The 72089-nt window shown below is 33.9% G+C and overlaps 4 protein-coding genes and 2 pseudogenes across 4 annotated transcripts; 5 read left to right on the plus strand and 1 right to left on the minus strand.

Moving 5' to 3' along the window:
• The first annotated feature begins 5548 nt into the window (after positions 1 to 5548).
• Positions 5549 to 9777, plus strand: LOC128295580 (rust resistance kinase Lr10-like; annotated as a pseudogene).
• Positions 9778 to 15495: 5718 nt separating this feature from the next.
• LOC128295592 (rust resistance kinase Lr10-like) lies at positions 15496 to 60686 on the plus strand (annotated as a pseudogene).
• On the plus strand, positions 42470 to 43976 carry LOC108465568 (uncharacterized). Its single transcript, XM_053031281.1, has 2 exons — positions 42470 to 43380; positions 43872 to 43976. The coding sequence occupies exons 1-2, from the start codon at positions 42707 to 42709 to the stop codon at positions 43960 to 43962; spliced, it is 765 nt and encodes a 254-aa protein (XP_052887241.1). The 5' UTR covers positions 42470 to 42706; the 3' UTR covers positions 43963 to 43976.
• On the plus strand, positions 45092 to 46318 carry LOC128279347 (rust resistance kinase Lr10-like). Its single transcript, XM_053031279.1, has one exon. The coding sequence runs from the start codon at positions 45147 to 45149 to the stop codon at positions 45942 to 45944; it is 798 nt and encodes a 265-aa protein (XP_052887239.1). The 5' UTR covers positions 45092 to 45146; the 3' UTR covers positions 45945 to 46318.
• On the minus strand, positions 46490 to 48794 carry LOC108465565 (transcription termination factor MTERF9, chloroplastic-like). Its single transcript, XM_017765911.2, has one exon. It carries the CDS (start codon positions 48074 to 48076, stop codon positions 46949 to 46951), a length of 1128 nt encoding a protein of 375 aa, XP_017621400.1. The 5' UTR covers positions 48077 to 48794; the 3' UTR covers positions 46490 to 46948.
• Positions 51983 to 52897, plus strand: LOC128295598 (uncharacterized). The gene has a single exon (XM_053031284.1). It carries the CDS (start codon positions 52113 to 52115, stop codon positions 52794 to 52796), a length of 684 nt encoding a protein of 227 aa, XP_052887244.1. The 5' UTR covers positions 51983 to 52112; the 3' UTR covers positions 52797 to 52897.
• Positions 60687 to 72089: the final 11403 nt, after the last annotated feature.

Genomic DNA, 72089 nt, shown 5'->3' on the forward strand with positions numbered 1-72089 from the left:
ATATCATGATTTTGCATCTAAAATTTATGAAGATATAACAATCAGATGAACTAAAAGCATTTCTAATTTAGTATCTGCCTCTGCTGTTTTGTCTTCTTTTTGGGCAATTATTTTTTATTATGTTTTTACAACCACATTGTTTGTAAATTCTGCAAACAGTCTTAAAATGTAATGTCTCTCTTTTTATTTTCTTTCTTTTTTTTTTTTTTGATGAATTTTTAATTTAGTTGGTAGTACGTAAATATTCCACCATTGTGGATGAGTTTCTTTTTGGAAAAACTCTTTTAATGCAATAATATATTAAATAATTTGGATTAATTAATTTGAATAAGTTTTGTCTCACCTTTCATTATATTAAATAATTTTAGTTACCTAAATACTCTTATATATACTGTAATACATGTTGCATACTTTTTACAAGTAAATATATGTAAAGAATTGTTGTAAATTTTATTTTGAGTATGTACCACAAAACATAATATAATGTTTTAAATTACCTTCCATTGATTTTTTTTACACAAATTTGGAATTTTCCTTTACACCCCTTTATTAACACCCCCGATATGCCCAAAAATTGGTACCTAGTTGATTAATTAATGACCTAGTGTTGAAGATTGAAAACTTGAAAGACTTTGAAATACGACCCCTCTTTGTAAAAAAGCTCAAATGTTAAAGACCTTCTCGTCTCGAAGTGATAAACACCATGTCCAGTAAGTTAGGACACGACGTCTCGAAGTTTAAGAACGAGCTTGCCTTTATTTAAAAATTCGTATATTTTAACCCCTTTTTAAAAGGATATTCGGTTAGTTAGGGTAAACGGGGAAAATCGAAACCCAGTAAGTTAGGGCACGTTTCCTAAAATTTCCAAACACCGAATATTGCCTTCACTTGTGAAAATCTTATTTCGAGCTAACAAAATGTCATACCCGATAAATTAGGGCACGACACCTCGTATCCCCGAGAATAAGCATTTTTCAAAACTCGTATTGTAATTTTTTAAAAGAATATTCCGTTATTTAGGTAAAAAAAAGAATCGAAACCCAGTAAGTTAGGGCACGATCGTCTCGAATTACGGAATATCACTTTTATGAAAGAATTGTTTTAAGGTATCGAGGTAAAAAAACATAATGTGATTTATAGAAAAAACATAAAAGCAAATTATGGTGCTAATACACAATAATAAGTGCGACAGTATCAATAACAATGATATAAGCGATTATAAAAAGATGAAAGCAAGGCTAGCAATATAAAAATATAAAACACAAGCATAAGGCAAATGAAATGATCGAATAAAAATAAATAAAGTATGGCAAAATAAAAATGACAATGATAACGAAAACGATAACAAAAATAATAATATAAATAATAATATAAATAATAATAGCATAAAACGATAATAATATATATGGTATTAAAATATATACGTAATAATAGAAATAAAAGTATATATAATATTAAAAATATATGTACGGGATACATATGTGAAATAAGCACATAATAGTTATAAAAATATACATAATAGAATATATGAATAATATGATATTTACAATATATATACATAAAAACATAATAAAAATGATGTGCATGATATAATATTAATATACATGTACATAATATGGAGTATTATATATATATATATTAAAAGGATGTATATATGGTATACTGAATGCATTAACAAAACAATAATATCAAAAACTATTAATAATAATATATAAATATACACGCATACATATGTTAAAGATATATATATACATATATAATAAAACATATACTAATATTAATAACAAATATAATAGGGATAAAAATAGATATAGTGATAATACGTATATAACGTGGTATTAAGAATATGTATATAATATAGTATTTAAATATATATACATAAAAATTTATATTAGGAATAATAATAATATATAAAAAAACTATAAATATAAATATAAAATATATATATGTGTAAATATTAATTGAAACTAAAAAGTAATTCTAATAGTAGTAAAAATATGTTAATAATGATGATAATAATGATAATAATAAATAGGATAATAAATAATATTAAAAATAAAATAAAAATGGTAAAATAATATAAAAACCAAACTAAATCTGGAAAAATGACTAAATATGAAACAAAAATAAAGTTTTGGGGCCAATTTAAAAAGAAATATAAAGAGGGGACCCATTTGAACGCGCGAGCAACTTCTGAGGGCCAAAAAGGAAATTTTCCCGAGCCCTTAAAACGAAGTCGCTGGAGGGAGGACTGAATCGCAAAACGCGATAAATTTTAAGGCCAATTTAAAAGAAACGAAAACTTGGTTGCGAAATACATAAAAAGCAGAAAGACCCCGCGCGTAATTAGACCATTATAAAAAAAACACGCGGGTCCTCTAGTGGGTCATGTTGCTCACAAGAAGTCAAGGGCCAAACAGCACCCGCTTTTGAGGTCTCCGAAATCCCCCTAAAACTATGTCGTTTTATACCTCTATATAAGCTAATTTTTTTTAAAAAAATTTCATTCTTCCTTTCTGTTTAAAAAAAAAAAAACGCTTTCTTTCTTTCATTTTCTCTGTGCAGGCACTCTGGTTGGTCGGGGCTCGTGAGTCGCCATCGCCTCCGCCGCGTTAGGCGCCGTCACACCACCATGAGTTTCAAAAAGGTATATTTTTTGATTTTTTTTATAGTATACTCAATATATATGTGTATTGTTTTAATAGAAATAGGGATAATACATGTAAATAAATTCGAAAAAAGAAAAAAAAAGAAAATAAACCTTAGATTCTGTTGTTTTTGATTCTCCTACGATATGGGGCTATTCCACCTTTTGATATTGCTAAAGTCTCTTGTTCTTGCTTGTGTTTTTTTAAAATCTAATATTGTTTATTATTTCACCAAAATGCCGAATGTACAAATGGTTTTGGATTCGGCTTTAAATAGCCGTTTACATGCCTCCCTTTTCTACTTTCTGTCCCTTCTTTATTAATGCTTGCAGGTGCAACTTGGGGCGGTGGCACAGTGGCGGTGCTGCAGGCATCGATGGTGGATGGGACAGGGGCAGCAGCAACTGATTAGGCTAGGTTTTTTTTTTTAATTTTTTGTTTTGATTTCGGGCTAATGTTAGGTATTGGGCTATGTGGGTAGGCTTTGTTGGGTTTTAGGCTTAGTGGGTTTAGTTGGTTTTGGGCTAGGGGCCAAACGGGCCTGTACACATGCGATTTTGCACGAAGCATTATTTCCCACCAAAACAACACCTTTAGACACTGTTTCGTAAGTTGTAAACCAATCCCGATTGGGACTCATGTGGAAGGTGCAGCCTGAATCAAGTATCCACTCCTCGCTTACTTTAGAATCATTAATAGAAGCGACTAGAAGTTCACCATCGCTGTAGTCTTCTACAACATTAGCTTCACCGGAATTTTTTGGTTGTTTTCCCTTTTAATTTGCAACCTCCCTTTTAATCTTATTTTGTAGCTTATAACACTCATATTTAATGTGCCCTTTCTTCTTGCAGAAGTTGCAAGTTTTACCTCTGTTTGAAGACTTTGATCTACCCTTAGATTTACCACGAGGATTCCGTTCCCGTTTCCTTCCACGATCATCATCAGCATTCTAATCTTGTCTCTCACGAACAATGAGACCCTCTCCCTAAGAGTCGAGTTTAACCACAAGATGCTTCATCTTATCATACGAGGTCAAAGAATCATAAACCTCATCAATTGTGAGAGACTCGCGGCTATATAAAATCGTGTCTCTAAAGTTGAATAAGACGGGGGCAACGAACAAAGTAGAATCAACCCTAGATCTTCCTTATCATACTGAACCTCCATGGCCTCCAAGTTTGAGAGAATTTCTTTAAAAACTGTTAAGTGTTCGTGTACAGACGCACCTTTCTCCAAACGATGAGCATAAAAATGCTGCTTCATATGCAACTTGCTTGTTAGAGTTTTCGACATACATATTTGTTCTAGCCTCTTCCATAATGCACCGGCGGTCTTCTCTTTCATCATATCCTGTAAAATTTCGTTAGACAAATGCAGATATAATTGTGTTAACGCCTTTCGATTCTTACGCTTCTTCTCTTTATCTGTTAATGTCGAAGGTATCTTATCTATCCCTAGCAGGGCATCCTCTAGATCCATCTGCGCAATAACTGCTTGCATTTTAATTTGCCACAATGCAAATATGGTGTTACGATCCAATAGCAAAATTTCATACTTTAAAACGCCATTACCGTGATCGAGATGAATAACCCTAAGCTCGATACCAATTTGTGAAAAAATAAAAATAAAATAAAGAACACACAAATTTTTACGTGGAAACCCTTTCGGAAAAAACCACGAAAGAAAAGAAAATTCACTATGTCGAATTTGAATAATTACAAGAGGAATAGACTATGTCTATTTATAGGCTTGAAAAGCCATATTCTAGTAAGACTAAAACACCTTATTCTAATCAATATCAAATAGATGGAATTTAATAAGGTTTAAAAAACCTTATTCTAAAATAAAATAAAAGAAGTGTAATTCTATATGGATTCTTCTTTTATTTTATTTTACCACTGTATTTTATTTAAATAAGGATTCGGGTCACTTAATTCTAACAATTTGTTTGCTTGCTCTTATTACGTACAAATGGAGAAGAAGACATTTATCTATGGTTGATGCGATCGAAGAGTTTCTTCAAAGTCAAGAATGTCTGTTTAGGCTTTGTCTTTCCTTTTTTCCTTTCCTGTCATGACCGGATACCCCACCCGGCCCAATTCAATTTGGGTCAGATTTGGATAAATATTTTTTTGTATTTCAATTTAAATAATAAAAATATTTTAAAATTTAAATTTAATTATAAAAATATATAAAATATCAATTAAAAATATTTTTAATATTTTCGAATAAAAAGTGAGCTTTTGAGAGAGTTGGATCAAAAAGAGACCAGGACTTGGAAATTTTTTGAAACTGAATCTTGATCCGACTTGACTTGACTCATAGATACCTTTATACTAAACCGATTTCATTAAAAATGAAATGGAATTCGAAGTCTCTTTATGTATTTCTGAATTTAAGTCAACTGTTTTGGATAATTAAAATTCAGAATTAGAATTTAGTTTTGAATTTAAACTTAAATAAATAGAATTTATATCTTATATTTAATTTGTTTTATTTTAAATTCATGTAATTATATTAAAAAAACTATTTGAAAAGTAGTTAAGTATTCGTGGAATAAAATAAAAAAATCTATACAATTGGGCATTGAGTGGCCTTGCTTGACAGTTCTAACTATTAACTTACTTTTTAGAAATATCCAACAAATAGTTGTCTAACATAACACAAAAGGACCAAAGCGATAACAGTTGTTGCTCTCAGCCACTTAAATGTTTTTGTGTTTCAAAGAAGACTTAAGACTTGCATTGTCTTGGTCCTCCTCATTGTAATTGAAATTTTTTAAGGTGATAAAGGTTGATCTACAAGTATATGGTCCAAATTTATTTAAAATTTTGAATAATATTAAAATCTTCTTTTCTTTTGCTTGAGATAACCATGGCTCTGTCCTTGGAATTAGATGTGCTTTGATTGAGGTGTTTCCAGAAAAAAGATAAAAGAATAAAAGGTGATAACAATTTATTGAAAATAAAATATTCATCCCAATTAAAGCTGACGACTAGTCAAAATCTTCTGTCCCCATTGAAGCTTTCTTATATATTTCCCTGGTTTAGTTAGAAACTTAATCGTTAACCCTCATTGTTGTTCTCCTTCCCTACCCAAAATTTTAGCATGCCCAAATTAAAAGCAAAACTGCCATTGTTGGGTCACCTAATGCCCGATTTTGCTTTATTTGTAATTCTATTCCTGGTGTTTGTCTTGCTAGGCAACTTATTAACCAAGATTGCGGCTCTACTTTCTGTGGGAATTTGAATATCAGTTTTCCATTCCGATTAAAAAACCAACCTCCCCAGTGTGGTCTCTATGACTTTGAACTTGAGTGTGAGAACAACAATCGCACCACTGTTGTTGCAAGAGAAGGGAAATTCTTTGTCCAACAAATCTTTTATGAAAATTATACAATACAAATGGTCGATACAAGCTTGGACACGGATGATTGCAACTCCCTTCCTCTTAGTTCTCTCTATTATAACTATTATATGTATGTTGTGAATTGTACGGAACCTATAAATTCATCACTTTATATTGAGGCTTCTCGTTGTACCACCAAATCCAATACCTCTTCTTCCTTCCAACTTCCCATTTCTATTTTTAGATGCAAAACTCGTCCATCTGATTTCAATCAAGCTTGCACTATTGAAGCGGAGGCGCCAATTATGGTTGAGAATATAACAGGCATGTCTACGCCGGATATCTACAAGAAACTATTAGAAGGTTTTTGGGTTGAATGGAGTAGATGCCAGTACCAGAGCTGTTATAAACCAGATGTGTTAAAAGAAGTGTAAGTTTGTTCAATAATTTCAATTTGCATTTAGAGTGTGCATCATATTGGAAATTTTAGTTACAACATCTGCCTTTGCTTTTTGTATGACCTACCTTTATTTTTTCTTTTATTTTACGTTACTTTTTTTCGCAACTTAGTTGGTAGTACGTAAATATTGCACCGTTGTGGATGAGTTTATTTTTTTTCGCAGTCTTTTAATGCTATAATGTATATTTTTGGATTAATTAATTTAAATAAATTTTGTCTCATCTTTCATTATATTAAATAATTTTAGTTACCTAAATACTCTTATATATACTGTAATACATGTTGCATACTTTTTACAAGCAAATATATGTAAAGAATTGTTGTAAATTTTATTTTGAGTATGTACCACAAAACATAATATAATGTTTTAAATTACCTTCCATTGATTTTTTTTACACAAATTTGGAATTTTCCTTTACACCCCTTTATTAATTTTACTTTGATTTGTTAAATATATAATTCAGATTGTCAAGGTTGAAATTTGCCTTCAGAAACTATATGGACAGCTTTGTACATTTCCTTTTCCATGGCCCCCATGTCTACTACGATATCAATGATTCTATACCAAGAAGTATGCTTCCCAAAATTCATTAGAATTTAGAAGTGCTTTGATTTTAATATTTCGCTGCTCTCTTGAAATAATGATATTTCGTTTTTATTCGTGATTTTTTTACAGGAACTTATATTCTCTGTTTGGCAATAACAGGTATTGTTAATTTTGGATTTGCAGATTTGCATTTTTTCAGATACAAATTCTAGCGCTAGTTAAGAAAGGATATTAGCAATATTCTTGGGGGGAAAAAAGAATAAGGAGCCTATCATACTATACAAGTTCATATTTAATTTCACTGCAAAACTAAGAAATCTACAGCATTCTTTAAGGAGTTTGAATGCTGAAAACAATTTTCTTCTGTTATACGAAAGAATATTTTTTTTGTCAAGTAAATAATGATGTTGGAGTTTTGGTTAAGTTTGTGTTCATAATGGTCTTGTTTAGAATTTCCACAGGTTGTAAGTTTGGTGAATATTCATATTGCTAAAACATTCAACAAAGTTAGCTCTTCAATCGATCCATTTTTTTGTGTGGTTGTTTTGCATTTTTTGGTGATTATAGACTTCGTTTCATTTAAAAAGATTCAAGGTTATTATATTTGTACTTTGTCCTTCTTCAAGTATATTTGACATGAATATAAAAGTTGAGTATCCTTCATAGACCATGGTGAGGTTAGAATAATTGGTATCCAATTTGAATGATTTACTCCTTTGTGTGTGCGTTCTAAGTTTGAATTTGTTGAGGTGCACTGCTAGAATATAAAACATAACATATAATTGAATTATTTTTCCTGGTTCTCAATGACCTTTCAAAGTTTTTCATTTGGTATAGAAGGGTAAACACAAGGCATCACTGTTATTTCTAAATTAATTCCATAAAGAAGTGAAATTAATATGCCCCTCTTTTAAGTAGTAGTTAATTATAAAACAGCATAAAACTATCACATTATATACTATTTCGAGAATGTAAGTTATATATTATTTGATTAATTTCACAAGTACTGATGTATTACATTGTATTTCTTTAAAGGTGGAATTATCTTTTTGAGGTCATTTCCTGGGATAATTTGTTTGTTTGCTCTTGTTACGTACAAATGGAGAAGAAGACATTTATCCATAGATGATACGATCGAAGAGTTCCTTCAAAGCCAAAATAATCTGGTGCCAATAAGGTATTCCTTTAATGAAATAAAAAAAATGACTAAAAATTTTAAAGATAAATTAGGTGAAGGGGGTTATGGGTCAGTGTTTAAAGGAAAGCTTCGTAGCGGGCATCATGTGGCAATAAAATTGTTGGGTAAGTCAAAAGGTAATGGCCAAGATTTCATAAATGAAGTTGCTTCTATTGGGAGAATTCATCATGCTAATGTGGCAAAACTTATTGGATTTTGTGTGGAGGATCAAAGCAAGCTCGGTATATGACTTCATGTCTAATGGATCTTTAGATAAAATCATATTTACAGAAGAAAATAAGAACACTTTGGGCTGGAAAAAGATGTTTGATATTGTGCTTGGGGTGGCTCAAGGAATTCACTACTTGCATCAAGGATGTGACATGCAAATTCTACATTTTGATATCAAGCCACACAATATTCTTCTTGATGAGAATTTTAATCCAAAAGTTTCTGATTTTGGTCTTGCTAAATTGTATTCAGTAGATGATAGTATTGTCTCTCTCACTGCGGCACGAGGAACGATAGGATATATTGCTCCTGAATTGGTTTACAAAAATCTTGGAGGCATCTCATACAAAGCTGATGTTTATAGTTTTGGAATGTTATTGATGGAAATGGTTGGAAGGAGAAAGAATGTGAATGCATTTGCTGACCACACTAGTCAAATATATTTTCCATCTTGGATTTATGACCGATTGGATCAAGGAGAGGACTTGGAGTTGGGACATGTTTCTGAAGATGAAAAAGCAATGGTAAAGAAAATGATAATAACAGCCTTTTGGTGTATACAATTACTTCCTTTTGATCGTCCTTCAATGAGTAAGGTCTTGAAGATGCTTGAATCTGATGTTAAACTCCTTGAGATGCCTCCTAAACCATTCCATCAACTTCCTCTAGAAACATCAATGGAGGTTCATAGCTGTGAGAACTCTAATGATGAGCCAAGTACATCATTGGATACTGCTACTATAATAAGTTCAAATAACGCATAAGGTTAGAAACATTATCTCACCGTTTAACTTTATAATATTTTGTCTTATATATATATATATATATATATATATATATATATATATTTATATATTAGTATCTTATTACGTGTGTCACATATGTACATAGATAACTATAGTTAAAAATAAATTTTGAGTAAATTCGATAATGATATTACCTTTGAATTGAATTGAGTTGGTTAGATTTTCCATGTTTGGATAAACCCTTTGTCTTAGATTAAGACTTGATGCATCTAAAAGTTAATTTTGGAATATTTATAAGAGTTGCTATCACAATAACCTTTTCTTTTGTTATTGCATTACAGAGGCTGTTGGCAGGTCAGAGGAGAATATATTGTGATGAGGATGTTGGATGTCTTGTTTCCTTTTTCATTGTTACAATGATTGAATCCAAGTATTTCTACGCTGTAGGTGCGATGTGTTATCTTTTGTTTTTAGAACAAATTTGTTGCCGTATTTGAGAATGTTGTTGTTGGCCTATCTAGTTTATTTGTGCTTTAAATGTTGAATGTATTGTTAACTTTATAAAGTTGTATAGTGATTCTCATTTGGTTCTTTTAAAATAAATGTCGTTTAAAAATAAATAGCTGGATGAGCCAAATACATTGTTGGATGTTGTTTAAAAATAAATGTGGTTTTGATTTTAAATAAGTAATATTGAGACAATGAATTTGTTTAGAATCGAAAAGTTTTTGCACATGCCTTCATGAAAATATTTCAAAGACATAACTAAGAATTTATGTAGCTTTATACCATTGAAGTGATATCTTTATTATTGAGTATGCCTCATATTTCAGTCAAATTTGAGTGATAATCTCCCAGTTAAACTCTATTTATTTATTTTAGTCGAATTCTAATTAGTTTATATTATTTTATTATTATTTGACCTACAAATTTAGCATGTAAATAGGTTTTTTTACAACCCTAAAAATTATACCCATTAAAAAGTTAGAACTCATAACACTTTTGGAGAATTTTGTGTTTACATTTTGAGAATTTTTTATTTTTAGGTTTCGGGGTTTAGTTTTTATCTCCATCTTTGTACTTTTCGTTCTTTTGTCATAATAATAAAATTATCTTTACCCATAGTTTTTTATCCTCTTTGGGGAGACTTTTCCACATTAAATTTGTACGTTCAATTTTTTAATTTCTTCCGCTATTTTTTACTTGTGGTTTTTTATCCTCTTTAGATAAAATTATATTTACAGAAGAAAATAAGAACACTTTGGGTTGGACAAAAATGTTTGGTATTGTGCTTGGGGTGGCTCAAGGAATTCACTATTTGCATCAAGGATGTGACATGCAAATTCTACGTTTTGATATCAAGCCACACAATATTCTTCTTGATGAGAATTTTAATCCAAAAGTTTTCGATTTTGGTCTTGCTAAATTGTATTCAGTAGATAATAGTATTGTCTCTCTCACTGCAACACGAGGAACAATAGGATATATTGCAATTTATAGAACTCATATAATTTTTGTAGTGAAACTAATAAAAATAAGGTGTAATTTAATTTTTGACTCCTAAACTTGAAAATTAGGTTCACTTTGGTACTTGTAAATTTTTTTGTCCATTTTGGTATCTGAACTTGGCAAGTAGGTCTATTTTGGTTCCCTAAACTTGAATTCCATCAAGATTTGATAATGTGACTAGTGTTAGTAGCATAGAAGTGGATTGGATGGTCAGATCGATTGAATTGAAAATCGACCGATATAATGGTTTGGACAAAAATGTGGAATCAATTAAATAAAAAAAAAATTGCTTGAAATTAGTAAAAAACGAAAACTAAGAAGAACCCTCGACTGTTGACCATGTTTAATCGGTTTAATCAAATTTTCTTTTTTTTTTTAGATTTTTATGAATGTTTAATGATTTATTTAATTATTGTTGGTCCAACAGTTGAACTGATCAAACTAGTTGAATCAGAACTAGCGGTCTGGCTAGTTTAATCACCAATCCAATTATTAAAATAATGAACGTGACACTTAAAGATTGTACCACGTCATTCTCTAAAAATTTATATAATTTTTTTAAAATTTTCAAGTGATGATGTAGCACAATTTTAGAGAACCACATCATAAAACTTTCATATTTTTCAAATTCAGGAACCAAAATATTCCTAATTGTCAAGTTCAACCGTCAAAGTAGACAAAAAAAAAAAAGAAGTACTAAAGTGCACCTAACTATCAAAATTAGGGGTCAAAAAATTATATTATCCCTAAATAATAATATGGAAGGTATGTAGAATTAAAATAAAAGTAAAAACAAAAAAATTTAATGGGCCATCAAGCCCGAATACAGAAATCAAAGAGCCCAAAACTCCTAAAAGAATGGGCTTCAGTCACATATTAGTTAAAAATAAAACCTACCTTCATATTCAACAAACTTTGCTAAACTAGGCCTGTCATGATCGGGTAACCCACCCGACTCAAATCGATTAGATAAGTACTTCTGTATTTCAATTTAAATAATAAAAAATATTTTTAAATTTAAATTTAATTATAAATATATTTAAAATATCAATTAAAAATATTTTTAATATATTATTATTTTTGAATAAAAATACGAGCTTTTGGGTGGGTTGGATTAAAAATGAATCTAGACTTAGGAATTTTTTGAAACCGGATCTCGATCTGGCCTGACCTGACGCATGAACACTTCTATAATAAATTGACTTCATTTAAAATGAAATGGAATTCAAAGTCTCCTCATATATTTTAAATTTAAAATTTTAAAATAATTTAAGTTTTAGAATTTAGTTTTGAGTTTAAACTTAATTAAATAGAATTTATATCCTATAATTAATTTATTATATTTTAAATTCATGAAAAACGCACGTGATTATATTAAAAAATTATTTAAAAAGTACTTAAGTATTCCTCGAATAAAATAAATAAAAAATTATTCAATTGGCCATTGAGTCTTGTCTAGCATGATGCATGAGTTAAGGTGGAATGGGCCTTGCTTGATGGTTCTAACTACTGGAAGGAACGGAGGGAGAAAATGTTTTACCTAACACTGCAATGAAGGTGACTGTCCATTCATTTTTTTTTCAAGTGAGAAAGTGGGGAGCGTTTTTGTGACAATGATATCTTTAAATACCTAATCAATAATCGATGGTGAAGAAATGAAATAGAAATCAGATAATTTCATTGCATAAGCCTATAATGGAAAAAGCCCTTAATAGAGCATTCCATTAAACCAAAACAATTATTTAGAGTAAGCCCATGAAACAGTTGTAATGGCCTAAATAATTGACTTACATAACACAAAAGGACCACAGCAATAATGGTTGTCACTCTCAGCCACTTCAATGTTTTTGTGTTTCTAAGAAGACTAGAATTGTCTTGGTACTTCTCATTGTAGTCGGAATTTATTAAGGTGATAAAAGGTTTATATTTGGTCCAAATTTATTATCAATAAATTAATCTTGTAAAATTTATTATCAATAAGTCATTATAATGAAATTCAAAATAGTTACATTAAACCATTTGAATATAAAATTATTATAATAAATTCTATACTCAATATAATATTCTTTTATACAAGGAAATGCTAGAAATATTTTTAAGGGTCAAAATTAAATTATAATTTTTACGATAGTAAAATATAATTTTGCTATTTGAATAATTTATATTTTTATAATTTTTAAATCAAAATTTTATCATTTTAAGGGGTAAATACAAACTTACCTTTACTAATTTAAAATTTTAAAAATTTTAAAGAACTTAAATAAAAATTTTCTATTTTAGAAGGACCAAGAATCCTACTAGCTCCCTAGATACGCTCCTACTTTTATATATATATGACATACCACTAGCTGAAAAATTACATAATAAATTTACAAAAGAAATGATATAAAAACTAAAAGTGACTTTGATTTACCTGATAAATTTTAGATAATGAAAATTAGGATATTTTTCTGAAGTTCATATAAAAATAAAAACATCATCAGGAGTGAATTGATGGGTAATAGGAGGCCCCGACCCAAATATTGTAAATATTCTTTTAGCCCCTTGAGATTTTTATTTTTTTTATTTTAACCTAAAAATATGATAGTTTGTGTGTGGCCCCAAAATCATCTAAAGTTTTTTTCAGTTTGATAATTATAAAGTTTTATAATAAATTTAGTAATATTTTTAATTTTAATTTAATAAATTAATATTAAGTAGTATCTAAACATTCATTCGGTAACAAAAATATTTGGTAATATTTTTAATTTAATTTAATAAATTAATATAAAGTAGTATCTAAATATTATTTTAATAAAAAGAAATTTAAATGATTACCATATCTAATGTTTAAATATTAATTTGATAACAAATAAACTTAAATAATTGTAATATCTATTTGAGGTTAAATAATCATATCTAAAGTAATCTTTAAATAATTGTAAGATCTTATTTACATGTATTTTATATATATTAAATTTAAAATCTAATTTCTTTATACTTAAGGAATTTATTTATTTTTTAAAGTCTTGGGCCCTTGGTCCTCCTGGTGAGATAACCATGGCTCTCTTCTTGGAACTAAATGTGCTTTGATTGAGGTGTTTCCCAGAAAAGAAAAAAGAGAGAATAAAAGGTGTAACTGTAAAATATGTAATAAAAATAAAATATTCATCCCAATTAAAGCTGAAGACTAGTCAAAGTATTGTGTCCCCATTAATGCTTCTTCTCCTTTCTTATATATTTCCCTGGTTTAGTTAGAAACTTAATCGTTAACTCCCATTATTATTCATCTTCCCTACCCAAATGCCAAAATTAAAAGCAAAACTGTCATTGTTGCCCGCTTTTGGTTTATTTGTAATTCTATTTCCTGGTGTTTGTTTTGCTAGGCATCTCGACTGCGGCTCTACTTTCTGTGGGAATCTGAATATCAGTTTTCCATTCCGATTAAAAAACCAACCTCCCCATTGTGGTTGTCATGACCTGGAATTTGAGTGTGACAACAACAATCGCACCATTTTAGTTGGGAGAGAAGGGGAATTCTTTGTCCAACAATTTTTTTACGAAAATTATAGAATACGAGTAGTCGATGCAAGCTTGGATACGGATGATTGCAACTCCCTTCCTCTTAGTTCTGTATATTATTATTATGATTCTTTAAAAAAAATTATTTTTCTGTTGGCAATAGAGGGGTAGAGTTTAGCATTATGTATGTTGTGAATTGCACGGAACCTATAAAATCTTCACATTATATTGAGGTTTCTCGTTGTACCACCAAATTCAGTATCTCTTCTTCCCTTCTAATTTCTCATTTCTATTTTCTAAATGGAGACACCCATCCATCTTATATCAATCAAGCTTGCACTATCGAAGCGGCGATTCCAATTATGGTTGATAATATAACAGGCATGTCTATGTTGGATATCTACAAAAAACTATTAGAGGGTTTTTGAATTGAATTGAGTAGATACAAATACCCGAGCTGCTACTACTATAAAAACAAATTTTCGTTTAAAGATACGTAAGTTTCTTTAATAATTTAAGTTTGCATTTTGAGTGTGCATCATACTGGAATTTTTAGTTGCAACGTCTACTTTTTGTTTTGTTTTATTTTATGTTACTTTTTTCGCAATTAAAATTTATGATGCTAATTTAGTATCATGATTTTGCATCTAAAATTTATGAACATCTAACAATCGAATGAAGTAAAAGCATTTCTAATTTAGTATCTGCCTCTGCTGTCTTGTCTTCTTTTTGGACAATTATATTTGATTATGTTTCTAAATTCTGCAAACCTTCTTAAAATATAATGTCTCTCTTTTTATTTTATTTTATTTTATTTTTGATGAATTTTCAATTTAGTTGGTAGTACGTAACTATTCCACCATTGTGGATGAATTTTCAATTTTGTCTCACCTTTCATTATATTAAATAATTTTAGTTACCTAAAAACTCTTATACTGTAATACATGTTGCATACTTTTTACAAGCAAAAATATGTAAAGAATTGTAGTAATTTTTTTGAGCATATACCGCAAAACAGAATATAAAGTTTTAAATTACCTTCCATTTATTTTTTTACACAAATTTGTAATTTTCCTTTGCACCCCTTTATTAATTTTACTTTAATTTGTTGAATATATAATTCAGATTGTCAGGTTTGAAATTTGCCTTCAGAAACTATATGGACAGTTTTGTCAATTTCCTTTTCCATGGCCCCCATGTCTACTACAATTCATGGAATCCACCAAGAAGTAGGCTTCCCAAAATTCAATAGAAGTGCTTTGATTTTGCTATTTCACTGCTCTCTTGAAATAATGATATTTCGTTTTTATTCCTAGTTTTTTTTACAGGAGCTAATATTCTCTGTTTGGCAATAACAGGTATTGTTAATTTTGGATATGCAGATTTGCATTTTTTCAGATACAAATTCTAGCACTAGTTAAGAAAAGATATTAGCAATATTCTTGGGGGGGAAAAAGAATAATGAGCCTATCATAGTATACAAGTTTATATTTAATTTCACCGCAAAACTAAGAAATCTATAGCATTCTTTAAGGAGTTTGAATGCTGAAAACAATCTTCTATTATACGAAAGAATATTTTTTTGTCAAGTAAAGAAAGATGTTGGAATTTTGATTAAGTTTGTGTTCATAATGGTCTTGTTTAGAACTTTCACAGGTTGTAAGTTTGGTGAATATTCATATTGTTTCATTTAAAAAGATTGAAGGTTATTATATTTGTACTTTGTCCTTCTTCAAGTAGTATATTTGACATGAATATAAAAGTTGAATATCCTTCATGGACCATGGTGAGGTTACAATAATTGGTATACAATTTGAATGATTTACTCCTTTGTATGTGAAGTTCTAAGTTTGAATTTTTTGAGGTGCACCTACTAGAATATAAAACATAACATATAATTCGGAATTATTTTTCTTGGGTTCTCATTGGCTTTTCAAAGTTTTTCATTTGGTATAGAAGGGTAAACAGAAGGCATCACTGTTATTTCTAAATTAATTCCATAAAGTAGTGAAATTAAAATGCCCCTCTTTCAAGTAGTAGTTAATTATAAAACAGCATAAAACTATCACATTATGTATTTTTTTAGAATGTAATTTATATATTATTTGATTAATTTCACAAGTATTGACGTCTTACATTGCATTTCTTTTAATTTAGGAGTTAGGTTTGTCCTTGGGATAATTTCTGTGAAAAAAATAAAAATAAAATAAAGAACACACAAATTTTTACGTGGAAACCCTTTCGGGAAAAAACCACGAGCAGAGGAGAAAAAAATTTACTATGTCGAATTCGAATAATTACAAGAAGAATAGACTATATTTATTTATAGGCTTGTAAAGCCATATTCTAGTAAGAATAAAACACCTTATTCTAATTAATATCAAATAGATGGAATTTAATAAGGTTTAAAAAACCTTATTCTAAAATAAAATAAAAGAAGTGTAATTCTATATGGATTCTTCTTTTATTTTATTTTACCACTGTATTTTATTTAAATAAGGATTTCGGTCACTTAATTCTAACAATCTCCACCTTGAACAAGTTCTTCATCGCGAACTCTCAACGAACAAGTTTGCCACCTCTTCCATAAAACCTCTTAAGGGTTTAACTTCAACAATGAACATCAACCAAGTCTAAGCAATGCTCAAACTTGGTTATAGGAAGTGACTTAGTCATCTTATCTGCAGGATTTTCATGAGTACTAATTTTGCTCACAACAATATCACCACGAGTAATAATATCACGAACAAAATGACACCGAACATTAATGTGTTTTGTTCTCTCATGAAACATTTGATCTTTTGTAAGAAAGATGGCACTCTGACTGTCACAAAATTCTATGCTGATTTGAAGGTCTTCATTGAGTTCACTAAAGAGCCCCTTCAACCAAATAGCTTCTTTACAAGCCTCAGTAATCGCCATGTACTCAGCTTTAGTGGTAGACAAAGCGACTGTAGTTTGCAAAGTGACTTTCCAACTAATTGCACAACCTCCGATTGTAAAGACATAACCTGTGAGAGATCTTCTTCTATCAAGGTCTCCCGCAAAATCAGCATCAACATACCCAATTACCCCATCTCTAGTTCTTTCAAACTGTAAGCAAACATCAGTAGTACCTCGTAAATATCTTAAAATCCACTGAACTGCTTTCCAATGTTCTTTACCGGGATTCGCCATATATCTGCTATCTGCACTAACTGCATATGATAAATCTGGACGTGAACAAACCATAGCATACATGAGAGATCCCACTGCACTAGAGTATGGAACATGTGACATGTACTCAATCTCATCATCTGATTGTGGAGACAAAGCCGATGAAAGTCTGAAATGGGCCATTAAAGGAGTATTAACAAGCTTAGCACTCTGCATATTGAATCTGCAATGAACTTTCTCAATGTACCCCTTCTGACTTAGGTACAATTTTCTTGCTTTTCTATCTATGAGAATCTACATACCAAGTATCTTCTTTGCTGGTCCTAAATCTTTCATCTCAAATTCTTCACTTAGTTGGGTTTTGACCTTTCTTATCTCTCCTTTATCTTTTGCTGCTATCAACATGCTATCAACATGTCATCAACATAAAGAAGTAGATACACAAAAGAGCCATCACTGTTTTTCTTAAAGTAAACACAACTGTCAAAACTACTTCTTTTGAAATCATGAGAAGTCATAAAAGAATCAAACTTTTTGTACCACTGTCTTGGTGATTATTTCAAACCGTAAAGGGACTTTTTCAGCAAGCAAACATAGTCCTCTTTTTCTGAGACTGTAAAGCCCTCTGGGTGTTGCATGTAAATATCTTCCTCAAGTTCTCCATGCAAAAATGCAGTTTTTACATCTAACTGCTCAAGCTTCAAATCATGCATGGCCACAATACCAAGCAAAGCTTGAATCGAACTATGCTTAACAACTGGGGAGAACACATCTGTGAAGTCCACTATTGGAATTTGACTGTAACCCTTTGTAACAAGCCTTACTTTATATCTGGGCTCTTTAACTCCTAGAGTTCCTTCTTTCTTTTTAAACACCCATTTACAACGAACAACCTTTTTACCTTTAGGAAGTTTCACAAGATCCCATGTTTTGTTTTTGTGGAGTGATTCCATCTCCTCTTACATAGCAAACATCCACTTTTCTGAGTCTTCACAGCTAACCGCCTCAAAATAATTAGATGGCTCTTGATTCACATCTACATCTTAGCCACATTTAAAGCATAAGCAACTAGATTAGCCTCAGCATACTTATTTAGAGGTTTAATTTCTCTTCTAGTTCTGTTTTTGGCAATAGAGTATTGCGATGAAGAAGCAACTCTATTCTCAAATTTTGTACTGGCTTGAGAAGTCGACTCTGTATTAATCTGATGCTCCACCTGCTGTTGATTTTTTTTATTGGAAGAGTCTTTAAGAGATAAGTTAGGTAGCATAACAGTTTCATCAAAAATAACATCTCTGCTAATCACAACTTTTCTATTTTCAGGACACCATAACTTATACCCTTTTACACCAGCTTTATAACCAAGAAAAACACATTTAATGGATCTCGGTTCCAATTTTCCATTATCAACATGAGCATATGCAGGACACCCAAAGATCTTTAAGTCAGAATAATTAGCAGAATTACTAGACCATACCTCTTGTGGAGTCTTTTTCTCAATGGCAATGGATGGAGATCGGTTGATCAAAAAACATGCAGTAGAGGCTGCTTCAGCCCAAAATGACTTTAGTAAGTTGGCATTTGACAACATACATCAAACCTTCTCCATGATCGTTTTGTTCATTCGTTCTGTAACGCCATTTTGCTGTGGAGTATGGCGAACTGTCAAGTGTCTCACAATCCCTTCTGACTTGCACAATCTATTAAACTCATTAGAACAGAACTCTAAGCCATTGTCTGTACGGAGGTATTTTATTTGCTTTCCCGTATGTTTTTCAATCATAATTTTCCAAGACTTAAATGCGGAAAACACATCACTTTTTTTGCTTTAAGAAGAACGCCCAAACTTTTCTGGAAAAATCATCAATAAATGTTAGCATATAATTAGCTCCACCTATCGAATACACTCTGGATGGCCCCCACAGATCAGAATGAATATACTCCAACGTTCCCTTTGTGTTATGGATTCCTTTGGTGCATCGAACTCTCTTTTACTTCCCAAAAACACAGTGCTCATAGAAATTCAGTTTGCAAATTCTTTGTCCATCAAGAAGTCCTCTTTTGCTTAATTCTGCCATGTCATTCTCACTCGTATGCCCTAGGCGCATATGCCAAGGTTTAGTAATATCATCATCTGACAAGGAAGAGGAAGCAACAACTGCATTACCAGTAACAGTAGAACTCTGCAAAATATATAACTTGACAGTCTTTCTTTGTCCTTTCATCACAACAAGGGAACCTTTAGAAATCTTTAAAACCCCACTTTCAACTGTGTATCTGTACCCTTTTGAATCAAGAGTACTAAACAAAATTAAATTTCTTTTCAATTTTGGAACATGTTGTACATCACTAAGTGTTCTGACAACTCCATCAAACATCTTAACTGTAATTGTTCCAACACCTGCTGTCATAACCATTTTTTGAAAAACGGGAATCGACTTGGATTTTGAAAATGAAAACGAAAAACGAGAATTGCCACCAATCTTTTTTGATGAGGTGTGATCGGGCCACCTCAAATTAATCATTTTAATAAAAGTTAAGATTTACTAAAACGATAATTTTTGGTCTACGAAAATCAGAAAATGGGTTCGGGAGTCGATTACGCATGATGAAGGATTAACACCCCCGATATGCCCAAAAATTGGTACCTAGTTGATTAATTAATGACCTAGTGTCGAAGATTAAAAATTTGAAAGACTTTGAAATACAATCCCTCTTTGTAAAAAAGCTCAAATGTTTAAGACCTTCTCGTCTCGAAGTGGTAAACACCATGTCCAGTAAGTTAGGACACGACGTCTCGAACTTTGAGAACGAGCTTGCCTTTATTTAAAAATTCGTATATTTTAACCCCTTTTTAAGAGGATATTCGGTTAGTTAGGGTAAACAGGGAAAATCGAAACCCAGTAAGTTAGGGCACGTTTCCTCGAATTTCCAAACACCGAATATTGCCTTCACTTGTGAAAATCTTATTTCGAGCTAACAAACTGTCATACCCGGTAAGTTAGGGCACGACACCTCGTATCCCCAAGAATAAGCATTTTTCAAAACTCGTATTGTAATTTTTTAAAAGAATATTCCGTTATTTAGGTAAAAAGAAGAATCGAAACCCAGTAAGTTAGGGCACGATCGTCTCGAATTACGGAATATCACTTTTATGAAAGAATTGTTTTAAGGTATCGAGTAAAAAAAACATAATGTGATTTATAGAAAAAAACATAAAAGCAAATTATGGTGCTAATACACAATAATAAGTGCGACAGTATCAATAACAATGATATAAGCGATTATAAAAAGATGAAAGCAAGTCTAGCAATATAAAAATATAAAACACAAGCATAAGGCAAATGAAATGATCGAATAAAAATAAATAAAGCATGGAAAAATAAAATGACAATGATAACGAAAACGATAACAAAAATAATAATATAAATAATAATAGAATAAAACGATAATAATATATATGGTATTAAAATATATACGTAATAATAGAAATAAAAGTATATATAATATTAAAAATATATGTACGGGATACATATGTGAAATAAGCACATAATAGTTATAAAATATACATAATAGAATATATGAATAATATGATATTTACAATATATATACATAAAAAATAATAAAAATGATGTGCATGATATAATATTAATATACATGTACATAATATGGAGTATTATATATATATTAAAAGGATGTATATATGGCATACGAATGCATTAACAAAACAATAATATCAAAACTATTAATAATAATATATAAATATACACGCATACATATGTTAAAGATATATATACATATATAATAAAACATATACTAATATTAATAACAAATATAATAGGGGTAAAAATAGATATAGTGATAATACGTATATAACGTGGTATTAAGAATATGTATATAATATAGTATTTAAATATATATACATAAAAATTTATATTAGGAATAATAATAATATATAAAAAAACTATAAATATAAATATAAAATATATATATGTGTAAATATTAATTGAAACTAAAAAGTAATTCTAATAGTAGTAAAAATATGTTAATAAAGATGATAATAATGATAATAATAAATAGGATAATAAATAATATTAAAAATAAAATAAAAAATGGTAAAATAATATAAAAACCAAACTAAATCTGGAAAAAGGACTAAATTCGAAACAAAAATGAAGTTTTGGGCCAATTTAAAAAGAAATATAAAGAGGGGACCCATTTGAACGCGCGTGCAACTTCTGAGGGCCAAAAAGGAAATTTTCTCGAGCCCTTAAAACGACGTTGCTGGAGGGAGGACTGAATCACAAAACGCGATAAATTTCAGGGCCAATTTAAAAGAAACGAAAACCTGATTGCGAAATACATAAAAAGCGGAAGGACCCCGCATGTAATTAGACCATTATACAAAAACACGCGGATCCTCTAGCGGGTCGGGTCGCCTGCGCGGGTCGAGGGCCAAACGACGCCGTTTTGAGGTCTCCGAAATCCCCTTAAAACTATGTCGTTTTATACCTCTGTATAAGCTAATTTTTTTTAAAAAAATTTCATTCTTCCTTTCTGTTTAAAAAAAAAAACGCTTTCTTTCTTTCCTTTTCTCTGTGCAGGCACTCCTGGTTCAGTCAGGGCTCCGGCGAGCTGCCATCGCCCTCCACCGCGTCAGCGCCGTCGTCGGCCACCTCGGAGTTTCAAAAAAGGTATATTTTTTGATTTTTTTTATAGTATACTCAATATATATGTGTATTGTTTTAATAGAAATGGGGATAATACATGTAAATAAATTCGAAAAAAGAAAAAAAAAGAAAATAAACCTTAGATTCTGTTGTTTTTGGTTCTCCGTCCTCTGATATGGGGCTATTCCCTGCTTTTGATGTTGCTAAAGTCTCTTGTTCTTGCTTGTGTTTTTTTAAAATCTAATATTGTTTATTATTTCACCAAAGTGCCGAATGTACAAATGGTTTTGGATTCGGCTTTAAATAGCCGTTTACATGCCTCACTTTTCTACTTTCTGTCCCTTCTTTATTAATGCTTGCAGGTGCAACTTGGGGCGGTGGCACAGTGGCGGTGCTGCAGGTTCGGTGGTGGATGGGACAGGGGCAGCAGCAATTGATTAGGCTAGGTTTTTTTTTTTAATTTTTTGTTTTGATTTCGGGCTGATGTTAGGTATTGGGCTATGTGGGTAGGCTTTGTTGGGTTTTAGGCTTAGTGGTTTTAGTGGGTTTTGGTCTAGGGGCCAAACGGGCCTGTACAGCTGCCCCTCTTTGCTTGTTGTCGTGTAACGAGAATAAAGCAAAGACTCTCAAGAAAGACCCGTTTGGACCAGCCACATCAAGTCCTGACTCCTTTGATGTTCCTCTTCTTTAGGTGACATCATTCAGCCTGATGCCTTCTGTTGCTTTGATTCACTCCATTGCAGCTTTAGTGAGATAAGGTTTGTTATCTTCAGTCTGCTCCACCGCAACTTCAGGGAGATATGACTTGTAACTTCAATCTACTCTGTTGAAACTTCAAGGAGATCTGCTGTGGCTTCGACCCACTCCAACGCCATTTCAGGAAGATAGAATCTATAATTTTCAGCCTGTTACCCTACTGCTTAGGGGTCAAGGCTCATCGTCTTTGATCTGCTCCACTATTGCTTAGGGAGATAAGATTTGTAAATTCGGTCTGTTACCCTACTGCTTAGGGGTTTAAGACCCTTCGTCTTTGATCTGTTTCCCTACTGCTTAGGGAGATAAGATTTGTAAATTCGGTCTGTTACCTTACTGCTTAGGGGTTTAAGACCCTTCGTCTTCGATCTGTTTCCCTACTGCTTAGGGGGTTAAGATCTGGAAATCTTCAACCTGTTACCCTACTGCTTAGGGGGTTAAGGCTTGGTGGTTTGAATCTGCTTCACTGCAACTTCAGAAGGGTAAGATTCGCCATCTTTTGATCTGCTTCCCTACTGCTTAGGGTGATAAGATCTATAAACTTCAGCTTGTTACCCTACTGCTTAGGGGGTTAAAGTTCGTTGCCCTCGATCTGTTTCCCTACTGCTTAGGGGGTTAAGATCTAGAAATTTAGCCTGTTACCCTATTGCTTAGGGGGTTAAGGCCCTTTGTCTTTGATTTGCTCCACTACTGCTTAGGGAGACAAGATCTGTGAATTTAGCCTGTTACCCTACTGCTTAAGGGTTTAAGGCTTGTGAGTTCATTGATTCTAGGGACATGACCTGTAGAATCAGTTCCATGTATTTATGCTTATGCCAAAGAATTAGGATGCCATGATCGCAATGAATCAAATATTCCTAACTAGATGTGCTATGAATGATCTATTAATGCATGAGTGTAGCATGTTGTGAACATGAATCCCTTCTTAATGTTTGGGTTGTCATTGCTCTTTGTACATCAAGGTTCTTTCACTGAAACGGTACCCTGTCTTCTTGTTCAGCTTAGTTCTTTGAACAGAAAACCTGAAGAGGTAGTCCTGATTTAAACTTTTTCTTCTCAAATGCTTCCAATCTTTAAGTTTGGTTAGTTCTAAAAAATAGCCCTGTTTCAGGTTCCTGTACTGTTTAGAGACTTTCAGAGTAATATGCAGAACTCTTTTTGCAAAAATGACTTTAGTCCATTAATCATCATTTCAATGCAAAATGCTCGAAAAAGATCACAATAACGACAGGAATGAAATTTGTCAGAAACAAAATTTGAAGGGAATAGATTAATCACAGACAACAAATATTGCTGGAATACAAAATGAATAAAAAGGGAATAGGTGCCCCAGATATCGCAGCGTGAGCTTCTCTGAGCTAACTTATTGAAGACCCCCTTTTTGCCCAATATATGTTTAGGTGATCTAGAATACCCTTGTAGATGCCCCAAGATGTAACATCTCTCCTCCTTGTTAATTTAGGTATCAGAAGACCACCGCATGCCCCACCTTTGATCAAAATTTGAATTGCCTTTTTACGGGTTTTCAATTCAAAATCCCTTTGGTCTCAAAGTGCTCTTTGCGAGTTTTCACCCTGGCCTCTCCTTCTTCTTCTTTTTTTTTTTTTTTAGGCGAAGTATTTCCTAACCGAATCTGAATTCACAGGATTGGGTAAAGTCTTGCCATCCATTTCAACCAATATCAATACTCTACCGGAAAAGGCTTTCTTCACCACATAAGGTCCTTCCCAATTCGGTATCCATTTTCCTTTAAAGTCCTTTTGTATGGGTAGGATCTTTTTCAATACTAGGTCTCCCTCATGGAATTCTCTAGGGCGAACCTTTTTGTTGTAAGCTCCCATCATTCGCTTTTGGTACATCTGACCATGGCGAATAGCCCTTAGCCTCTTTTCTTCAATTAAATTCAACTGATCGTATCGGGACTGGATCCATCCTGCTTCGTCCAACTTTACTTCTGACAAAACTCTGAGGGAAGGAATCTCGACTTCAATAGGTAAAACCGCCTCCATTCCATAGACCAATGCGACAGGTGTTGCCCCGGTAGAAGTCCTGACAGACGTTCGTAAGAATAGAGGGCGAATGATAGCTTCTCATCCCAATCTTTATAAGTTTCTGTCATCTTTCCCACAATCTTCTTGATGTTCTTATTAGCTGCCTCAACTACACCGTTCATTTTCGGGCGATAAGGTGACGATTTGTGGTGTCTGATCTTGAACTGACCGCAGACCTCCGCTATCATGCTGTTGTTCAAATTTAATGCATTGTCAGATATGATTCTTTTCGGCATTCCATATCGACAAATGATTTCCTTTTTTAGAAACTTGCTAACTGCCGATTTAGTTACATTGGCATACGAAGCAGCTTCTACCCACTTGGTGAAATAATCAATGACTACAAAGATGAATCGATGCCCATTTGAAGCTTTTGGTGAAATTGGCCCAATCACATCCATGCCCCACATCGAGAAAGGCCAAGGAGAAGTCATGACATGTAAAGGTGAAGGAGGCACATTAATCTTGTCTCCATAGATTTGGCACTTATGACATCTTTTGGCATAGTTAATACAGTCTCCTTCCATGGTGGACTAATAATAACCAAACCTCATAATTTGCCTAGCCAACGTAATGCCATTAGCGTGTGTCCCACAGACGCCCTCATGGACTTCTTCTAAGATTTTCTTAGCCTCAATAGCGTCTATACATCTCAACAATACCTGATCCCTCCTTTTGTATAAGATCTCCCCGTCCAGTACATAGTCACTGGCCAGCCTTCTCAAAGTTCTTTTGTCATTTTCAGTAACTTGGTCGGGGTACTCACGATTCTTCACATATCACAGGATATCGTGGTACCAAGGGTGATCATCATTTTCTTCTTCTTCTTTGAGGTTGTAACAATGAGCTGGAGCCTTGTGAATGCTCATTTGGATTGGTTTCGCATCCTCTTGCTTATTCACCTTGATCATAGAAGCTAAAGTTGCCAAGACGTCAGCCATCTGATTTTCTTCTCGTGGGAGGTAGCAGAAAACAATGTCATCAAACTCTTTAATTAATTCAAGTATCAGCCTCCGATAATTGATCAACTTGGGGTCTCTCGTCTCCCATCCCCCTTTGAGTTGATAAATCACTAAGGCAGAATCTCCATATACCTCTAACACCTTGATTTTACGCTCTATGGTCGTGCGTTTTCCCATGATGCATGCTTCGTATTCTGCCATATTGTTTTTGCAGTCAAAATCCAATTTACTAGTGAAGGGATAATGATCCCCATTTGGGGATACTAGGACTGCCCCGATTCCGTTGCCCATAGCATTTGATGCTCCGTTAAAGTTTAGCTTCCAAGGACGACCTACTTGAGGGTCTTCTTCGGTGGTTGCTATGTACATTAGATCTTCATTTGGGAAGTCAAAGTTCAGGGGTTCGTAGTCCTCTAGGGCTCTGCTGACCAGGAAATCTGCTATCGCACTCCCTTTTACGGCCTTCTGGTTTACGTAGACTATATCGAATTCAGAAAGTAGAATTTGCCATCGGGCCATTCTCCCGTTTAAAGCAGTCGACTCCATCAAATACTTCAGGGGATCCATTTTAGAGATCAGCCAAGTTGTGTGGTACAACATGTATTGTCTCAGTCTTCGGGTTGTCCAGATTAAATCACAACACAACTTTTCAATGAACGAGTATCTCGCCTTACACTCAATAAAATTTTTTACTGAGGTAATATATCGCTCTTTCTTTCCTTCCCGATTCATCGTGTTGGCCAAGCACGCATCCCATAGAATTTTCAAATACCGTCAAATATAGTATCAGTGGCTTATCTGGACTAGGTGGTGTCAACACTGGGGCATTAGACAAATATTGCTTAACTTTGTCGAAGGTCTTCTGGTATGCCTCGTCCCAAACACCAGGGTTGTGTTTCTTAAGGAGACGGAATATGGTGTCATATTTCTCGGTTAGTTGTGAAATAAACCGAGCGATGTAATTTAGTCTTCCTAGAAATCCCCAAACTTCCTTTTGAGTACGTGGTGGAGATAATTCTTGTATGGCTTTGACATTATCTAGGTCAATCTCAATCCTTTTTTCACTGACCATGAATCCTAGCAGTTTTTCTGACCTGGCCCCGAAGGTACATTTTGCGGGATTGAGTTTCAACTGGAATTTGCTCAACCTCAAAAATAATTTTTTCAATACTTGCACATGCTCTTCTTCAGTCCGAGATTTGGCGATCATGTCGTCGACGTAGACTTCAATTTCTTTATGCATCATATCATGGAATAGGGTTACCATGGCTCTCTGATATGTTGCTCTCGCGTTTTTCAATCCGAACGGCATCACCTTATAGCAAAAGGTTCCCCACATGGTCACAAATATGGTTTTATTCATGTCTTCAGGATGCATCTTGATCTGATTGTACCCCGAGAAACCATCCATGATTGAGAATAGTGAGTAACCTGCCGTGTTATCCACTAAGGTGTCAATATGAGGCAACGGGAAATTATCCTTCGGACTGGCTTTGTTTAGATCCCTGTAGTCCACACACATCCATACTTTTCCATCTTTCTTAGAGACAGGGACAATATTGGCTACCCATTCCGAGTACTTAACTACTTGTAGGAAACCAGCATCGAATTGCTTCTTGACCTCCTCTTTTATTTTCAGCAACACATCGGGTCTCATCCTTCGAAGCTTTTGCTGAATTGGCTTGCATTTTTCTTTTATGGGGAGTCTGTGTACCACAATGTCAATACTTAGCCCAGGCATGTCTTGATATGACCATGCAAAGACATCCTTGAACTCCTGGAGTAACTCCATAAGGTCCCGCTTTGTCTCAATGGTAATACAAGCCCCGATCTTTACTTCTTTCTTTTCTAGTTCATCTCCCAAGTTCACGACTTCTACGGTCTCTTTGTGGGGTAGAATCTGTTTCTCTTCGTGTTCTACCATCCTTAACAAATTAGGGGATAAGTTACAGTCTCCGTCATCCTCAAAGTTCTGAGATCCCTCTAGATACATATCTCGCTCAAAAGGAGACTCTGAGTTAGTAGCAACGTCACTCACATCATTGATATCTGGAGACCTGTTGTAGGTGCGAAGGAAGATACAAAGAACAAGAGAATCTAAAAACAATGATATGTATGGTATGATCATGAATGAAAGAATAAAAGAATATTTGCACGGAATAAGTCAAAAGGATACATTTCATTGAAATAACGATTTCGAACATAAGCCTATTTCACAAAAGGACACTTATTACTCCTAGGCCTAGAGCAATAAGTGTGTTTTGGACATTACTCTGAGTTAGTTCTAAAGACTACAGGAATCTCTTCCGCAGTCCAATTATTCAGAACACTTTTCGGCTCATGGGGACGAATGCCCAACAAATTCTCTACCCCAGTTTCTTCTTCATATGTGGCATTGATGTCCAAACTCTCCATCATTCCTTCCATGATTTCCTTTCCCGACATCTTTCGTTCGGGGTGAATGACTCCTCTCGACACAAAAGTCTTCGATATATGGGGGAAGATCATTGGTTCTCATTCGATTTCTCCCCCGCTCAATCGCGCTCTCCTTCTTTCTTACTTCTTTTCTAGCTCCTTTTTTCTTTGTTTCTTGTCTGGCTTAAATCCTAACCCAAAATGGTCTTGTTTGTCCTTCACTATTGGTGCATTAATCCTTCCCTAGAGGTATCTCTCGAGTCCTCTTCCGGGTAGGGCCCTTTTTCCAACAGTTAGCCGTAGTCCCATTCTTGTGGTCTCAGATAACCTGGGCATTGGAATCCTATTTCTTTCGGTAATGAATGTCGCGTTCACGAACTCCAAAGATTGAAAAGAGCACTCGATTGCTTCGTCATTTGCCTCTAGTTATGGGGCGTCACTGGTTATTGCTGCGATGATGTCCTCTTCAGCATTGATCGTTACTAACCGACCTTCAGTAACTAATTTCAACTTTTGGTACAGCAATGAAGGGACTACCCCTACCGAGTGTATCCATGGCCTCCCCAATAGGTAATTATACGAAGGCTTAATGTCCATGACTAGGAAATCTACTTCGTACGTGCTCGGTCTGATTAAGAGGGGTATTTTAATTCTCCCCATTACCTTCCGTTCCGTGCCATCAAATGCTCTCACTATATTTTGGCACGTCTTCATATAGGAACTATCCACTGGTAGCCTACTCAGCGTAGATAGGGGTAGGACATTTAGTGCAGACTCATTATCAATCAATACCCCCGGTAATGTGTACCCTTTATAACGAGTCGTGATGTGCAGAGCTTTAGTCGATCCTCGGCCTCCTGGCGGTACTTTATCGTCATTGAAAAATATGAAGTTGTCGGCACTTATATTGTTGACTAAGCGGTCCAGTTTGTTTACAGAGATATCGTTAGCAGCATAAGTTTCATTCAGCACCTTCATCAATGCGTTGCGATGGGTTTCGGAGCTTAAGAGTAAGGCCAGTACCGATATACGAGCTGGCTACTTGTGCAACTGTTCTACAACACTATATTCGCTGTACTTTAGAAATTTTAAGAATTCCTTGGCTTCTTTTCCAGTCATTGATTCATTAATAGTTGGTTCAGGCCCCGCCGGCATCTCTTTCTTTTACTCAATTACTAATGATTTTTCTTTAACCTGTTCAACTTTTATATTTGGGGTATAACGCCTTCCCCTAGCATATAAAAACCCTCATCTTGAACTTCCTCTGATGCATTAATCGGGGTCTCCTCTCCCAGGAATGTCACATTGTAGCTATAGTTCCATGGTACCCTTTTGCTATCCTTGTAAGGGAAAGCAATGGGCTTCTGGATTATGACCTTTGGCGCAACTTGTGCCCCAGCTTTATTCATTCTCGGACGTGATATGATAACCACTAGGTGGTTGACTTTGTAAACATCCTTCATCGACCCCTCTTCGGAGGCACACACATCTGCTTCTTCCGAGCTCCCGACATATTCGAAGAATTCCAGCTCCTTATTATCCATCAATCCTTGTAACAAAGCCCTGAATTCACTGCATTTCTGAATCTCGTGATCCTCTTGATCATGGAACTCGTAATAATTCTTTACTTCTCGAGGTTTGACCCTTGAATTCTGTGCTATCAACCCTCTTTCCACCATTTTCTTCCATACTTCTTTCAACGGGGTATTCACTTCAGCAACATTCGTCTTAATTTCTTTCCTTGAACTCTCGGTTACCGTATTTATTCCCTTATCCCCATGGTTAGGTAATGGATTCTCTGTACTGGATGTATCATCAAATTTCACAATCCCCATGTTGATGAGTCTTTCAACCAATTTCTTAAAAGTGGTGCAGTTTTTTATCGAGTGTCCTGTGGCTCCCGCATGGTATTTGCATTTGGGCATTTACGTTATACCATTTGGGGTATGGAGGTTGCATTGGCTTTAGATAGAAGGGAGACACGACATGTGCATCAAATAAACTTTGGTATAACTCCTTGTACGTCATTGAAATGGGAGTAAATTAGAGTTTCTCCCTATTTTGTTTTGTGTTGGGCTCTTGTCTGGGTAGGCCCTGCTGTCCAGTAGTTGTCGACCTTGGTTGGTTTACGGTGATCGATTTCGAATATGAGCTCACATTATTCACCTCGTGCTCTTTCTTTCTCGGCGCTGACCTCTTGGCGTTTTCCCCAGCCTCTATTTTCCCACATCTTATGGCATTTTCTATCATTTCTCCAGACATTATTATGTCCAAAAAACTCTTGGTTGCGCTACCCAGCATGTGGTTAATAAAAGGTGCCTTCAGGGTATTGATGAAGAGCATAGTAGTTTCCTTTTCCAATAGAGGGGGTTGGACTTGTGTGGCCACCTTTCTCCATCGCTGGGCGTACTGCCTAAAGCTCTCATTATGCTTTTTCTCCATATTCTGTAAAGTGATTCTATCAGGGGCTATGTCTGCCACATGACCGTACTGCTTCATAAAGGCTTGTGCTAAATCTTTCCATAAACTGATCTAGGCGCGACTCAGTTGGTTGTACCATCTAGAAGCGGCCCCAACCAGACTTTCTTGGAAGCGGTGGATTAATAGTTGGTCATTATTGACATGGTCTGCCATTCGTCTGTAGAACATAGTGATGTGAGCTTCGGGACAGCTAGTCCCGTTGTATTTCTCAAATTCCGGAGTTTTGAACTTGGGAGGGAGTACCAGGTCCGAAACCAAACTTAATTCCTTAGCGTCGATTCCACCACGATAATCGGTGCTTTCCATTTCTTTAAATTTTTTTCCAACCATCTACACCTTTCTTCAAGCTCTCTCGAGAGTTCTACCCTTGTCTTTTCTGCTTCTGTTACTTCATCGAAATTGAGGACCACAGGGTTGGTTGGGTTGTCCCCCGGATTAGAGCCCAAGTCGGCCTGATAATTCATCGGTGCCGAAACACTGGCCTGAAATGGTTGGGGCCTAATTGTGACCGATGGCCTTCTTGGATACATGTCAGGTTGTGTCTGAATGTCCGCTGGGGCAAAACTCGGAGGATAGGTAGGATCTTCATTATCATCTCTCGCATTGATCAAAGGGCTTTTCCCTTTTTCTAATCCGCCAACCAATAGACGAGTTAATTGGCCCATCATGCTTTTCTGGGACTCCAACATATGGTCCCTCATATCTTGCTGGATTTTGGCAAGCTGTTCTTGCATACGTGTTTGTAATTGATCCTGCATCTCTTTTTGCATTTGTTCCACTCTCTCTAACCTTTGGTCCATTGCTCTTGTTTTTCCTCTTGTACCGTAACGATGTTCTAGGGTAACTGCCTTGATTTTTAGGGTTTCTTGTGAGTTTTAGTGCATATGATGCAATACTGATGCATGAATGCAATGAATACGATGAATACAAAAAAGCGTTGATTCCAATTTGATTTTATTAGAGTAACTTTTCTAGAAAACAAGTTTCTTTACATAAAATAGATTACATATAAGGCTTGGCCCTGATACTTAAGGCCTTGACCTGCCTAAGAAGTCAAGCTAGCTCTCGGCCTCGATCCGATTCCAACTCGTATTTTAAACTCAGCACATCGGCTTGTACCGCTAATGTTTGCAAGTGATCAGCTGCTTCTCGCACTTGAGTCAAAGCTTCGCCCATGACGTAGTCCCTGCTCCTGACTTGGTCTTGAGATTGATGAAATTACTCCTTCCATCGCTCGTTATTTACTTCGAGGAGTTCTATCTGAAGTTCACGATTTTGCAGCACTGTTTTGAGTTCTTCTATATTCTCTTTTAATTCTTCGATTCTGTTCTGACTATTTTTCAACTCGATTGCAGAGTTACGCGAGCGATTCTGATACAATGACCTCTCTAACTATGATACCCGAATCTTTAACCCTTCTTTCTCATTCTGGCTTTCTACCAAACTTCTTTTTAGAATACCTTCTCGAGCTTGAGTATTGCGAAATTTTTCTTCCCACTGGTTGGCTTTGCTTTGTTCTTCTTTAACTTCATGTCGCCACTATTTGGATGTTTTTCTTAACCCAGCTGTTCTCATTGATCTACGCAGCTTCTTATAGTCCGTTTTCAAGCTGTCCAAGTCCTCTTCAGCCTTATTTTTCCCTTTTCTGAGTCTTTCAGCTTCTAGTTTCTGGACGTCGACATCTAACCCTAACTGCATCTTTTCTTCTTCCAACTGCTCGATCCTTTTTTCTAGCTCCAGACTCTTTCTCTCGAAATCTTGCCTGATGATTTCTAGCTCAGACGGGATTACTTTCAAGTGTTTTTCTATCGACTGATGATTGCCTTGATCTGATGTAGGGATGTTGTCGTTAATCCTCTAATTCCACCATCGGTCGTACTCAGGAGTAGTCATGGGATTGGTAGAGAACTTTTTCATTCTACTAGTCTGGTTCTAGGCATTTGATATCTCGCGAACCTTCTTTTTGTAATTATTCCCTGTGAACACGAACTCGCACTAGGCTAACCCGTATGTTGATGGTGTAAACTGTCTGGATCTGTACTGTCTTAATGCAAGCAGAGGAGCATATCCGACGGCTCTCCATACTCCTAACAAGGGAACCCAATCGAAATCTCCGTATCGGTATAATATTTCATCAGGAACCATCCACGGGGCTCTCCATTCAACGTCTTCTTCTTGCAAATTTTGGAGAACCATCATCCAATTTGTAACATCATCTCGCCTCGGTGTTGCCACTAACTCTTTCAGTGGAGAGTAATTTTTAGAGAAGATACGATATGAAACCTTTTCCACTTTCTAAAAATGGCTGTGGAACCAAGATAGCAAGAGTTGTGCACATCCAATAAATCTCCCTTCACCCGCTCTTCTACAAGCATTCAATGATCTGAAAGTTTCAGTCAAGATTACGGCATGTGTGGTTTTTACCAAGCTCACAAAAGGTCGAAACAAAGATCGTCTACATGCCCCAAAGCCTTGGGGAAGATGACCAGTCCATAAATGCTCGTGGCAAAGACATCTACCCTTTTCTTCACGCTGGGTGTGCTAAGATTAGATCCTCGTGTTCCTCCAAGGAGTGCATTTACAATCTCCTTTTGTTTGATCCGGTCGTCACCCATCGCTCGCTCATCCTCGTGGTGTTCATCGACTTTTTGAAAATGCTTGGACGTTAAGTGTCCGGAATAAATTCATCAACTCAATCTTTGGGCAATGGAGCAAGGTCGTATTCTTCTATAGTAGGTACCAAGTCTACTTTCCCGAATGTGAAGCAACTGTAAGCAGAATTCCAATATTGGGCAAGGGCTCGAAATAGGTGTTCATCTACCTTAACATCGAGCAGATAAGGTAAATCACCGTAATGACAATAGAATAGCTGTTTGACCTTATCATCCCACTGACCCCAAATTTCTTTCATCTCTTGGAGATTATTCTGAGTTAAGCTGATCCGAGTAAAATTCAATAACTCGACACGCACTTCTCGGTAAGATCTCACCTTTCTCTTGTTGTGTTGTCTCAAATTTATATCCGGACAATAGCGTTGTCCTCTACTTTATCAAAAAACCCATTTTTTATGATAAGCTATCTATTTAGGAACCGAATGCGAATCAACATCTTTTGTGATGAAAATGCCATGCAAATACAATCAAAGTAAAACAAAGCAAGTCAGTATTTCATACGCAGTTCAAAGCAAACAAAGAATAATAAACATAGCACTTGCTCAGGTAACCACTAGGGTTTCGGAGTGGCTCTACCTAGGGTGGGTTCTTAAGGCTCGCTATATGGGGTTTGGTTCTGGAGTAAGGGTACCTGAACCAACAGATTCCTTGATCTTCACCCATTATAGGCTCATACAGACCGAGTTCAGTCCAGGGGAATACATTACCCTATGGCTGCACGGAGATGAAAAACTCACGAGACATAGGTACAGATGTATCCCGAAAGCGATCCAATATCCTGTACGGAGGTGAAAACCTCACGAAGGAGTAGTTTCTCACTCCCACTTAAAGGGGTGTGACCACAGCGGTCATGCAATGCAATATGCAAAACCATTTAAAGACTCGAACCAACGCAGTAGGTATTGTATCATAAACCAAAAAATAGCTGATGAAATGCAATGAAAGGATCGTATTTCAAAACCAAATTTTCAATTTTCGATAAAAAGACAAAAGTTAATCAACTTGTGGCTTGACTCTTTTATTTGGTTTCCCCAATGGAGTCGCCAAGCTATCATAACCATTTTTTGAAAAACGGGAATCGACTTGGATTTTGAAAATGAAAACGAAAAACGGGAGTCGCCACCAATCCTTTTTGATGAGGTGTGATCGGGTCACCTCAAATTAATCAGTTTAATAAAAGTTAAGATTTACTAAAACGATAATTTTTGGTCTACGAAAATAAAAAAATGGGTTCGGGAGTCGATTACGCATAAGGAAGGATTAACACCCCCGATATGCCCAAAAATTGGTACCTAGTTGATTAATTAATGACCTAGTGTTGAAGATTGAAAACTTGAAAGACTTTGAAATACGACCCCTCTTTGTAAAAAAGCTCAAATGTTAAAGACCTTCTCGTCTCGAAGTGATAAACACCATGTCCAGTAAGTTAGGACACGACGTCTCGAAGTTTAAGAACGAGCTTGCCTTTATTTAAAAATTCGTATATTTTAACCCCTTTTTAAAAGGATATTCGGTTAGTTAGGTAAACGGGGAAAATCGAAACCCAGTAAGTTAGGCACGCTTCCTAAAATTTCCAAACACCGAATATTGCCTTCACTTGTGAAAATCTTATTTCGAGCTAACAAAATGTCATACCCGATAAATTAGGGCACGACACCTCGTATCCCCGAGAATAAGCATTTTCAAAACTCAGATTGTAATTTTTAAAAGAATATTCCGTTATTTAGGTAAAAAAGAATCAAACCCAGTAAGTTAGGGCACGATCGTCTCAATTACGGAATATCACTTTTATGAAAGAATTGTTTTAAGGTATCGAGGTAAAAAACATAATGTGATTTATAGAAAAACATAAAAGCAAATTATGGTGCTAATACACAATAATAAGTGCGACAAAGATCAATAACAATGATATAAGCGATTATAAAAGATGAAAGCAAGGCTAGCAATATAAAATATAAAACACAAGCATAAGGCAAATGAAATGATCGAATAAAAATAAATAAAGTATGGCAAAATAAAATGACAATGATAACGAAAACGATAACAAAAATAATAATATAAATAATAATATAAATAATAATAGCATAAAACGATAATAATATATATGGTATTAAAATATATACGTAATAATAGAAATAAAAGTATATATAATATTAAAATATATGTACGGATACATATGTGAAATAAGCACATAATAGTTATAAAAATATACATAATAGAATATATGAATAATATGATATTTACAATATATATACATAAAAAACATAATAAAAATGATGTGCATGATATAATATTAATATACATGTACATAATATGGAGTATTATATATATATATATTAAAAGGATGTATATATGGTATACTGAATGCATTAACAAAACAATAATATCAAAACTATTAATAATAATATATAAATATACACGCATACATATGTTAAAGATATATATATACATATATAATAAAACATATACTAATATTAATAACAAATATAATAGGGATAAAAATAGATATAGTGATAATACGATATAACGTGGTATTAAGAATATGTATATAATATAGTATTTAAATATATATACATAAAAATTTATATTAGGAATAATAATAATATATAAAAAACTATAAATATAAATATAAAATATATATATGTGTAAATATTAATTGAAACTAAAAAGTAATTCTAATAGTAGTAAAAATATGTTAATAATGATGATAATAATGATAATAATAAATAGGATAATAAATAATATTAAAAATAAAATAAAATGGTAAAATAATATAAAACCAAACTAAATCTGAAAATGACTAAATATGAAACAAAAATAAAGTTTTGGGGCCAATTTAAAAGAAATATAAAGAGGGACCCATTTGAACGCCATGAGCAACTTCGAGGGCCAAAAGGAAATTTTCCGAGCCCTTAAAACGAAGTCATTGGAGGAGGACCGAATCGCAAAACGCGATAAGTTTTAAGGCCAATTTAAAAGAAACGAAAACTTGGTTGCGAAATACATAAAAAGCAGAAAGACCCCGCGCGTAATTAGACCATTATAAAAAAAACACGCGGATCCTCTAGTGGGTCATGTTGCCTGCGCAGGTCAAGGGCCAAACGGCGCCGTTTTGAGGTCTCCGAAATCCCCCTAAAACTATGTCGTTTTATACCTCTATATAAGCTAATTTTTTTTAAAAAAATTTCATTCTTCCTTTCTGTTTAAAAAAAAAAAAACGCTTTCTTTCTTTCATTTTCTCTGTGCAGGCACTCCTGGTTCGGTCGTGGCTCCATGAAATGCCATTGCCCTCCATAGCGTTATGCCGTCCGCCACCATGAGTTTCAAAACGGTATATTTTTTATTTTTTTATAGTATACTCAATATATATGTGTATTGTTTTAATAGAAATAGGGATAATACATGTAAATAAATTCGAAAAAAGAAAAAAAAAGAAAATAAACCTTAGATTCTGTTGTTTTTGATTCTCCGGCCTCTGATATGGGGCTATTCCCTGCTTTTGATATTGCTAAAGTCTCTTGTTCTTGCTTGTGTTTTTTTAAAATCTAATATTGTTTATTATTTCACCAAAATGCCGAATGTACAAATGGTTTTGGATTCGGCTTTAAATAGCCGTTTACATGCCTCCCTTTTCTACTTTCTGTCCCTTCTTTATTAATGCTTGCAGGTGCAACTTGGGGCGGTGGCACAGTGGCGGTGCTGCAGGCATCGATGGTGGATGGGACAAAGGCAAAGAATCGATTAGGCTAGGTTTTTTTTTTTAAATTTTTGTTTTGATTTCGGGCTAATGTTAGGTATTGGGCTATGTGGGTAGGCTTTGTTGGGTTTTAGGCTTAGTGGGTTTAGTTGGTTTTGGGCTAGGGGCCAAACGGGCCTGTACACATGCGATTTTGCACGAAGCATTATTTCCCACCAAAACAACACCTTTAGACACTGTTTCAGAAGTTGTAAACCAATCCCGATTGGGACTCATGTGGAAGGTGCAACTGAATCAAGTATCCACTCTCGCTTACTTTAGAATCATTAATAGAAGCGACTAGAAGTTCACCATCATTGTAGTCTTCTACAACATTAGCTTCACCGAATTTTTGGTTGTTTTCCTTTTAATTTGCAACCTCCCTTTTAATCTTATTTTGTAGCTTATAACACTCATATTTAATGTGCCCTTTCTTCTTGCGAAGTTGCAAGTTTTACCTCTGCTTGAAGACTTTGATCTACCCTTAGATTTACCACGAGGATTCCGTTCCGCTTTCCTTCCACGATCATCATCAAGATTCTAATCTTGTCTCTCACGAACAATGAGACCCTCTCCTAAGAGTCGAGTTTAACCACAAGATGCTTCATCTTATCATACGAGGTCAAAGAATCATAAACCTCATCAATTGTGAGAGACTCATGGCTATATAAAATCGTGTCTCTAAAGTTGAATAAGACGGGGCAACGAACAAAGTAGAATCAACCCTAGATCTTCCTTATCATACTGAACCTCCATGGCCTCCAAGTTTGAGAGAATTTCTTTAAAAACTGTTAAGTGTTCGTGTACAGACGCACCTTTCTCCAAACGATGAGCATAAAAATGCTGCTTCATATGCAACTTGCTTGTTAGAGTTTTCGACATACATATTTGTTCTAGCCTCTTCCATAATGCACCGGCGGTCTTCTCTTTCATCATATCCTGTAAAATTTCGTTAGACAAATGCAGATATAATTGTGTTAACGCCTTTCGATTCTTACGCTTCTTCTCTTTATCTGTTAATGTCGAAGGTATCTTATCTATCCCTAGCAGGGCATCCTCTAGATCCATCTGCGCAATAACTGCTTGCATTTTAATTTGCCACAATGCAAATATGGTGTTACGATCCAATAGCAAAATTTCATACTTTAAAAACGCCATTACCGTGATCGAGATGAATAACCCGGAAGCTCTGATACCAATTTGTGAAAAAAATAAAAATAAAATAAAGAACACACAAATTTTTACGTGGAAACCCTTTCGGAAAAAACCACGGGCAGAAGAAAAGAAAATTCACTATGTCGAATTTGAATAATTACAAGAGGAATAGACTATGTCTATTTATAGGCTTGAAAAGCCATATTCTAGTAAGACTAAAACACCTTATTCTAATCAATATCAAATAGATGGAATTTAATAAGGTTTAAAAACCTTATTCTAAAATAAAATAAAAGAAGTGTAATTCTATATGGATTCTTCTTTTATTTTATTTTACCACCGTATTTTATTTAAATAAGGATTCGGTCACTTAATTCTAACAATTTGTTTGCTTGCTCTTATTACGCATAAATGGAGAAGAAGACATTTATCTATGGTTGATGCGATCGAAGAGTTTCTTCAAAGTCAAGAATGTCTGCTTAGGCTTTGTCTTTCCTTTTTCCTTTCTGTCATGACCGGATACCCCACCCTACCAATTCAATTTGGGTCGATTTGGATAAATATTTTTTGTATTTCAATTTAAATAATAAAAATATTTTAAAATTTAAATTTAATTATAAAATATATAAAATATCAATTAAAAATATTTTTAATATTTTCAATAAAAAGTGAGCTTTTGAGAGAGTTGGATCAAAAGAGACCAGACTTGGAAATTTTTGAAATCGAATCTTGATCCGACTTGACTTGACTCATAGATACCTTTATACTAAACCGATTTCATTAAAATGAAATGGAATTCAAGTCTCTTTATGTATTTCAATTTAAGTCAACTGCTTTTGGATAATTAAAATTGAATTAGAATTTAGTTTTGAATTTAAACTTAAATAAATAGAATTTATATCTTATATTTAATTTGTTTTATTTTAAATTCATGTAATTATATTAAAAAAACTATTTGAAAAGTAGTTAAGTATTCGTGGAATAAAATAAAAAAAATCTATACAATTGGGCAAAACGCGATAAGTTTTAAGGCCAATTTAAAAGAAACGAAAACTTGGTTGCGAAATACATAAAAAGCAGAAAGACCCCGCGCGTAATTAGACCATTATAAAAAAAACACGCGGATCCTCTAGTGGGTCATGTTGCCTGCGCAGGTCAAGGGCCAAACGGCGCCGTTTTGAGGTCTCCGAAATCCCCCTAAAACTATGTCGTTTTATACCTCTATATAAGCTAATTTTTTTTAAAAAAATTTCATTCTTCCTTTCTGTTTAAAAAAAAAAAAACGCTTTCTTTCTTTCATTTTCTCTGCAGCACTCTGGTTCGGTCGAGGCTCCCATGAGTGCCATCGCCTCCGCCATGCGTTGGCGCCGTCACGCCACCATGAGTTTCAAAAAGGTATATTTTTTAATTTTTTTTTATAGTATACTCAATATATATGTGTATTGTTTTAATAGAAATAGGGATAATACATGTAAATAAATTCGAAAAAAGAAAAAAAAAGAAAATAAACCTTAGATTCTTTGTTTTTGATTCTCCTACTCGATATGGGGCTATTCCCTGCTTTTGATATTGCTAAAGTCTCTTGTTCTTGCTTGTGTTTTTTTAAAATCTAATATTGTTTATTATTTCACCAAAATGCCGAATGTACAAATGGTTTTGGATTCGGCTTTAAATAGCCGTTACATGCCTCCCTTTTCTACTTTCTCGTCCTTCTTTATTAATGCTTGCAGTGCAACTTGGGGCGGTGGCACAAAGGCGGTGTCACAGCATCGATGGTGGATGGGACAAGGCAAAAAAATCGATTAGGCTAGGTTTTTTTTTAATTTTTGTTTTGATTTCGGGCTAATGTTAGGTATTGGGCTATGTGGGTAGGCTTTGTTGGGTTTTAGGCTTAGTGGGTTTAGTTGGTTTTGGGCTAGGGGCCAAACGGGCCTGCATACATGCGATTTTGCACGAAGCATTATTTCCCACCAAAACAACACCTTTAGACACTGTTTCAGTAAGTTGTAAACCAATCCCGATTGGGACTCATGTGGAAGGTGCAACTGAATCAAGTATCCACTCGCCACTTTAGAATCATTAATAGAAGCGACTAGAAGTTCACCATCGCCGTAGTCTTCTACAACATTAGCTTCACCGAATTTTTGGTTGTTTTCCTTTTAATTTGCAACCTCCTTTTAATCTTATTTTGTAGCTTATAACACTCATATTTAATGTGCCCTTTCTTCTTGCAGAAGTTGCAAGTTTTACCTCTGTTTGAAGACTTTGATCTACCCTTAGATTTACCACGAGGATTCCGTTCCCGTTTCCTTCCACGATCATCATCAGCATTCTAATCTTGTCTCTCACGAACAATGAGACCCTCTCCCTAAGAGTCGAGTTTAACCACAAGATGCTTCATCTTATCATACGAGGTCAAAGAATCATAAACCTCATCAATTGTGAGAGACTCGCGGCTATATAAAATCGTGTCTCTAAAGTTGAATAAGACGGGGGCAACGAACAAAGTAGAATCAACCCTAGATCTTCCTTATCATACTGAACCTCCATGGCCTCCAAGTTTGAGAGAATTTCTTTAAAAACTGTTAAGTGTTCGTGTACAGACGCACCTTTCTCCAAACGATGAGCATAAAAATGCTGCTTCATATGCAACTTGCTTGTTAGAGTTTTCGACATACATATTTGTTCTAGCCTCTTCCATAATGCACCGGCGGTCTTCTCTTTCATCATATCCTGTAAAATTTCGTTAGACAAATGCAGATATAATTGTGTTAACGCCTTTCGATTCTTACGCTTCTTCTCTTTATCTGTTAATGTCGAAGGTATCTTATCTATCCCTAGCAGGGCATCCTCTAGATCCATCTGCGCAATAACTGCTTGCATTTTAATTTGCCACAATGCAAATATGGTGTTACGATCCAATAGCAAAATTTCATACTTTAAAAACGCCATTACCGTGATCGAGATGAATAACCCGGAAGCTCTGATACCAATTTGTGAAAAAAATAAAAATAAAATAAAGAACACACAAATTTTTACGTGGAAACCCTTTCGGGAAAAAACCACGGGCAGAAGAAAAGAAAATTCACTATGTCGAATTTGAATAATTACAAGAGGAATAGACTATGTCTATTTATAGGCTTGAAAAGCCATATTCTAGTAAGACTAAAACACCTTATTCTAATCAATATCAAATAGATGGAATTTAATAAGGTTTAAAAAACCTTATTCTAAAATAAAATAAAAGAAGTGTAATTCTATATGGATTCTTCTTTTATTTTATTTTACCACTGTATTTTATTTAAATAAGGATTCGGGTCACTTAATTCTAACAATTTGTTTGCTTGCTCTTATTACGCATAAATGGAGAAGAAGACATTTATCTATGGTTGATGCGATCAAGAGTTTCTTCAAAGTCAAGAATGTCTGCTTAGGCTTTGTCTTTCCTTTTTCCTTTCCTGTCATGACCGGATACCCCACCCTACCAATTCAATTTGGGTCGATTTGGATAAATATTTTTTGTATTTCAATTTAAATAATAAAATATTTTAAAATTTAAATTTAATTATAAAAATATATAAAATATCAATTAAAAATATTTTTAATATTTTCAATAAAAAGTGAGCTTTTGAGAGAGTTGGATCAAAAGAGACCAGACTTGGAAATTTTTGAAACCGAATCTTGATCCGACTTGACTTGACTCATAGATACCTTTATACTAAACCGATTTCATTAAAATGAAATGGAATTCAAGTCTCTTTATGTATTTCTAATTTAAGTCAACTGTTTTGGATAATTAAAATTCGAATTAGAATTTAGTTTTGAATTTAAACTTAAATAAATAGAATTTATATCTTATATTTAATTTGTTTTATTTTAAATTCATGTAATTATATTAAAAAACTATTTGAAAAGTAGTTAAGTATTCGTGGAATAAAATAAAAAAAATCTATACAATTGGGCATTGAGTGGCCTTGCTTGACAGTTCTAACTATTAACTTACTTTTTAGAAATATCCAACAAATAGTTGTCTAACATAACACAAAAGGACCAAAGCGATAACAGTTGTTGCTCTCAGCCACTTAAATGTTTTTGTGTTTCAAAGAAGACTTAAGACTTGCATTGTCTTGGTCCTCCTCATTGTAATTGAAATTTTTTAAGGTGATAAAGGTTGATCTACAAGTATATGGTCCAAATTTATTTAAAAATTTTGAATAATATTAAAATCTTCTTTTTCTTTTGCTTGAGATAACCATGGCTCTGTCCTTGGAATTAGATGTGCTTTGATTGAGGTGTTTCCAGAAAAAAGATAAAAGAATAAAAGGTGATAACAATTTATTGAAAATAAAATATTCATCCCAATTAAAGCTGACGACTAGTCAAAATCTTCTGTCCCCATTGAAGCTTTCTTATATATTTCCCTGGTTTAGTTAGAAACTTAATCGTTAACCCTCATTGTTGTTCTCCTTCCCTACCCAAAATTTTAGCATGCCCAAATTAAAAGCAAAACTGCCATTGTTGGGTCACCTAATGCCCGATTTTGCTTTATTTGTAATTCTATTCCCTGGTGTTTGTCTTGCTAGGCAACTTATTAACCAAGATTGCGGCTCTACTTTCTGTGGGAATTTGAATATCAGTTTTCCATTCCGATTAAAAAACCAACCTCCCCAGTGTGGTCTCTATGACTTTGAACTTGAGTGTGAGAACAACAATCGCACCACTGTTGTTGCAAGAGAAGGGAAATTCTTTGTCCAACAAATCTTTTATGAAAATTATACAATACAAATGGTCGATACAAGCTTGGACACGGATGATTGCAACTCCCTTCCTCTTAGTTCTCTCTATTATAACTATTATATGTATGTTGTGAATTGTACGGAACCTATAAATTCATCACTTTATATTGAGGCTTCTCGTTGTACCACCAAATCCAATACCTCTTCTTCCCTTCCAACTTCCCATTTCTATTTTTTAGATGCAAAAACTCGTCCATCTGATTTCAATCAAGCTTGCACTATTGAAGCGGAGGCGCCAATTATGGTTGAGAATATAACAGGCATGTCTACGCCGGATATCTACAAGAAACTATTAGAAGGTTTTTGGGTTGAATGGAGTAGATGCCAGTACCAGAGCTGTTATAAACCAGATGTGTTAAAAGAAGTGTAAGTTTGTTCAATAATTTCAATTTGCATTTAGAGTGTGCATCATATTGGAAATTTTAGTTACAACATCTGCCTTTGCTTTTGTATGACCTACCTTTATTTTTTTCTTTTATTTTACGTTACTTTTTTCGCAACTTAGTTGGTAGTACGTAAATATTGCACCGTTGTGGATGAGTTTATTTTTTTCGCAGTCTTTTAATGCTATAATGTATATTTTGGATTAATTAATTTAAATAAATTTTGTCTCATCTTTCATTATATTAAATAATTTTAGTTACCTAAATACTCTTATATATACTGTAATACATGTTGCATACTTTTTACAAGCAAATATATGTAAAGAATTGTTGTAAATTTTATTTTGAGTATGTACCACAAAACATAATATAATGTTTTAAATTACCTTCCATTGATTTTTTTTACACAAATTTGGAATTTTCCTTTACACCCCTTTATTAATTTTACTTTGATTTGTTAAATATATAATTCAGATTGTCAAGGTTGAAATTTGCCTTCAGAAACTATATGGACAGCTTTGTACATTTCCTTTCCATGGCCCCATGTCTACTACGATATCAATGATTCTATACCAAGAAGTATGCTTCCCAAAATTCATTAGAATTTAGAAGTGCTTTGATTTTAATATTTCGCTGCTCTCTTGAAATAATGATATTTCGCTTTTATTCGTGATTTTTTACAGAACTTATATTCTCTGCTTGGCAATAATGTATTGTTAATTTTGGATTTGCAGATTTGCATTTTTTCGATACAAATTCTAGCGCTAGTTAAGAAAGGATATTAGCAATATTCTTGGGGGAAAAAGAATAAGGAGCCTATCATACTATACAAGTTCATATTTAATTTCACTGCAAAACTAAGAAATCTACAGATTCTTTAAGGAGTTTGAATGCTGAAAACAATTTTCTTCTCATATACTGAAAGAATATTTTTTTGTCAAGTAAATAATGATGTTGGAGTTTTGGTTAAGTTTGTGTTCATAATGGTCTTGTTTAGAATTTCCACAGTTGTAAGTTTGGTGAATATTCATATTGCTAAAACATTCAACAAAGTTAGCTCTTCAATCGATCCATTTTTTTGTGTGGTTGTTTTGCATTTTTTGGTGATTATAGACTTCGTTTCATTTAAAAAGATTCAAGGTTATTATATTTGTACTTTGTCCTTCTTCAAGTATATTTGACATGAATATAAAAGTTGAGTATCCTTCATAGACCATGGTGAGGTTAGAATAATTGGTATCCAATTTGAATGATTTACTCCTTTGTGTGTGCAGTTCTAAGTTTGAATTTGTTGAGGTGCACCTGCTAGAATATAAAACATAACATATAATTCGGAATTATTTTTCCGGTTCTCAATGACCTTTCAAAGTTTTTCATTTGGTATAGAAGGGTAAACACAAGGCATCATGTTATTTCTAAATTAATTCCATAAAGAAGTGAAATTAATATGCCCTCTTTTAAGTAGTAGTTAATTATAAAACAAAGATAAAACTATCACATTATATACTATTTCGAGAATGTAAGTTATATATTATTTGATTAATTTCACAAGTACTTGATGTATTACATTGTATTTCTTTAAAGGTGGAATTATCTTTTGAGGTCATTTCTCGGGATAATTTGTTTGTTTGCTCTTGTTACGCATAAATGGAGAAGAAGACATTTATCCATAGATGATACGATCAAGAGTTCCTTCAAAGCCAAAATAATCTGTGCCAATAAGGTATTCCTTTAATGAAATAAAAAAAAATGACTAAAAATTTTAAAGATAAATTAGGTGAAGGGGGTTATGGGTCAGTGTTTAAAGGAAAGCTTCGTAGCGGGCATCATGTGGCAATAAAATTGTTGGGTAAGTCAAAAGGTAATGGCCAAGATTTCATAAATGAAGTTGCTTCTATTGGGAGAATTCATCATGCTAATGTGGCAAAACTTATTGGATTTTGTGTGGAGGGATCAAAGCAAGCTCTGGTATATGACTTCATGTCTAATGGATCTTTAGATAAAATCATATTTACAGAAGAAAATAAGAACACTTTGGGCTGGAAAAAGATGTTTGATATTGTGCTTGGGGTGGCTCAAGGAATTCACTACTTGCATCAAGGATGTGACATGCAAATTTTACATTTTGATATCAAGCCACACAATATTCTTCTTGATGAGAATTTTAATCCAAAAGTTTCTGATTTTGGTCTTGCTAAATTGTATTCAGTAGATGATAGTATTGTCTCTCTCACTGCGGCAAGAGGAACGATAGGATATATTGCTCCTGAATTGGTTTACAAAAATCTTGGAGGCATCTCATACAAAGCCGATGTTTATAGTTTTGGAATGTTATTGATGGAAATGGTTGGAAGGAGAAAGAATGTGAATGCATTTGCTGACCACACTAGTCAAATATATTTTCCATCTTGGATTTATGACCGATTGGATCAAGGAGAGGACTTGGAGTTGGGAGATGTTTCTGAAGATGAAAAAGCAATGGTAAAGAAAATGATAATAATGACCTTTTGGTGTATACAATTACTTCCTTTGATCGTCCTTCAATGAGTAAGGTCTTGAAGATGCTTGAATCGATGTTAAACTCCTTGAGATGCCTCCTAAACCATTCCATCAACTTCCTCTAGAAACATCAATGGAGGTTCATAGCTGTGAGAAGGTCTTGAAGATGCTTGAATCTGATGTTGAACTCCTTAAGATGCCTCTTAAGCCATTCCATCAACTTCCTCTTGAAACATCAATGGAGGTTCATAGTTGTGAGAACTCTAATGATGAGTCAAATATATCATTGGATACTGGTACCATAACAAGTTGAAATATTGTATGAGGTTAGAAACATTTCACTTCATTTTAGATTTATATTATTTTGCCTTATATATTACTTTACATTAATTATATAAAATAAAATAATACTATTTAATAAACCTGAAATATAAATAAGAAACTAATTTATAAAAGACATTTAAAAAGATTTAATTTGTTTATTTATCTTTTGTTAATAATAATATATGAATTTTAATCGGTGCAAGATTTTATCCGTGTTGAAAGTAATTAATAAAAATAATGAACATCATCCAAATCAAAATTAACACAAATTTATCTCAAGGATAAAAATATTCATGGGTCGAAATATACAAAATTAGATTTACCTTAAAAAATTATTGTTCACAAATCATAATCTCCTTTAAACCCTTAAATAAAAAGAAAATACGCCTTTAAACATGCTTTAACCCATATCTTTCTAGTTGTACCACAACAATGGTGCCAATTTAGCCTACAAAGTTAATAATGGTAGAGTTTCATAATCTATATTCCCTCCAGCCATCATACATAGAAAAAAATTCAACTCTTCATCACGGGGAGTACAAGGGATATAGGCAGGGAGAGAACAATGAAACACGAAGAGGCATCCCTTTTTATATCCCAAAATTTTGAGTCTCACACTATCCCTTTGAGAATAAAAGTTATAAATCTGAAATTTTAATCGAAATATCCCTTGACATGAATGAACAAAAAGAAAACGAAGACAGCACCAAACAAACAAACGAAAATGTTCAAAATGGAAATCCTTTACGCAGTATTTTTTTCGATGATTCGGCCAATGGCTTGAGACCTTTGGCATGTTTATAGAACTCCAACAGTTCATTTGCAACATCTTCTGGATGGCATTTAATAAACACATTCAAGAATCGATTTTCCGTCATCCTCAATGCCGTCAACATGATGGATCCTTTAATCTGCGGATCAATCTCCATTTCCTTTAGTTTCCGAGCCCACGATATCCGCGGTTTCAATACGGCTTCGAGGTTGCTGAACAACAAAAACGGATGCTCAAGCACCACTCTTGGAGACAGCTTCATGGTTCCCAAAACAAATGTCATGTTCCTTTGAACCTTATCAACCGAGAGTGTCAAAATAAGAGGAGAACGTCCCAACAAACTCCAAATCTCTTCCTCTGAACACCCGAATTTCTCCAAGTTAGTCACCTTTTCACGTATAGTCTCGATCCGCGATATTCCGATGAGTGAAACTACGTACTTGTACATTTTGGAACCTTTTGAAACCCCTGTTTTCTTTGTGTATTCCATCTTCTCCTCATTGAAAGAAGTCCTTGGGATCAATGTGGGACGTGAGATGAGCATAGCAATCAAATCATTTCCACTAATGCCAATCTCTTCGTACAATGCAATGACTGGTTTCATGGTATTGTGAAAATCATAGGTCAAGAGTGAAGGGTTCCTAACAAGTGCTTTACGAAGCATTTCTCGCGATCCAAACAGGTTAACGAGGAGCTCAATCCGCTCGTCGAAGCAATTATTGATACGAGAACAAAAGAAACGAGGGCGACAATTGACCATCTTGACAATGTCGGAACCGGTGAGTCCCAAGCTACTCAGCAAGTTGAGTTTGGATAAAAGGGGAGTAGCTTGAGCGTTGCGCAAAGAAGGTTGGCGTGAAAAGATCTTCAACAAATCGTTTTCACAGCAACCCCATTGCTTGAAAATCTTGATGGAGTCTCTCGGATGCTCTATAGCTTCTTCATTCGGGCTTTCAACTTGGTTTGGGCATATCGTCGAATAGGTGGCGGTAATTCGAAAAACAGAGTTTGACCGTGTAAAGTGGCGGTTCGATGCGGAGACAAGGAATCGAAACCTGAGTAATAGATGAAGTTTGGGGAACATGTGAGCTTTTTCAGTGTAATTTTAAGTGAAAATGTCAGGGAACGGAGTAAGCTGTAGGTGAGGCTTTTAGAGAAAAATAAAAAATAAAGGGCCAAAAGAAAGGAGGAAGCGGAAAAAACACACACAGATGTATTGATGTAATAAGGGCCTCTACTTCATTTAAGCGGGTGTAATCGGTGAGTTGAGCCAAACTTTCAAATTTAAACTCAATGGAATGTCAATTTTTAACTTTCGAGCTCCGTTTGTTTTAATGTAAAAATTTTCCAGATAGAAAGAGGGGTAGAGTTTGAGCCGACGGTTACTGATTTAATGTAAAAACACGCAAGCTTGGGTTTAACCCCAAATCCGATACAAAATCAAGCAATCGTAATGGAAATCGAACCGATATAGCAAATCTTTAAGGTAATGAATTTCAGATTAGAACATAAATCTCAAGCAAAATCAAGGAAAATCGAAAACTCTCTCTCTCTCTCTTTTTTTGAAGATGAAATTTTGAGGCAAAGAAATTTTTTTTTTTAAACGGACACAACAGGTAACAGATCGGAACCCTAATTTGTTTGATAGATGCAACGAAGAAGGGTCAAAGACGGCATCCTTCAAGGATGGGAGGGACGGATCTAAACACGATGTTGAAGAACAGAGAGAGAGAGAGAGAAAGCGAAGGAAAAATTGGGAGCGCTCAAATCCACAATTTTTAGAATTAGATTATGATGAAATTTAAATCATTGTTTCATTGTTGTAATTAATATTATTATTAAATAAATTATTAAAATAAAAATACTAAAATTCAGTTTAATTTATTTTTTTTATTTGGTTCAACCGATTTGTATCAATTTTCGAATTAACTGGTTTAATATTTTATTTTTTAAATTAACACCCTTATAGGTCTTTGATCTAATTGATATGAGTAATCGATTTAGTTTCATTAGAACAACTTTGGCTAAACTAGTCAAACTATTTGTTTTTGATTCGTTAATTTCAAATTAAATAATTTATTAAAAATTTGTGATATTAAAAAATACTAAAATTATAAAATATAGTTGACTGATTCAATCATCAATTCAATTGATTTTTAAATTGATTTTAAAAATTACACCAACTCACAGATCAATTAAATTTTTACCTCTCTTTGAACCGATATCTTAATAGGTTTATGAATAAATTAACCCGATACGATTCGAAAACAATAATTAAATCTTTATTTTAATACAAAATATTTTTGTGATATATTGTCTGTATTTTCATTATTATTTTTGTAATCGATAGAAAGTTATTAACAATGATAAAATCAAAATGATTTTTGAAATGTGGACGTTTACCAATTTCAATTTTTAACTTGATGTAAAACTTTAATAAATATTTCTATATAAATTTTGTATATTAAAATTCTAATATTTTTATTTTAATATGGTAAATATTTGATATATTATTATTAATAATTTTAAATCATACTTTTCATCATTTTTATATATTATTTTAAATACTTTGTTCTAAATACTAGTAATAAGATTTCTAGTATTAATAATATTGATGCAAAGTCATAAATTAAGCCCACACCAACTTAAGATTGATGGTAAAACAATAATAAACAATTTTATTTATTTAGTATTCTTAATTTAATATGTTTTAGATTTTAAATTTCGCTTTACTTATAATTTAATTTAATTTTTTTATTTTGTAAATTTTTTTACCTATGTGTTAAGTTATTGTTCATAATTACAAATTTTCATTAACTTAGCTATTTGTTCTATTCAAATTTTTTTAAAAAATTAAATTTAAACCATAATTGAAATTATATATAAATTAAAAGTAAACTACATGGATAGATTGAGGTTGAGTTGAATTGAATTGAGTTGGTTAGATTTTTTATGTTTGGATAAACCCTTTGCCTTAGGTTAAGAAAAATTGCTTTTAAAAGTTAATTTTTAAATATTTATAAGAGTTGCTATCACAATAACCTCTTTTTGTGTTATTGCATTAGAGAGGTTGTCGGCAAGTCACCAGAGAATCTATTGATGTTATAATAATTGAATCCAAGTATTTCTACACTCTAGGTGCGATGCTTTATCTTTTGTTTTTAGAATAATTTTGTTGTCGTATTTGAGAATGTTGACAATATTATTTTGTTGTTGACATATCTAGTTTCTTTGTGCTTTAAATATTGGATGTGTTGTTGGATTTATAAAGTTGTTTAGTGATTTTTATTTTATTATTTTTAAATAAATATTGTTTAAAAATAAATTGTTAGATGAAGCAAATACATTGTTAGATGTTGTTTAAAACAAATGTAGTTTTGATTTTAAATGAAGAAAATAGAGAGAATCGAATTTGTTTAGAATCTAAAAGTTTTAGCACATGCTTTTATGAAAATATTTCAAAGACATAACTAAGAACTAGGATTGGGTTTATTTGAGTAAGCCTGATGCATTGTGATTTAGGTACTCTCTCCCTCTTCTCTCATGATCTTTTTTTATTTAAGAAGTTTTATTCTAAATTTTTTTTTGATAAAAAATAAATTTAAATTATTGCAATATCTAATGATTCAAAAAGTAACTAAAGAGACCCGAAATTCCTAAAAAAAAAAGGGCTTCAATTCAGGCGAAATAAGTAATTACCAGAAGCACACATATAATGATTCAACTTTTACAGTACTTTGATATTCAACTGTGCTAAGCCAGACTTCATTTAAAATGAAATAAATTTAAGATTTTGAATTAATTTAAGTTGATTGTTGTGATAATTAAAATTTTAATTTAGATTTTAGATTTGAATCTAAATTTAGTTAAATAATTTTTATACAAATTAATTAGAATTTATATCCTGTATTTAAATTTTATTATTTTAAACTCATGCAAAATAAATGAAGACATATATAATTATTCTAAGATAATATTTAAAACTATTTACTAAGTACGAACACAAACATGTAATATAGGTACGACATGATATGAACACAGTGATATGATAATTTTTAAAAATAAAGATGTGGGTATGACAGATACAACAATAAAAAATATTTTTATAAAATATTTTGACATTATAATTTTCGTTTGAAATAAAATTATTAACAAATTTATTAATTCATAAATAAATAATCAAATAAGTAAATTAAGTAGACAAGTATTATACGTACAAAAGAAAAGTAGATAAATAGGATATTATATATATATTTTATCATTATATTTGTTTAATTAAAGGTTGTTGTCGCTCTTACCAGACTTAAATGTCTTTTTGTGTTTCAAAGAAGACTTAATACTTGCATTTACTTTTATTCAAAAAAAAAGAGTTTCATTGATTTGTTCCTTTTTAATATTAATTTTTTTTCCTTTTAGATAATGATTTTAAGGATTATTATTTGATAGAAAGAAAAATTCAACAAGCAAAAGTTAAATAATAACAAGTGGCCTTTAAATTATATTTAAAAATCTATAAATAAATAAATGGACACATGTGATCATCTCTTAATCTTACTAACAATGTACCCAATAATAATTTTAAAATTAATCATAATAAATTGTGTATTTTATCACCTATAAGTCTTGACAATGAAATTCAAAATAATTTGTCGATTAAACCATTTGAATATAAAATTATTATAATGATAGTATATTTATTTTGCATATTTTATATACTCAAATCAACTTTTTCTTGAATTAGTTTCGCTAATCGGTAATTTTGTGTTTAAATTTTGTCAAGCACAAAATTCAAATGCTATAATTTGAAAACAAGCAGGAAATGATTAAATTGAAGGATGAGCAATTGAAGAGGGGTCGAATCATAAATTTAGAGACATTTAGAGGCTGATCAGATTTTTGACTTTATAAAAGCCAAAAATTAATAAATTATTAAATATTAAATTAAATGTAATATAAATGTCTTTAAAAAAAATAAAAAAAATATGGGTTTTCAAATATGTGGACTTGCTTTAATTTATTGCCCCCCCCAAAGCTAATGTTTTAGCCTTCGTTCATTCTTAATCTTTTTCCAAATTACAGCATGCCAAAACCAAAAACCCCAACTGCCATTGTTTGGCCTTATGGCCGTCATCGCTTTATTTCTACTACCAGAAGCTTGCATAGGTAGGAACACAAACAAGGATTGCGGCTCTACAATGTGTGGAAACGTTAACATCAGCTACCCTTTTCGATTAACAACCCAACCTTCCAACTGTGGTGGCCATAGGTTGGAACTGGAGTGTGACAATAACAACCACACCAATTTAGTCATGAAGTATGGGAGATTCTATGTCCAAAACATCTCTTATGATATTTGCAAGGTCGAATTCAGTCCAAATCTCAAATCCCAAAATATCTCATGTGAAACGATGCAAGCTATGGATGCAAATCTCAGCAAGGATGATAATTGCTCCCTTCCTCGCAATTCCTTTCGCGTTGATGACTTCTGTACAGTACCCTATATTTTGGGTTCTAGCGTCATGTTTCTTGTGAACTGCTCGGAACCGATGAACTCTTCTTCGTATATTAATGCCTCCCGTTGTCCCACTATATCTTCCTACTTTTATTTTTTAGATAGCCAAACCCCGGTTGGAAATTTCAGCGAATCTTGCACAATCGATGCCCTGGTTCCGATTATGGTTGACAATATCAGCGGCATGTCTACTTCGGACATCTACGAGATGCTATTACTCGGCTTTGATATAGAATTGAACGGCCTTGATTTAGAATTATGCCGCAAGAAGAAACTTTTTCAATCCATGTAAGAGTTTTCCTCCAATTTTATTGCTTAGATGAGTACTTTTCATTAAAAATAATTATAAAAAAAGACAGTGGAAAAGGTAAATATCATTAATCTAACATTTTTCTTTTTAGTTTCTAATGTCTCATGGGTTGATTGCAATTTTAATTATATTAATGATAATTAAAATAATTCTTAAATTTAACTTTCTTTTCAAAATAAATAATGGATAAATAAAATAAAATAAATGTTTTAAAAGTGCTTAATATAAACAACAGCATGATTATAAAAAAAACATAATATTATGTATGAATATGATTCACTATTACATCCTTTAATGCTATAATATATATTTTTGGATTAGTTAATTTGAATAAAATTTGTCTCAACTTTCATCATATAAAATAATTTTGGTTATGTAAAAATTCTTAAACTGTAAAAGATGCTGCATACTTTTATGTAAATAATTGGTATAATGTTTTTAGAATACGGTTGGTTAAAAATATGGAATAGATGATGCGATTTGTTTCTTCTTCAATGTCTTGTTCCTTGATTTGGTTGGTTTTGTTGTGTTGTTCATTTGTTTTCTTATGAGAGTTCTAACTTTTCATACTTGTTGTCGAGCTATTGGTGATTTAGGTGTATGAATGTCCTTTTGGTCGGGCTTCCTTGACGTTTTAATAAAATTTATTGGATGAAATAAAGGAATATTTAGAATAAGATATACCACAAAACAAAATACGTTGTTTTAGATTACCTTCAAATTCAATTGATTTTGTACACCTATTTTCCTTTATTAATTTTACTTTGATTTGTTGAATATATAATTGATTGTCGACTTGAAATATGCCTTCGAAACTATATGGACAGCTTTGTACGGTTCCCTTTCCATGGCTACGATTCAGTGTATCAACCAAGAAGTATGCATCCCAAAATTTATTAGAAGTGCTTTGATTTTGCTATTTCGTTGCTCTCTTGAAATAATTATATTTCGCTTTTATTTGTGGTTTTTTACGTGAACTTATATTCTCTGCTTGGCAATAATGTATATTTAATTTTAGATTTGCACATTTGCATTTGCACGATACAAATTGTAGCACTAGTTGAGAAAAATATTGGCTATATTCGGGGAAAAAAAAGAATAAGGAGCCTATCATATTATGCAAGTTTATATTTTATTTCACTGCAAAACTAAGAAACCTCTGGCACTCTTTAAGGAGTTTGAATTCAGAATTCAATCTTCTTCTATATGAAAGAAATTTTTTGTCAAGTTAAGAAAGATGTTAGAGTTTTACTTAAGTTTGTTTTCATAATGGTATTGTTTAGAACTTTTAATTATAGGTTATAAGTTTGGTGGATATTCATATTGCTATAACATTCAACAAAGTTAGCTCTTGAATTTATCAAATCTTTTTTTTGGGGGGTTCTCTTGCATCTTTTGGTGGTTCTAGATTTTGTTTCATTTATGAAATTTGAACGTTATTATATTTTTAATTTGTCCTTCTTCAAGTTTATTTGGCATGAATAGGACCAACAGTTGAGTATCCTTCATGGCTAAGAATCATGTTCTTTCTTTAGAATTTGCTAATTGGATGGGGTTATGAATGTGTTAATTTGGGTGAATGTCATGACCCTGTCAAATCTATTGGAATGTGTGAGGTTAGAATAATTGGTATCCACTTTGCATGATTTACTCCTTTGTGTTTGAAATTCTGAATTTTAATTTGTTAAGATATACCTACTAATGACGAAAACATAACATATAATTCAGACTACTCTCGATTAAGTCCATAGACTAGTGAAATATGCCACTCTCTCAAATACTAGTTAACATAAAACTATCACACTATATACTTTTTTCTCAGAATGTAAGTTATATATTATTTGATTAATTTCAACGTGTTACATTGTATTTCTTTAAAGGTGGAGTTATCTTTTTCAGGTGGTTTCTTGGGATAATTAGTTTGTTTGCTCTTATCACGTACAAATGGACAAGAAGACATTTATCTATGGATGATACGATCGAAGAGTTCCTTCAAAGCCAAAATAATCTGGTGCCAATAAGGTATTCTTTTAAAGAAATTAAAAAAATGTCCAAAAATTTTAAAAATAAATTAAGTGAAGGGGGTTATGGCTCAGTGTTTAAAGGGAAGCTTCGTAGCGGGCATCATGTGGCAATAAAATTGTTGGGCAAGTCAAAAGGTAATGGCCAAGATTTCATAAATGAAGTTGCTTCTATTGGGAGAATTCATCATGCTAATGTGGTAAAACTTATTGGATTTTGTGTGGAGAGATCAAAGCAAGCTCTGGTCTATGACTTCATGTCTAATGGATCTTTAGATAAAATCATATTTACAGAAGAAAATAAGAATACTTTGGGCTGGAAAAAAATGTTCGATATTGTGCTTGGGGTGGCTCAAGGAATTCACTACTTGCATCAAGGATGTGACATGCAAATTCTACATTTTGATATCAAGCCACACAATATTCTTCTTGATGAGTGTGAAAAATAAAATAGAATAAAATAAATAAAAATAAAGAACACATAAATTTTACGTGGAAACCCTTTCGGAAAAAAACCACGAGAGGAGAAGAAAATTCACTATGTCGAAAAATTTTTACTCAAATACAAGAGGAATAGACTATGTCTATTTATAGGCTTGCAAAGCCATATTCTAGTAGGATTGAAACACCTTATCCTAATCAATATAAAATAGATGGAGTTTAATAAGGTTTAAAACCTTATTCTAAAATAAAATAAAAGAAGTCTAGTTCTATATGGATTTTACTTTTATTTTATTTTCCATCGTATTTTATTTAAATAAGAATTTGGGTCACTTAATTCTAACAATCTCCACCTTGACACAAATTCTCAATGAACAAGTTCTTCATCGCGAACTTTCAATAAACAAGTTCTTCACCTCTTCCAAAAACCCCTTAAGGGTTTAACTTCAACAATGAACACCAACCAAGTCTAAGCAATGCTCAAACTTGGTTATAGGAAGTGACTTAGTCATCATATATGCAGGATTTTCATGAGTGCTAATTTTGCTCACAACAATATCACCACGAGCAATAATATCACGAACAAAATGATACCGAATATCAATGTGTTTTGTTCTCTCATGAAACATTTGATCTTTTGTAAGAAAGATGGCACTCTGATCGTCACAAAATCTCGTCTGATTTGAAGGTCTTCATTGAGTTCACTAAATAGTCCCTTCAACCAAATAGCTTCTTTACAAGCCTCAAGAATCGCCATGTACTCACTTGAGGTAGAGAAAGCGATCGTAGTTTGCAAAGTGGCTTTCCAACTAATTGCACAACCTCCGATTGTAAAGACGTAACTCGTGAGAGATCTTCTTCTATCAAGGTCTCCAGCAAAATCAGCATCAACATACCCTATAACTCCATCTTTAGTTCTTCCAAACTGTAAGCAAACATTAGTAGTGCCTCGTAAGTATCTTAAAATCCATCGAATCGCTTTCCGGTGTTCTTTACCGAGATTCGCCATGTATCTCGCTAACCGCACCGACCGCATATGATAAATCCGGGCGTGAACAAACCATAGCATACATGAAAGATCCTCTTGCACTAGAGTATGGAACATGTGACATGTACTCAATCTCATTATCGATTGAGGAGATAAGGCCGATGAAAGTTTGAAATGGGTCGCTAAAGGAGTACTAACAAGCTTAGCACTCTGCATATTGAACTCGCAAAGAGCTTTCTCAATGTACCCTTCCGACTTAGGTACAATTTACTTGCTTTTCTATCTCCGAGAATCTCCATACCAAGTATCTTCTTTGCTGGTCCTAAATCTTTCATCTCAAATTCTTCACTTAGTTGGGCTTTAACCTTTCTTATCTCTCTTTATCTTTTGTCGCTATCAACATGTCATCAACATAAAGAAGTAGATACACAAAAGAACCATCATCATTTTTCTTAAAGTAGACACAACCGTCAAAACTACTTCTTTTGAAATCATGAGAAGTCATAAAGGAATCAAACCTCTTGTACCACTTGTCTTGGTGATCTGTTTCAAACCGTAAAGGGACTTTTTCAAAGAAGCAAACATAGTCCTCTTTTTCGAGACTATAAAACCCTCTGGTTGTTGCATGTAAATATCTTCCTCAAGTTCTCCATGCAAAATGTAGTTTTTACATCTAACTCGCTCAAGCTCCAAATCATGCATGGCCACAATACCAAGCAAAGCTCGAATCGAACTATGCTTAACAACCGGAGAGAACACATCTGTGAAGTCCACTCGGAATTTGATCAGTAACCCTTTGCAACAAGCCTTGCTTTATATCCGGGTTCTTCAACTCCCGAGTCCCTTCTTTCTTTTTAAACACCCATTTACAACGAATGCCTTTTTACCTTTAGGAAGTTTTACAAGATCCCATGTTCTGCTTTTTGTGGAGTGATTCCATCTCCTCTTGCATAGCAAACATCCACTTTTCGAGTCTTCACACTAATCGCCTCGAAATAATTAAATGGCTCTTGATTCGCATCTATATCTTCAGCCACATTTAAAGCATAAGCAACTAGATCAACCTCGGCATACTTCTTTGGAGGTTTAATTTCTCTTCTTGTCCTGTTTTTGGCGATAGAGTATTGCGGTGAAGAAGCAACTCTATTCTCAATTTTGTATCGGCTTGAGGAGTTGATTCGTATTAACTCGATGCTCCACCGCTTTTGGTTTTCTTTATTGGAAGAGTCTTTAAGAGATAAGTTAGGTAGCATAGCGCTTTCATCAAAAACAACATCTCTGCTAATCACAACTTTTCTATTTTCGGACACCATAACTTATAGCCTTTTACACCACTTTATAACCAAGAAAACGCATTTAATGGATCTCGGTTCCAATTTTCCATTATCAACATGAGCATACGCAGACACCCAAAAATCTTTAAATCGTAATAATTAGCGGGATTACCGCACCATACCTCTTGTGGAGTCTTTTTCTCAATGGCAACGGATGGAGATCGGTTGATCAAAAACATGCGAGAGGTCGCTCGCCCAAAATGACTTGTAAGTTGGCATTTGACAACATACATCGAACCTTCTCCATGATCGCTTCGTTCATTCGCTCGCAACGCCGCTTTTGTCAGTGGAGTATGACGAATCGTCAAGTGTCTCATGATCCCTTCCGACTTGCACAATCTATTAAACTCATCGAATGTAACTCTAAGCCATTGTGCATGCGGAGGTATTTTATCTGCTTTTCCGTCTGCTTTTTCAATCATAATTTTCCAAGACTTAAATGTGGAAAACACATCGCTTTTCGCTTCGTGAAGAACGCCCAAACTTTTCTCGGAAAAATCATCAATAAAGGTTAGCATATAATTAGCTCCACCTCTCGAAGGCACTCGACGACCCCCACGATCGAATGGATATACTCCAACGCTTCCTTCGTGTTATGGATTCCTCTAGTGAATCGAACTCTCTTTGCTTCCCAAAACACAAGGCTCACGAAATTCGGTTTGCAAATTCCTTGCCCATTAAGAAGTCCTCTTTGCTTAATTCGCCATGCCATTCTCACTCATATGCCCTAGGCGCATATGCCAAAGTTTAGTAATATCATCATCGACAAGGAAGAGGAAGCGACAATGCATCACCAAGAATAATAGAACCCCTCAAAACATATAACTTGGCAATCTTTCTTTGCCCTTTCATCACAACAAGGGACCCTTTGAAATCTTTAAAACCCCACTTTCACCGTGTATCTGCACCCTTTTGAATCAAGAGTACTCAACGAAATTAAATTTCTTTTCAATTCGGAACATGCCGCACGTCACTAAGTGTTCGACAACTCCATCAAACATCTTAACTTTAATTGTTCCAACACCGCGATTTTACAAGAAGCATTATTTCCCATCAAAACAACACCTTCAGATACTATTTCATAAGTTGTAAACCAATCCCGATTGGGACTCATGTGGAAGGTGCACTGAATCAAGTATCCACTCTCGCTTACTTTAGAATCATTGATGAAGCAACTAGAAGTTCACCATCGCCGTAGTCTTCTACAACATCGCCTTCACCGAATTTTCATTGTTTTCCTTTTGATTCGCACCTCCCTTTTAATCTTATTTTGTAGCTTATAGCACTCAGATTTAATGTGCCCTTTCTTCTTGCGAAGTTGCAAGTTTTACCTCTGCTTGAAGATTTCGATCTACCCTTAGATTTACCACGAGGATTCCGTTCTGTGTTCTACCACGATCATCATCAACATTCCGGTCTTGTCTCCCACGAACAATGAGACCCTCTCCCGAGAGTTGGGTTTAACCACAAGATGCTTCATCTTATCATACGAGGTTAAAGAATCATAAACCTCATCAACCGTGAGAGACTCGCGGCTATATAAAATCGTGTCTCTAAAGGTTGAATAAGACGGGGCAACGAACAAAGTAGAATCAACCCTAGATCTTCCTTATCATCTTGAACCTCCATGGCCTCCAAGTTTGAGAGAATTTCTTTAAACACCATTAAGTGTTCGTGTACGACGCACCTTCCTCCAAACGATGAGCATAAAGACGCCGCTTCATATGCAACTTGCTTGTTAGAGTTTTCGACATACATATTTGTTCTAGCCTCTTCCATAATGCACGTGGCGCTTTCTTTCATCACATCCTCGCAAAATTTCGTTGGACAAATGCAGATGTAATTGTGTTAATGCCTTCGATCCTTACGCTTCTTCTCTTCATCTGTTAATGTCGAAGGCATCTTATCTATCCTAGCAGGGCATCCTCTAGATCCATCTGCAAGAACCGCTTGCATCTTAATTTGCCACAACGCAAATCGGTGTTGCGATCCAACAAATGAATTTCATACTTCAAAGACGTCATTACCGTGATCGAGATGAATAACCCGAAGCTCGATACCAATTTGTGAAAAATAAAATAGAATAAAATAAATAAAATAAAGAACACATAAATTTTACGTGAAACCCTTTCGGAAAAAAACCACGGCAGAGGAGAAGAAAATTCACTATGTCGAAAAATTTTTACTCAAATACAAGAGGAATAGACTATGTCTATTTATAGGCTTGCAAAGCCATATTCTAGTAGGATTGAAACACCTTATCCTAATCAATATAAAATAGATGGAGTTTAATAAGGTTTAAAACCTTATTCTAAAATAAAATAAAAGAAGTCTAGTTCTATATGGATTTTACTTTTATTTTATTTTCCATCGTATTTTATTTAAATAAGAATTTGGGTCACTTAATTCTAACAATGAGAATTTTAATTCAAAAGTTTCCGATTTTGGTCTTGCTAAATTGTATTCAGTAGATGATAGCATTGTCTCTCTCACTGCTACACGAGGAACGATAGGATATATTGCTCCTGAATTGGTTTACAAAAATCTTGGAGGCATCTCATACAAAGCCGATGTTTATAGTTTTGGAATGTTACTAATGGAAATGGTTGGAAGGAGAAAGAATGTGAATGCATTTGCAGACCACACTAGTCAAATATATTTTCCATCTTAAATTTATGACCGACTAGATCAAGGAGAGGACTTGAAGTTGGGAGATGTTTCTGACGATGAAAAAGCAATGGTAAAGAAAATGGTAATAATAGCCTTTTGGTGTATGCAATTATTGCCTTTTGATCGTCCTTCAATGAATAAAGTCTTGAAGATGCTTGAATTTGATGTTGAACTCATTAAGATGCCTCCTAAGCCATTCCATCAACTTCCTCTTGAAACATCAATGGAGGTTCATAGTTGTGAGAACACTAATCATGAGTCAAGTAAATCATTGGATATTGTTACTATAACAAGCTAAAATATTGTATGAGGTTAAAAATATTTCACTTCATTTTAGCTTTATATTATTTTGCCTTATACGTAATACGGGCACAGATATGTAATACGGGTACGACATGATATGAACACAGTGATATGATAATTTTAAAAAATAAGAATACGGGTATGATAGGACACAACAATAAAAAGTATTTTTATAAAATATTTTGACATTATAATGTTTCAGTTGAAATAAAATATTAACATTTTTATTAATTTATAAATAAAATAATCAAATAAGTAAATTAAGTAGACAAGTATTATACGTCCAAAAGGAAACGAGACAAATAGTATATTATATATATTCTTATCGTTAGATTTATTTAATTAAAGGTTGTTGTCGCTCTTAGCGACTTAAATGTTTTTTGTGTTTCAAAGAAGACTAAATACTTGCATTGACTTATATTCAAAAAAGAAAGAAATGGCTTTCGTTGATTTGTTTGTCCCAATTGTAGTTGGAATTGGTTAAGGTGATACAGGTTTATCTACTATGGTCCAAAAGTATTTAATAACTTACAACAATATTAATATTTTTTCCTTTTTAGATAATGATTTTAAGGATTATTATTTAATAGAAAGAAAAAGTTCCACAAGCAAAAGTTAAATAATAACAAGTGGTTTTAAATTATATTTAAACATATATAAATAAATAAATAAATGGACACATACATGCAATCATCTTAAGAAACTTTTTGTTTCCACAATGTACCAAATAATAATTTTAAAATTAATCATAATAAATTGTATATTTTATCACCCATAAGTCATGACAATGAAATTCAAAATAATTAGTTAGATTAAGCCATTTGAATATAAAATTATTATAATAATAGCATATTTATTTTGTATATTTTACGTACTCAAATCAATTTGTTCTTGAATTTATTTCGCGATTGACAAATTTTATGTTTAAATCTTGTCAGGAACGAAATTCGGATGTTTTTATTCGAAAACAAGCAAAAAATAATTAAATCGAAGGATGAGCAATTGAAGAGAGGTCGAATCAAAAATTTGGAGACATTTAGGGGACGATCAAATTTTTGACTTTGTAAAAGCTAAAATTAGAAAAGAAATCTGATATTTATTTCATGTAATTAATGGGTAGGTGGGACTAGCCTAATTTTAGCATATGGTTTATGTATAAATAGGTGGCATGGTGGACATGAAAAAATACACTTTGGTTTTCCTGACAATTGAATAGAAAAAAAATCAATTTTTTTTTTTATTTTGCATGAAAGAGTGCAGGCATTATGCCAACTTTTGTTTCTATTTTAATATTTTGGCTTAATTCTTCCCCAAGCCCTTCCCCTTTCACCTATCACCATTTCCATTCAAATCTACTTCCACAACCAAGCAAAGCATTAATAATTTCAAGCTTCACTAAATTCAAATTAGCTTTAGGCTGGTATTCTTTCCAATCAGGAATTGTGGAAAATGTATCCGCACTAAAAATCTTTCAAATCGGTATTCTCCATCTCTCTAAAATATCAGGAATAACAAATTCATCCCTTAAAGTTAACTTGATTTCAATTCAAAAAGCGTGTTGGGTTGGAGTCATTTTGGCGGACAGTTGGAGAGACGAGTAGGCTGTGTTGTATTCAGGTTTTCGCGAACAAATCAAGAGAGATAGTGATCGGATTTAAATGTCCTACGTGGTTGAGGTTGTTAATCCGAGTTGGGTTCTTCAGAACGAAATGCTACTGAAATCATGAATCGTGAATGCGTGTATTGTGGTTAGATAATCGGTAAGGGTTGGTTTGCAGGTAGTACTGGAATCAACTACGATAAGTAGAATTGGCGGTTAAGACATTTTTAGCCGCTATAACCAGATTGTTGTTTGGAGGAGAAAGCTAATTTTTGAGGATCAGCTCAGAAATCGAAATTCACTGAGTCTAAGGCTAAGGCTTATTATTTCTGTTTACAAAATTCGAATTTAATTTCTAATTTAATTTTATTCCCAATTATTTAGTTGTTTATTTTTTTCTATCTTAATTATTTAATTTCTAAACATTTCGAAACTCTCCTAATTTATTTTATTTATTTTTCAGCAGGTCATTTGGAGTCGTGGGCATGTCTATTTCCACGATTATTGGCACGACAAAAATTCTGCTCACGAGAAAAATACAAAAGTTGATCATAATCACCAATTCCTATGGAATCGACCCTACTATTGTTTACTATTGGTTAGAGTTATTTTACTGTAGGAATTAATTTATTTGGTGGTTTCGACGTTATCAAATTTTAGCGCCGTTGTCGGGGATTGGAATTATTTATTTTTAATTTTCATTTGTTTTCCTTATGACTAGGTTAGAACCGGGTGATAAACCATAATATATTCATATTTTTACCCCATGCTTAGCATATTTATAGATGATTTTTCCTTGGTTTCATTGAATTCAATGCTCCTAATCTTTTAAATTCATGTTTTATACTTAGGTAAGCAGAGGAAGGCGAAAAAAGCAAGAGACGGGCCAAAAATAGACAAAATGGGCTTATCTCAGTATTTCACACGGCCTAGGCACTTTCACATGGGTAAACCACACGCCCGTGTGAGACATACGGGCAGGCCACATGCCCGTGTGTCATGGCCGTGTCGACTAAAAACCAACTCAGAATTACACACGGCCTAAGCACCATCATGCGGTCGTGCCACACGGCCATGTCCCTGTCGAGCCCAAGTCTAATTCTACTCGAAAAAGACTATTTTTAAGGGTTTTGAAGCATTCTAAAGTCTATATAAACACTCTAGAAGAGGATTAAAGGGGACACGCAGAGTAAAAGGTAGAAAATACTCAAGGACAGCCATCGGAATCAGCTCGGAAGCAGAATCTACTTCAAGACTGAAGATCTCCATTCAATTTCCATAAAAGTTTTTTGGGTTTCTTTATGTCTTATTGTTTTCCCAATTTTGAGATGTTTTCCATTATTATGAACTAAACTCCCTAAATACCTAAAGGAGATGAAGCTTAAGACGAATCTTATTACTATTTGAATTATATGATAAATACTTGTTCTTATTCTTAATTGTGAGTTTTAATCCTTGATTTAATATTCCATTATATTAATTCAGGTTTTTGATGTGCTTATTCAGTAGAGCAAAAGTCTCTGTTCAAGAGTAGATCTTCCATAATTAAGCGGAGTTGCATGCAATCCTAAAGATAAGACGACATAAATCTGTCGGGTTAGAGTCAAATCTAATAAGGGAATCCATATGTAGACACTCAATTTTGCCCGGGCCCAGAAATAAGTCCAAAAACAAAAATAATAAACCCCAAAAAAAATGAAGTCCAAGTTCAGTCCAGAATTACAAATATAATTTGGCCCGATTGGAATGGCCCATTACTTGAAAAGATTTAAGGTCCATCTACAAGCTTGACTCATATATAAATATGATCTTCAATGATATACAATCTTAGATATGATACAATCTTAGATATGATACAATCTTAGATATGATTGCAATCTTAGATATGATATGCAATCTTAGAAGATATGATTTTGTAATCTTAGAGATTTAATTTGTAGATACCTTTTAATCTTAACCATTGATGTAATTGATCTGTACCGTCGGATTTGAAGAGGTTCAACTATAAATAGAGGCCTCTCCCTTCATTGTAAACATACTGGAGTTTTGGGAAACAATAAAAATTTTTGAGAGCTTTCACTCAAATTTCTCTCCCTCTTACGTTCTTATTTTCTACGGTTTGTTTTTATTTTATTCTTTGTTCATCTTCGTTTTTCAACCCTTTTATTTTGATTTAATCCATGTTTCCCGATTTTTTATATATTTTAATTTTTAATAATTTTAGTATCATATCAAACTCTTTCATATTTTTAATAATTTTTTAGTATTACTCTTAGTAAATTATTTTTAAATTTTACTCAAATCATTATTTAAAAAATATATATTTCATTTAATTGTCATATTTTATCCAAAAGTTTTTCTAAAATGAGGCAATGTTTTTCGTATTTAGGAATTCGGAAAATAGTGCCCTAACATGCTGGGTTACGATTTCCTGTTTGTCTAAATGCCTAAAGTATCCTTCTAAATAGATTTTGTAAATCACGAGATGATTTTAGTTAGGAGAGTTTAAGAATATCGTGTCCTATCATGCTGGATGTGATGTTTGTATTCTTTCGGAACTAAGGAATCTCGATTTTTCAACTTAAATAATTTCGGTTTTAAAAAAGGGATCCTATTTTTAAATCCTTTCAAAATTTTGACATTAAGACAGAAAACTATTCAATTTGGTACCAATCTTGGGCGTTGCGAGGGTGCTAATCCTTCCTCGTACGTAACCGACTCCCGAACCTATTTTCTTAATTTTCGTAGACCAAAACGTTTTATAAGGTGATCCAATCACACCTAAAAAAGTTGGTGGCGATTTTTGTTTTTCAAAAGTTGATCCCCATTTTTCAAACATCCCTTTAAAAAATGGTTTCGACAGCTTGGCGACTCCGCTGGGGACTTAAGAAAGTCAAGCCAAGAAATTGATTTTTTGTGTCTTAATGTCAAAAGTTTGGAAAATTTTAAAAGATTGATCATTTTACAAGTGTTTGTTGCATATGTTGATTTCGCACATTGCATTTGCATGACCGTTGGTCACACCTTTAAGTGGGAGCAAGAAACTAAGCTTTCGTGAGGTTTTCACCTCCGCATGAGTTAGTGGATTGCTTCCGGGATACTGTATTTATGTCTTCGTGAGATTTTCATCTTTGCATGGCCATAGGGAAATGTGTTCCCCTGAACTGAATTTGGTCTATATGAGCCTATAATGGGTGAGGATCGAGGAATTTGCTGGTTCAGGTACCCTTACTTTAGAACTAAAACTCATATAGTGAACTTTAAAGAGCTTACCCTAGGAAAGATAGTGATAGCCTTCAGTAAGCTACCTTGTAAGTACTTGTTTATCATTTTTTTTATATAATATACTGACCTATTTTATTTTGTTGTTATTGCATGTCACTCAACATTTAAAGGTTTCGATTCAAGGTTTGATTTCTAGATTAGAAAGTTTTGTAATGAGGAATGAATATCTTAATAAAGTGGAGGAAAATGCCTCTGTCTGTACCTGGTCAGAGAAAATCCAGTTAGAGAAAGGAGATAGTGTCACCAAGGGGTATACATCAGAGTTATGGAACTTCACTCGTATTAATTCAACACAGAATGAGTTTCAGGAGTTGAGAGACATTTGGGCCCAATGGGATGACGAGGCTAAGCAGCTTTTCTATCAGAATTAGGAGATCTTCCTTATTTGCTAGACATCAAGGTAGATAAACATCTGTTCCGAGCTATGGTACAGTTCTGGAACCCTGTTTATAATTGCTTTACATTCGGTGATGTTGATCTTGTACCTACTTTGGAGGAGTATACGACTTTACTACGTTTCCCGAGGATTCAGGGTCACAAGGCTTATGTTAGGCCTGCTAACCTTCCAACTTTTGTGAAGAAGTTGGTGATGATTACTGGGATGAGTAAGCAGTGGGCTGTAGCTCGTATGCAGCGAAAGGGTGATAGTAAGTGCGTTCCATGGGCCGTTTTGAGGGATTTGATATCGACGCATCCAAACGTAAAGAAAAAGGTCGACGTCCTAGCTTTGAGTATTTATGGCATGGTGATTTTCCCAAAGGCATTAGGGCACATAGATGAGGCAGTTGCAGATTTATTTGATCGAGTTAGTAAACAGAACACACCAGTACCAGCAATCCTAGCTGAGACATTTAGATCTTTGAGTGCATGTCGGAGAGCCAACGAAGGTAGATTCATTAGATGTGCACAGTTGCTGTTGGTTTGGTTCTACAGTCATTTTTGGAAGCTTGATAAGGTTCCTTGCCGAGTATTCTTTGAGGGTTATTCACCCTTAAAAGAAGCAGTAGACATGCCTAGGAGAGGTGGATAGACATTCTTCAGAATCTTCGAGACGAAAATGTTATGTGGAAGGCTCCTTGGTTGGTTCCTAGTGAAGTCCTTTACTGCTGTGGCAGTTTTGATTAGGTCCCTTTGCCAGGAATTTGGGGAGTCGTTGGCTATACACCGTTACTCATCCTAAAACAAATAAAGCGGGGCAGTTCAGATAGAGGTCGAGAGTTAGCTTTGTTATTAGATAGGGTTAAGACTCTGGGCCTACGAGCGAAAGCGTATTTGTAATCTATTTTATAAAAAGACTTTTGTTCCTTAAATAATGTTTTCTAAAATGAAACTGAATCGAGATCGATACCTTTTTGCATTCATGCACTTGCATTACATTACATCAAAGAAAAGAAGGTGTTGATTCAAAATTCGATTCCTAAATAGAATAGTTTGTCATAAGGAAACGAATTTCTTGATAAAGTGGATTATAGTGCGGTCGTCTGAATATAGTCCAAGTAAACACGACGAGAGAAAGCTGGTAGTCTACGGAGGAATACATGATGTAATTGCCAGAGATTCAAGCCAACAAAGGCATGTCGAGAGAAAGCCGGAAGTCCACGAAGGAATACATGACTTGATTTAATTGCCAACGAAGATTATCCAAGAGCCGGCACTTTTTGATGAGTATCATGGAGATAAGCGAGCAAGAGATCGAGGCTCAGATTAAACAGCAAGGAGCTAGCAAAGGCATTTTTTGGAGAATTTACAGGATTCGACCATGAAGAAAAGATCAGCATTTACTTGGACTATGAAGGGCAAGACCGCATATGTAATCTATTTTCATGTAAAGAAATTTGTTTTATAGAAAAGTTATTCTAATGGAATTGAATTCAAGATCAACATCTCCTTTTCTTTTGCATTCATGCATTTGCATTGCACCACATCACATGCATTTAAATCCATAAAAAGACCCTAATTAAGGTTAAAAAGAGAAAGAAAGAGAGAGAGAGAGAGAAGAGGGTCACGACTGAGTGAAAAGAAGACGCTCCCTTACATATCCTAGACTTTTGTATCAGGAGGGATAGCTTACTTGGAGATGGGGGTGTTTGGAAATGAAAATCATTCCATCAATGCCATACATGCAGAAGGGACTGATTAAGGAAACCTTGAGGGCATTCGCCCTTACGAACCGGGAAGTTCTCCGAACAATTAGACTGTGGAGGAACTTCATGTAATCTTTAGGAATTTTTCAGAGTAATTCTCGAAACATTCTTGTTACTCTAGAGCCTAGGAGTAATAGGATTTCATTTGTAAAATGGACTTACAATCATCTATTATTTTTTAATAAAGCATAACTTTTATCAATTTGAACAAGTATTGTTTCATTTTTATCAACCAATATTCTGTTAAATTTTGGCAATTCTTATTCTTTCATTCATAGCACATAAATAATCATTCTTAAATTCATTCATTCTTTGTATATTCTTTATACTTCACAGATCCCTAGATATCAATGACATGAGCATTGATATTACAAATCTTGATTTCTCTCGTGAGCAAGACATGTGTTTAGAGGAATCACAGGATTTTGAAGATGTCTAGGATTGTGATGTGTCTCTAGATCTTTTGAGGATGGTGAAACAGGAGGAGAGACAAATCATGCCACATGGTGAAACAAGAGGCAGTAGAGAATGTAGCCCTAGAGGAAGGAAAAGAGGTGAAAATTGGCACGCATAGTGCTGATGATATAAGGCAAGGACTGATTGAGTTGTTACGTGAGTTCAAGGATATCTTCACATGGTCTTATCAAGATATGTTAGGGTTAAATACTGATATTGTGGTGCATCGTCTTCCAATAAGACAGGATTGTAAACCAATTCAACAGAAGTTGCGAAGAATGAGACCAGATAACGTATTAAAAATAAAGGATGAAGTCAAGAAATAGTTCGATGCAGGATTCTTACAAGAGGTGAAGTATTCTGAATAGGTAGCTAACATTGTACCAGTTTCTAAAAAGGATGAGAAGGTACGAATGTGTGTTGATTATAGGGATCTGAACAAAGCTAGCCCAAAAGATAATTTCCCTCTGCCTCACATAGACACTTTGGTAGACAACACAGCGGGATATTCGTTGTTCTCCTTCATGGATGGTTTTTCAGGGTACAATCAGATAAAGATTTATCCTGAAGACATGGACAAAACCACCTTCATAACCTTGTGGGGGACTTTCTGTTATAAAGTAATACTCTTTGGGCTAAATAATGCAGGGCAACATACCAAAGGGCTATGGTGACCTTATTTTACGATATGATGCACAAGGAAATTGAGGTGTATGTTGATGATATGATTGCCAAATCTCGAACAGAGGAGGAACATATTGAGGTTTTAAAGAAACTATTCTTGAGATTAAGGAAGTTTCAGTTAAAACTTAATCTGGAAAAATGCACTTTCGGAGCCAGGTCGAGGAAGTTACTAGGTTTTGTTGTCAGTGAAAAAGGAATAGAAGTTGATTCAAACAAATTTAGAGCTATACAAGATTTGCCTTCACCGCGTACTCAAAAAGAAGTTCAGGGTTTTCTTGGAAGGTTGAATTATATTGCTCGGTTTATTTAACAATTAACTGAGAAATATGACCCTATATTTCGCCTCAGAAAACACAACCAAGGTACTTGGGATGAGGAATGCCAGAGTGCTTTTGATAAGGTTAAGCAATACTTGTTAAATGCTCCTGTGTTATCTCCACCTAATTCAGATAAACCATTACTTCTGTACTTATCAGTGTTTAACAATTCTATGGAATGTGTGCTTGGCCAACATGACGAGTTGGGAAGAAAGGAGAAGGCGATATACTACCTCAGCAAGAAATTCACAGAGTGTGAGATGAGATATTCGCCAATTGAAAAATTGTGCTGTGCTTTAATCTATACGACTTGAAGGTTGAGGCAATATATGTTGTATCATACAACTTGGCTTATTTCAAAACTTGATCCTCTGAAGTATATGATGGAGTCAACAGCTTTGAATGGAAGAATGGCGAGGTGGCAAATTCTACTTTCAGAGTTTGACATAGTTTATGTGAGCCAAAAGGCTATAAAAGGAAGTGTGATAGCGGAATTTCTGGCTAGTAGAGCTCTAGAAAACTATGAGCTGTTGAATTTTGATTTCCCAAATGAGGAGTTGATGTGTGTAGCAGCTACAGAGGATTATCCTTGGAAGTTGAGCTTTGATGGGGCATCCAATGCAGTGGGAAATGGAATTGGGGCAGTCTTGGTATCCCCAAATGGTGATTAATTATCCATTTACGTGCAAGTTGGATTTTGATTGCACAAACAATATGGCCGAGTATGAAGCGTGCATCATGGGACTCCGAGCGGCTATAGAGCGAAGAATAAGAACCTTGGAAGTTTATGGAGACTCCGCGTTGGTAATTTACCAGCTTAAAGGTGAATGGCAGACAAGGGATCCTAAATTGATCAATTATCGAAAGGTAGTTTTGGGGTTACTTGAGGAGTTCGATGACATCACTTTCAATTATATCCCACGAGATGAAAACCAGATGGCAGATGCTCTAGCAACCTTAGCTTTAATGATTAAAGTGAATAAAGAGGAGGAGATGAGACCCATTCAGATGAGTATCTTTGAGGCTCCAGCTCACTATTGTAACATTGAGGAAGAAGAAAAGGATGATAACCCTTAGTATCAGGATATATTGCGATATGTGAGAGATCGTAAATACCCAGAACAGGTAACTAAAAATGATAAGTGAACTTTAAGGAGATTAGCCTGCGACTACGTTTTGGATGGGGACATCTTGTACAAAAGAAGAAAGGACCAAGTACTGTTGAGATGTGTTGACGCCGTGGAAGCTAAGTTAATCTTGGAAGAAGTTCACGAGGGTGTTTGCAGGATGCACGCTAATGGTTTCACGATGGTTAGACAAATCATGAGGTTTGGATATTATTGGTCTACTTTGGAAGGGGATTGTATCAACTACGCCAAAAAATGCCATAAATGTCAGATTTATGGAGACAAGATTCATGTACCACCTTCACCTCTACACGTTATGACTTCTCCATAGCCTTTTTCTATGTGGGGCATGGATGTCATTGGGCCAATATCACCAAAAGCTTCAAATAGGCATCGCTTTATTTTTGTGGTCATTGATTACTTCACGAAGTGGGTAAAGGCTATTTCTTATGCGAATGTTACTAAGTCAGATGTAAGTCCTTTCTTGAAGAAAGAAATTATTTGTCGGTATGGGATGCCTGAAAGGATCATATCAGACAATGCACTGAACTTGAACAACAAAACGATAGCAGAAGTTTTCGATCGATTCGAGATTAAGCATCATAACTCTTCGCCAGACGCCTAAATATGAATGGGGCAGTAGAAGCTGCTAACAAAAACATCAAGAAGATAGTGGGGAAAATGACTGAAACCTACAGAGACTGGCATGAGAAGTTACCATTTGCACCCTTAACTTACCGAACATCTGTCAAAACCTCTACTGGGGCAACTACTTTCTCGTTGGTTTATGGGATGGAAGCAGCGTTACCCATTGAAGTGGAAATACCGTCTCTTCGAGTCTTGTCAGAGATAAAGTTGAATGAAGCTGAATGGATACAATCGCGATATGATCAGTTGAACTTGGTCAGATGTATCAGAAGCGAATAATGTGAGCTTACGACAAGAAAGTACGACCAAGAGAATTCCACGAGGGGGATCTTGTGCTGAAAAAGATCCTCCCTATTCAGAAGGACTTTAGAGGAAAATAGATGCCAAATTGGGAAGGGCCATATGTCGTGAAGAAGGCTTTCTCTGGGGGTGCATTGATCTTAACGGAAATAAATGGGAAGAGTTTGCCTAATCCAGTGAATTCAGACTCAGTCAAAAAGTACTTTGTCTAAAGGAGAGAATAATTCAGGGTGAAAACCCGCAAAGGGCGCCTTGAGTTTTCAAAAAAAAAATGAAGAGGCCAAGATGAAAACCCGCAAAGGGTGCCTTGTGACCAAAGGGGCTTTGAGTTGAAAACCCGAAATGGCAGCTCAAATTTTGAAGAGCACGCGGTAATCTTGCTATATTTGATTCAACGAAGAGTGAAGCGCGTTGCATATCGAGGAGTCAACAAAGTACTTTGGATCTTTTAAACACATGTTGAATTCAAGAAAGTCTTCATGGAGCTGGCATATAAACGCTCAAGCGGCGATATCTAGGGCATCTAACTTTTGTCTTGTTTGCTATCTTTAGATTCTTTTTCTTCTCAAAGATAGGCTTTCAGATTAATTTCCTTTGTATTTTTGACAAATTTATTCAAATCTAATTATTCTCAAGATTAAATTCATCTTCCATTATTCTTAAAGTATGTTGCATTAAAATAATGATAGATGAACTAAATAATTTTCACAAATGAAGTTTTGCTCATTACTCTGGAAATTTCTAGATAATACAAGAAACTAAAACAGAACAATTGTTCAAAGAATTCACGTAAGTGAGGTTTGAAAGAACTCGAGGAAATTCTTTCTTTAGTCCAAAATGATAATTGGACAAATCAAATGATTCGATCCTAAGAGAGGATCATCTTACAGACATTTTTGGTGGGTCATAGCATTTGAAGAATGGTACAAACCCACAGGCTGAGTAGGAATGTACTTC

This window comes from Gossypium arboreum, chromosome 1 (assembly GCF_025698485.1).
Source record: "Gossypium arboreum isolate Shixiya-1 chromosome 1, ASM2569848v2, whole genome shotgun sequence".
In the NCBI taxonomy this organism is placed as follows: domain Eukaryota; kingdom Viridiplantae; phylum Streptophyta; class Magnoliopsida; order Malvales; family Malvaceae; genus Gossypium; species Gossypium arboreum.

Coding starts and splice junctions, on each gene's coding strand:
- LOC108465568 (XM_053031281.1), top strand. CDS start 42,707: ATGCCCAAATTAAAAGCAAAACTGCCATTGTTGGGTCACCTAATGCCC. Junction 43,381..43,871: donor CCAGATGTGTTAAAAGAAGT/GTAAGTTTGTTC, acceptor TATATAATTCAG/ATTGTCAAGGTTGAAATTTG.
- LOC128279347 (XM_053031279.1), top strand. CDS start 45,147: ATGACTAAAAATTTTAAAGATAAATTAGGTGAAGGGGGTTATGGGTCA.
- LOC108465565 (XM_017765911.2), bottom strand. CDS start 48,076: ATGTTCCCCAAACTTCATCTATTACTCAGGTTTCGATTCCTTGTCTCC.
- LOC128295598 (XM_053031284.1), top strand. CDS start 52,113: ATGGCCGTCATCGCTTTATTTCTACTACCAGAAGCTTGCATAGGTAGG.